The 70412-nt window shown below is 42.4% G+C and overlaps 5 protein-coding genes across 7 annotated transcripts in view; 2 read left to right on the forward strand and 3 right to left on the reverse strand.

Moving 5' to 3' along the window:
• Positions 1 to 3837: 3837 nt before the first annotated feature.
• Positions 3838 to 10688, reverse strand: TIMM8A (translocase of inner mitochondrial membrane 8A). 2 transcript variants are annotated; one of them, XR_013974881.1, is made up of 3 exons: positions 10505 to 10688; positions 7728 to 7944; positions 3838 to 3973 (listed from the first exon to the last, which is right to left on the reverse strand). XR_013974881.1 is itself a non-coding variant. In XM_080909768.1 (2 exons), exons 1-2 carry the CDS (start codon positions 10634 to 10636, stop codon positions 7783 to 7785), a joined length of 294 nt encoding a protein of 97 aa, XP_080765894.1. In that variant the 5' UTR covers positions 10637 to 10688; the 3' UTR covers positions 7543 to 7782. The 2 variants fall into 2 exon arrangements, 1 of the variants encoding a protein (XP_080765894.1); XM_080909768.1 differs by lacking the exon at positions 3838 to 3973 and having other exon boundaries at positions 7543 to 7944.
• Positions 10689 to 11919: 1231 nt separating this feature from the next.
• Positions 11920 to 51623, reverse strand: BTK (Bruton tyrosine kinase). The gene is made up of 19 exons (XM_080910783.1): positions 51536 to 51623; positions 43196 to 43362; positions 42488 to 42586; positions 38332 to 38400; positions 35430 to 35511; positions 27022 to 27150; positions 26591 to 26658; positions 25090 to 25277; positions 24648 to 24710; positions 23819 to 23873; positions 22555 to 22634; positions 22276 to 22403; positions 19925 to 19999; positions 19134 to 19305; positions 18405 to 18621; positions 16945 to 17009; positions 16093 to 16211; positions 14862 to 15019; positions 11920 to 12035 (listed from the first exon to the last, which is right to left on the reverse strand). Exons 2-19 carry the CDS (start codon positions 43334 to 43336, stop codon positions 11964 to 11966), a joined length of 1980 nt encoding a protein of 659 aa, XP_080766909.1. The 5' UTR covers positions 43337 to 43362; positions 51536 to 51623; the 3' UTR covers positions 11920 to 11963.
• A 4238-nt stretch (positions 51624 to 55861) lies between these two features.
• Positions 55862 to 58273, forward strand: RPL36A (ribosomal protein L36a). The gene is made up of 5 exons (XM_080910459.1): positions 55862 to 55945; positions 56295 to 56400; positions 56732 to 56799; positions 57812 to 57934; positions 58211 to 58273. The coding sequence occupies exons 1-5, from the start codon at positions 55943 to 55945 to the stop codon at positions 58229 to 58231; spliced, it is 321 nt and encodes a 106-aa protein (XP_080766585.1). The 5' UTR covers positions 55862 to 55942; the 3' UTR covers positions 58232 to 58273.
• Positions 58274 to 58417: 144 nt separating this feature from the next.
• On the reverse strand, positions 58418 to 69534 carry GLA (galactosidase alpha). Its single transcript, XM_080910458.1, has 7 exons — positions 69332 to 69534; positions 64889 to 65063; positions 63753 to 63930; positions 62757 to 62848; positions 61201 to 61362; positions 60378 to 60575; positions 58418 to 59641 (listed from the first exon to the last, which is right to left on the reverse strand). Exons 1-7 carry the CDS (start codon positions 69529 to 69531, stop codon positions 59381 to 59383), a joined length of 1266 nt encoding a protein of 421 aa, XP_080766584.1. The 5' UTR covers positions 69532 to 69534; the 3' UTR covers positions 58418 to 59380.
• A 301-nt stretch (positions 69535 to 69835) lies between these two features.
• HNRNPH2 (heterogeneous nuclear ribonucleoprotein H2) overlaps positions 69836 to 70412 on the forward strand; it is a 5899-nt gene continuing 5322 nt past the window's right edge. For both annotated transcript variants that reach the window (XM_080910418.1, XM_080910419.1), the window contains exon 1: positions 69836 to 69937. The gene's annotated coding sequence lies outside the window, so the exon portion shown is untranslated. The remainder of the gene's footprint in view (positions 69938 to 70412) is intronic.

Genomic DNA, 70412 nt, shown 5'->3' on the forward strand with positions numbered 1-70412 from the left:
AGAATAAGGCAAAAACAAATCAAAGACATGAATTGCATTTGTTACTGATAGTTTTTCAGGCCCCAGTGAATGGCCTCATACCCATACTCATATGATCAGCACAAATTAGAGTAAAGGGGTTAATAATAATAATAATAATAATAATAATAATAATAATAATGGGAAAAGAAGTCGTGAAGTTGGAACAGGCTTCAGCAGTAGTAAAGAATGGATAAAATTTTAATTTTGAATATTAGGTATTACTCCACTGTCTAAATTCTTCCAGTAATTTTCCATTTATTATAAGACAAAACTCCAAAGTGTATTCATTATATATGTATGGGGTTTTTCCTGCATGTAGGTAGGTGCACCACCTGTGTACCTGGTATCCATGTGTATATGCTGGTTTTAGTTCCTTAGAGGAAGGGATGAGATGAGAGCCATACCCAAGCTTAATGAATACGTGGCTTGGGCTGAGCCCAGAGCCTCAGTCAATCTAATCTACAAGCCCAGACCCTGAAGGCTTCAGCTTCCAGCCTCTGTCTGCTAACCTTGGCCAGAATGCTTCAGTCTCCAAGCCCGACTGCTGAATAAAATCACTCATTCCAGCTCTTTCTAAACTCTGGACAGCTAGACAAACTTAGCTGTTCTTGCTCAAACTCCTCTCCAAGCTAATTCAAATACCTTCTTTGGGCTTCTAACTGAATTTCTCTGCTTGGAAAAACTGCCTCTGACCTACAGGGAATTGAACAAAACTGCACCAAACTCAGCTGAACTCAATTAAAGGCTACTGCATTCAACTGCACTGCACTGAACTCAACAGAACTCAATCCACCTTTCTCCTGGCACTGCTCTTAAGTAGCCTCTCTTTCCTGTCTGTTCTCAAGAGAGTTGGGTGGATCTGTATCTGATCGCTGGCTTATTCTGCCAACTCATTCAGTTACTTTGTCTGCCCCTCAGATTGGGATTGAATGTGTGTACTAAGGGTGTATACATTCCAGCAAAAGGAATTAAAGGAGTATCATTCAAATTGGATCACAGAGACCTAGAAGTTCTTTGGATGTGATTCCTTGCCAAAGCAGCCATGTTGCTGGATTAACATTCTTCCACACACTAAGGGTATTGGATTCCCTGGAACTGGAATAGTGGATAGCTGTAAGCCACCATGTGGGTACTTGGAATTGAATTTAGATCCTTTGTAAGAACAAGTAGTCTTAACAACTGAGAAATCTCTCTAGCATCTCAAGATAATTTTTGTTTTGTTGCAAAACAGGGTGCTTCTCTATGTAACAGCCCTAGCTGTCCTGGAACTAACTGTAGACCAGGACAGCCTCAAATTTGTGGAAATCTGCCTGCCACATGGTGGCTGACAACCATCTCTAATGGGATACGATGCCGTCTTGTGGTGTGTCTGAAGACAGCTACAGTGTACTCGTATACACATAAAATAATGACTCCTGTGTCTTCTGGTTTACACAAACATACACACATGTAGAAAAAGAATGTGTTGGGGTTCAGGAGTAGCCCCACAAACCAGACAAACACTGATACAAGTAAGACGAGGATGGTTTATTGAACACACACCTAAAGACTGATTGACCAGGGCAACAGCTTCAGACTCAAAAGCTGAAAGCTTTGCACTGGACATTTTTCAGGGCCAGCTTATAAGGGCTGAAACTGAAAATCCCACCATGAGCTAGCTCATACACAGATGCTGGCAGTGCTGCCCTGTGGTCAGCCCTGACACAAGCTTTCTTAAACAGTTTTTACTGACCTCTAGTTTGATGGGTCCTAAGTGAAGCTTATGGTTGTGGAATTTCTTAATACTAACAAACCTCAGCACATACAGACATATTGAACATAGCAGTATCTGGGAAGCATTACCGTATTCTGAGTCAAGTCTTCTGAGTCAGTGACCATCGGGCCTGTTACACCAACAATATGAAATAGCTGGAGGGCAAGGCCTCAATAAGAGGTGTGTGTGTGTGTGTGTGTGTGTGTGTGTGTGTGCATACGTGCACACACACCCCTCTATACATATATAATAAATCATTTTAAGATGCTCAGTTCTGAACAAGAGATAATTATCAGCTCAAATTTACAGCATGCCAAGTACTTTTCAACATCTCATTTGACATCACTGGAATGAGGTCGTTCTAACGATCTCACTTTTATATGTGAAGAAATTGATGATGAAAGAGGTTATGTGAGGGTCAGGCAATAACTCAGTAAGTAAAGTACTTGCCCCACACCCATGAGGACCTGAGTTTGGATCCCTAGTATGAGCACAAACATCAAACATGCAAGTATGCACCTGTTACCCCAATGCTGGGGAACAGAGACAAGAAAATCCAAGGGACTTGCTGGCCACCTGGTCTAGTCAATATGGTAGACTGGGTTCAGTGAAAGACCCAATCTCAAAAATAAGGTAGGGAATGATACAGAAACATGCACTTTAAACTCTGCCCTCTTTATGCATACACACTCAAGGATGGACTGACAGATGGACTGACGGACACACACACACACACACACACACACACACACACACACAAAACCCCTACCTGCATGCATGTTCTTGTGAAATAGGTTAAATGACATGCCTGATGTTGCACAGATGTTGCATGGATTTGAACCTAGTTTTGCCTTACAGTAAGATTTGTGGTTTTTTTCTACCAGGCAGTGTTGGTGCACACCTTTAATCACAGCACTTGGGAGACAGAGGCAGGTGGATCTCTAAGGCCCGCCTGGTATACACAGTAAGTTCCAGGACAGCCAGGGCTACACAGAGAAACCCTGTCTTGAAAAAAAAACCCACAATTGTGCTTTTTCTAACATACAGATTGAGTATAATTTATCCAATGTACTTGAAACCAGAAATGTTTCAAAATTCTTTCAGATGTTTCAATACCTCCATTTACACATAAGATTATACACAGACATACTTATTTACACAATCCAGGTCTCAAATCTGAACATTTTTGAGTGTTAACATAAAGCTCAAAATGTTTCAGACTGCATACATCTTTAATCCCAGCACTTCGGTGGCAGAGGCAGGAGAATCTTTTGTTAGTTCAAGGCCAGCCTAGACTAAATAGTGAGCTCCAGAATAGTCAAAGCCATACTGAGAGACTGTCTCAAAAACACCAAAAGACTGATTTCAGATTAAGAGCTGAGCAAGAAAGTATATGTTTGTGATCTGAGCACGCAGGGATTGAGACCAGAAGATAGCTTTAAGTTTAAAGCTACACTGAGCTTCATAGTGAGCACCAGGCCAGATACTGTATAAAACACTTCCAGGGGCTGGAGAGATGGCTCAGTGGTTAAGAGCACCGACCGCTCTTCCAGAGGTCCTGAGTTCAATTCCCAGCACCCACATGGTGGCTTACAACCATCTGTAATGGGATCTGAAGCCCTCTTCTGGTGTGTCTGAAGACAGCCACAGTGTACTCATATAAATAAAAATAAATCTTTTAAAAAATCTAAATTAACATCTAGTAATAGTAAGCATGCCTGAAGTACTGGTTTTGTTACACACCCACACACGAACCACAGAGTTAATGATGTAGTCTTACAGAATCTTTGCTTTGCATGCAGAAAGTTCTCAGTCCCATTCCCAGCACTGGATGAGCCAGCTTTAATTTTAGAGTTTTTAAATATTATTACTATTATTAATAGTGATAATAGCAGCAGTAATTGTGTGTGTTCACGAGAGAGAGAGAGAGAGAGAGAGAGAGAGAGAGAGAGAGAGAGAGAGAGAGAGAGAGAGAGATATCAGGTAAGAGAGCAGGTACACACGTGCCATGGTGTCTTAATCAGCGTTCTACTGTTGTGAACAGACACCCTGACCACAGCAACTCTTATAAAGGAAAACATTTAATCACGGCTTTCTTACAGTTTCAGATGTTTAGTCCATTCTCATCATAGTGGGAAGCATTGTGCCACACAGGCAGACAAGGTGCTGGAGAAGTAGCTGAGCGTTCTCCATCAGGTTCTGCAGAGAGCAGAAAGAGACTCTGGGCTTAGAATGGGCTTTTTAAAACCTCAAGGGCCACCTGTATTAACACACTTCCTCCAATAAGGCCCCACTTCCTAATCCTTTCAAATAGCAGCATTCTATGATGACTATTTAATTCTATAAGCCTATGGGGCCATTGTCATTCCAACCACCACACAGGGTATGTGTGTGAAAGTCAGAGGACCAGTTCTCTGTTGTCTTCTTTTACCACAAAGGTCCTGGAAATCACATTCAGGTCGTTAGAATTGGTGGCAAGTGATTTTACCTGAGTCATCTCACCAGTCCTTTATTTTGGGACACTTGACTAGTATTTCAGAACCTTGACTTTCTATATCTCATTATCAACCCTTCTATAAATTTATGTACAGCAGAAACTGTCAGGAATATGCCAGATAGGCCTTACATTTGTTGACACTGATTTTTCTAAGATATAAGTTTAGTTATGCAGGTTTTTTTAATAAGCTCCTATGTGAATGGTCTAAGTGTTGAAATAATGCTTATTGGTTAAGATGCTAAGGAATTTGTAATATCACTTTGGATTTCTTATTTAATTAAAAGAGCTATTTTTTTTATCCCACATGTCCTTAGTGAAACCTTCCTATGGCCAGAGTGACTAACCTAGCCCCTTTGAATATTCTTTAAAAAGAACGTAAGTTGGACATTACCTTGAAAGTATTTGCTATTTAGAAAAGCACGGGTCCTGGCCTGGATGTGCTTGATCTGTCCTGTGATCTTTGTGACCATTAACATGAAGTGTGCAAACCAGGGTTTAAATATGTTCAGTAAGTCTACAGTCCTTCCTTTGCTGTTCTTTCCCCACCTCAAGCACTATGGTCTTAGGAATTTTATTGGTACCATCTAGCTTCCCTTTTTCTCTATGCCTTTGGAGATGCTCTTTGTAGTCCACACCTGTTGCCTTTCGACAATAATAGTAAGATAGATAATATACTCTAATAAATACCTGGGGCAGGGTAACTTTGTAAAATGTTGAGAATCTAGAGATTTGAAATCTGAGTGCTCAAACAACACAGCATTGGCAAGGGCTCCCTTAAAGCTACCACTTTATGACAGGTGGCAAAAGTGGGAGCACGGGTCTCCTAATAATGCTTTCTTTGAAGAACTCAGTGTCCTAAGAAAGGCACCTTAATGTCACCAATGACTTATTGACCTACCCGTTGGTCCTACCCATTTTTTGTATGAACGTTTTGTCTCCATGTATACCTATGCCTCACATGTGTGCCTGGTACCCACAGAGCCCAGATAGGGGAGTTGGATCACTTAGTTACAGTCCACTATAAACTGCCATGTAGGTTCTGGGAACTGAACTCAGGGTCTCCACAAGAGCAGCAGATGATCTTAACCACTAAAGTATCTCTCCAACTTTAAGGTCCCATCTCTTAATTTTTCCTTTTGTCATCACCACACTGAGGCAAGTTTTTAATACATGAATCCATGGTGAATAAATTTAATCCTATCCAAACCATACATTTGAGAAAGGCAAATCTGAGTAAGGCTCATATGTCTACATAGCCTAAAGATGTAGAATACAAGACGGGCCTCCATCAGCCTTTGATTCTATTATGTGCCAACAAATAAGCCTGGAGGGAGTTTTAAGAGAACTGTGCCCATGGATAATCCTTGGAATAAACCCTCCTGATTAAGGAACAAAAATGAACAGAATTGCACCACTGGAATTGCACAACTGAATGTGAAACCCCAAGACTGACAAAACCCCAGGGGTTTCTCTTATACTTCTGGAAGCAGATGTTATAACTTTTCTTCTCCATTGTCTTGTATCTAGTGCTTTTGAACAGGATGGTGTCAAAGCATAATATACATGCCTGACATAATGTATGACCTTCCTCAATGTATTAGCTGAGCATCTGATCACTAGAGTGAAAACATTTAACTTCCTGCATATATACAACGAGAATAGGATAATTGAATGAAGAATAAGAAGGAATGATATAGCTATAAAATATATTAAGAATGAAGAATAATTTATAGAACGATGGGGCATGCCTTTCATCCCAGCACTTAGGAGGCCGAGTCCGGATCTCTTAGTTTGAGGCCCATCTGGTCTACAGAGTGAACTCCAGGGCAGCCAGGACAGAGACTCTGTCTCAAAACAGAACTGGGGAAAAAAAAGAACTCCCTGTGCTACTTGGGTTTTACCTTGACACATAAGTTATATGCCAGTCAGATATCTACCCTAAGTACTATTAACGCCAAGCAGAAAGTTAAGACATTACACATTTCCTAAAAATCAACTGATCTTCCATCATGCTGCATAAAAGTCAAAAGGCCCCACACTGTCCTACGCTCCTCCTTAGTCACTTAATTTTCTAATTTCTACCCTGAGGCTCTTGGACTGTTACCTCTACCAAACAATTCTTGGCATTTGTAAGGCTTGGGCACTTGCTTCTTTCTAGGCTGTTATTTGTTAGAAACTAATAAAGCTCTACAAACATTTCCTAACACCCTTATTGTATTTTTTTCTTTCAAATTCTTTTAGACTTACTTTTTGTTGCTTCTTAATGGAGTTTACTACACTTGGCATCTTTATGGCTTTACTGTCTCCCTTGGCTAGGACTAATCTCTTTAGGGCTGGTTCTATTCAATCCCTGAGCCTAGCCTGGAAAAGGAACTGCAGTGAGGATATATTACAAGTGTGTATTTGTCCAGATTCATGGATTTGTACTAGGCACCTTTCCCTTTGTCTATGAGAATTTAAATACAAGAGGGGAAGTCAAGAAAAGCTTCTCTACCAGGGACTTATGTGTTAGCAGAGTGTTTTTCCCTTCTTATCACCAAGTATTTTCTTCTCACAAAAACTTCAAGGACCTCTAGAATAGAAACTAACTCCATTTCTGTCTTGGAGTGAACCTACATAAAATCTGAATTGCAGTTAAAAACCCAAAATAGGAAGTCTCTTCATCACAAAGTTGATCTCGTGAGCTTTTATTTCAGTGACCAAAAGAATTCAGCTAATGGAATTTATGACTAACATCAGACATGCACCTCTATTGAAAACTGTTAGTTATGAACTGGCCTAAATCATTATTTCTTTAGGCACATCTGTGAATGTTTTGCATCCTGACATACAAAGTTAACTTCTTCCTGTGGCTGTCTGGTAGTAAGAATAATGTTCATGAGCTAGATTTCTTTATGACTAAAGCCCTTTGGATTCTCAGGCTTTCTGTTCTACCTTGAGACCATACTTTCAACTTGAAATTTAAGTAAAAGTCACAGTATAGAGGGAAGGGACAACCTAAGAAGCTGGGTTGTATGAACACTTTCTAGGGCTTTTTGTCAGGTCTAAGTCAAACTTAAAAGAAAGCTCACAGTTAAACAGTGCCAGGAAACTTCCCCACTGCTAACTTTTCTGACACAAAGACCTCCCTAAAAAAATCAGAAATAAACCCATACAAATTGAGATTTACCCTATGTGGTCCCACTATCGAATCTAGAAAGCAGTTCCACTATCAAAATTTTATAAAGCAGTTCAGGGACCCTGAGAAAGCACAGTCCCATATACAGTAATATGCATCTCATACTTTCATTTATCTCAATTACTATCACATAGTTAGCTTTAAAAACACACCAAATACACATGACTCTCAACTCCCATACATAAAAATTGGTCTTTGTTCATTCTCAGGTGACAATATGTCCCAAGATGATAAAGAAAATTGGGAGTTAATTCCCCCATAGCCATTTCTTCAACCACCTCATCAGCAGCTCTTCGCTTCTTGAACTACTTTTCCAAAGAGGTAATGCTGAGATCAGTCAGAAAGGCTTTCTGAGAAGACAGGTTTGGACTTCTGGGTCTGTTCCAGTCGATTTAAGATGAACTGGCTTGTATCGATGAAGCGCTCAACGCAGTTCACAAAACAGGCCTCAGCCCGACTGTCCAACTTAGGCCCAGGCTTATCCATGCACTTCTCCTGTTCAGAACAAGAAACAGAATCACAAAGGGAACTTACAAATAAAGGTCTTTTGCTTACAGAAATAATTCTGACTAAACCATACCATTTGTTAATACATTTACATCTATTTTCTCTTACCTGTGGCACCTAGTTTAAAATTGTAGGTGTGTGTGTGGGGGGAGGGCAACTAGAAAAAAGTCTATGATATAAAGAAATCAAAAGGAGGCCAGAAATACATGAGTTAAAAAGAACATATATGCAGTGATGAAGCCCATGTTTTTTTTATGCTGACCCCCCCCTAAAATATAAAACTTTTCACATTTGATATCTTCCCAATTGTTACAGTTTGCAGCAAGGCATGGACACCATTAACAGTCTTCATTGATTAAATGGGAACTCTGGTAGAGTTGCTCAAAGAGGCCAGAAAATGGCACAGCTTAGATGTAAGAGTGAGAAAAGTAGCAAAAATACAGTGAAATAACCTTGGGGGAGTGTTTGAGGGAGGCACACATCTTTAGTCTTAGCACTTGGGAAGCAGAAGCAGGTGGATCTGACTTCGAGGTCAGCCAGGATTACACAGACTAACCCTGTCTCCACCCCTTCCAATCCTTCCCCCCCAAAAAACCCCCACCTTTTTATGGACTGCACTGTAACTCTACATACAACAATGCTGACATTAAATGCCTTTAAATGAACTATGGGAAGATGTTTAAGAGAGAAATCAGGCGCCCTAAAATGAACAAAGAAAATGTATATAACAACATTCTGTAACCTTGTTTGTTGAAAACAGTGTTGATTGTCTTTCGAGACAAGGTCTCACTATGTAGAGATAGATGTCCTAGAAATTGTGATCCCTTTGTCTCTGCTTTCTAAGTTTGGGGACTGATGCTCCTATCCAACACACCAAAGATTCCTGAATCCTCTCAGGAGAAGTGAAAAACTAATGTTTTCTAAAGAAGGCTTTGTATTTCAGGTTTTTTAAAAAATGGTTCGACAATTTCATAATTTGATATACTTCCATATTCACCATTATACTCAAGCCCCTCCCTCTCCTTCCCAACAATTCCTCCTCCTACTGTATGCCCTTTAGTAACCACTGAGTATAAACTGGGCTGCTTGCTTGAGCGTAGAAATAAAGTTCTTTTATTAGGGCGTGAGACACTTACTCGTAGCTAGAACATTGGAAAAAAATTCCTCTTTCCTAGCTCATTCCTTTATGGTGTCTCAAGACAGGGTTTCAATGTGTATTTCTGGCTGTCCTGGAACCCAGTCTATAGATCAGACTGGCCACTAACTCAAGACCTACCTCTGCTGGGATTAAAGGCAAGTACTAACAATCAGTAACCAACCTAACTCTCAGCCACATATAATGACCCAAAGACATTAAGAAAAAGAGTCTATCCTATCTTGATAGTGGCAGAGGCAGGAGGAATTTTAATTCCAAGACATCTAGAGGGTGAATAGTAAAGCCCTATCTCTAAAGATACATTTTAAAGGGTTTTTTAAGAGCTGGAGATGATGAATGACTGCAAACTTGTTTCTTCAAAGGTGGGGGAGGCAAGAAGACCAGGAATTCAAGGTCATTTTCTGCTGTTCTCAGTGATCCATTTAGTATGAGGCCAGCCTGGAATATAGGAAACCTTGTTTCAAAATAGAGAGAAAGACAGAGACAGAAAGACAAACAGACACACACAGAGAGAGAGAGAGAGAGAGAGAGAGAGAGAGAGAGAGAGCGCCTCTGATTCGAGGCAAACCAGAATTAAATGGAGCATTTCTAAAGATCTGTAAGTTTACAGAAAAAGGACCAAGTAAAGCAATTGTCTGTATATACGGTTTGAAGTTTTTAAAACAAATTTTGTTCATGGTTCTTGGCTTTTATACACAACTCTTAAGAGTCTCACCAATTCCAATGAACATTATCCTTGGTGTCTAAAATTCTTTTAAGTTTTTATGTCAGTGGAGGGCACTGTGCTGCCCTTGGCAACCAGAACACTTTGATCTCAGCTACAAACAAACTCCTCTGCCCCTCTGCCAAAGTCCCCTCTCCGAGCAGACTCATTTCTCAACCTTCAAACTTTAATGGCTTAGCATTACACAATTCACTGTGAAGGCAAAAAAAAAAAAAAAAAATGTGTATGTCAAGAGAGACTATGCCACTTTTACAATTAAAGTGACAGAGCCGCTTGTCTTTTCATCAGGAGGTGTTATATCTGGGTAATCTGGGTAAATCCCGAGGAGTCCAGAAATAAGTCAGACTCTCCAGGATTTTGGCTCCCTAAAATTCCAGGACTGAGGACTCTGATCAGTTCTAGTGGCCAGCACCAAACAGCTTCAACCTCAGATGCCTCAGAGTGCTGGGTGGGACGGCGGAGTAAGTGTGTGACTCCCAATCCTCTGCACCTATGGTCTCCCCGGGGAGTCACCTTAGTCCCTCCCGGCTCGGCTTAAGGGATTTGAGAACCCGGAGTACGATCAAGACCTCCCACTCTGGAGTCCTCGACATCCTGGCAAGTCTCGTGGGGACAAGGGCAAGGAGAAAGTAGGCACAGAGTCCGGGTCTGAGCCCTGAGCTCCTCACCCAGCAAAGTTCCGTCATCTGGTGCACCAGCTGCTGGAAGCGCTGCTTCTGTGTCTCCACCTCGATGAAATGCTGCAGCTGAGGGTCCACGGCGCCCAGAGCCGAGCCCGAAGAGGACGAGGAGGACTCCATCCCGGTACGACCACGCGGGCCGAAGCGAGCACTGAACCGACTCGCCGACCTTCACGTGTCTGGGTGACGGAACCGGAACTGCAACCTCCCCCGCAACCCCCCCGCCCCCGCCTCGGGGACCGCCCTGTGAGCTCACCGCGTCGGCGCGGGGCTGTTGTCCCTGCCGGCTCTGCCCGCTCCCCTCGAGCCACTGCGCTCCACAGTCCCCGCGAGCGGGAGCCGCTCCCCGCTGTAACACCCCGGTAGCGCACGGCCGAGGCCCCGAGTGCCGCCGCGCTGTGGGAGCGAAAATCCAAAAAGAAAAGAGTAGCATAAAGGAAAAGGAGGAAGTTGCTTCGTACCACGTGGTCCAGGGAAGGGCCCGCCCTACAACTCCACCCTGCCCACTTCCAAACTGGCCCGCGCTTTCTCAGCCCTGGCTTTAACCCCCAAAGCCAGAACTCTGCTTGCTAATTAACTAGCTACCCTAGGCCCCTGAGTCCATTTCTTGGAGTTTTCCTCTAAATACATGGAATGAGGCTCTAGCTGAGTTTGTTCCTAACTTTATGATGTATTCAGATGATACTGTTTGTCTACTGTGTGCCAAGCACTGTGGAAAGTTTGTGAATGCGTCCAGAATTCAGAAGCAGGCTTTAACAAGAGGAAGAGAGGGTGAAATGGGGCTGGAGAGATGGCTCAGGCATTAAGAAAGAGCACCAGCTGCTCTTCCAGAGGTTCTGAGTTCAATTCCCAGCACCCACATGATGGCTCACAACTATCTATAATGAGATCTGGTGCATGCTTTATACATAAATAAATAGATAAATCTAAAACTAGAGGGGTGAAATATGGGTTCTGTAGAGTTCTAGGTTAGGAATGTGTCAAACTAAGGATTTTCTGCAATTTTCAGGGAGCTTCGGGGCGGCTGTGTAATGAATTACGATAGATAACTTCACTCTTTCCAGTAATTTTATTGTATCAAAACAACCCGTCCCATTTTAATGGAACCATTCCTACCCCCCCCCAAAAAAGAAAAACTCTTAATACTTAACCAATAAGCTATTGGACAACTAGTGGAGTTATTTACATCTTTCCCTCCCCTAAAATGTTTCCATCCCAAATTCAGTCTGTTAGGAGGCTTGAAGTAATAATACCAGGCACAGAAATTCCTTGGCCTTCGCTCAGAAGCATTATGCTGGGGAATTAGAGAAGAAGGGCGTTCCTAGATGCACTGGGGCTTCAGTAGGAGCATGGAAGGCTAGAGCCTGGAGCCAAGGAGCTCCTCGGGAAGAGTGGAATTGGGGCTTGGGAGAGGAGAGGAGCAGATCCACGAAGCTTATCAGCCAGCTCACGATTCTTCATCCATGACGTCTAGAATGTTACTCAAGAGAACTTTGAAACTAGGACGTTCATCTGCTTTCTAAAAACCAAAGAAATTGGACAGTGTTACAGTATAGAATCCAGAATGCACAAGGAACCCTGTGTAGTAAATCACAAAAATATTATCTTTAGTAAGCATACACTAAATCATACGGAGCAGCGGCATATTCTTGATAGCACGCAGAGAAGAAACATAAACTAGAAAGTCTCCATTAAGTCCTTGTGTGCTTTTCAGCTTAGCAACTCATTTTTTTTTATAATTTATTTTTATGTGCATTGGGGTTTTGCCTGCACATTTGTCTGTGTGATGATATCAGATCCCCTGAAAGTGGAGGTACAGATAATTGGGAACAAGCTGCTGTGTGGGTGCTGGGAATTGAAACTAGGTCCTCTGAAAGAGCAACAAACGCTCTTAACTGAGCCATCTTTCTAGCCCATGATGCTAATGAATTTTGCCTTTAGTTTTTTTCTCCCTTGCATCTCTTCCCAGAAACCAGACAAAAACTGCCTAGCTGAGCTTCCACCCGGCTGTAGGGTTACGAGTGTAGCTATTCATTTGTTTGTTGTTGTTTTATATTTTGTTATTTGTTTGTTTCCAAGACAGGGTTTCTCTGTGTAGCCCTAGCTATCATGGAACTCACTCTGCTGAGAAGCTGGCCTTGAACTCTGAGTTCTACCGCTGCCCAGCACAACTCAAGTTATTTGTGTGAGAAGAACAATTTGATATTTAAGCTGATAGGCTGATTAAAACTGAGGATAAGTTCACTGAAAATGTATACACACTACATTTTTTAGGAGCTTGAAATGAAAATGGCTGTTGGGTGTGCTTAGTTGGCTGGCAGAACAGAACTCCTAAAGCCAGGGATAACATTTAGACAGGGTCCAGATGCACTTTCTGTGATTATAAAGCTAAATAAACAGAGGATGTAACTTTGCAAAGCCACAGACTGCCTGGAATGGACCCTGTAAACCCAGCATGTTTTGTTAGTCTGACTTTAAGATTACTACTCTTTTGGAGATCCACAGTCAGATTAAGGCTCCTTTGGAGCCCTTTTAGACAAGGTCTTTTTTTTTTTTTTTAGATTTTTTAAAATTTGAGACAGGGTGTCTTTACATAGCCCTGGAGGTCCTACAACTCACTATATAGACCAGGCTGGCCTCAAACTCACAGAAATCCACCAGCTTCTGCCTCCTGAAAGCTGAGATTAAAGGCATGTGCTACCTGGGTGAGATTTGGTCTTTTTTAAAACGAACTTTTATTTTAGATTTTTGTTGATTGTTTTGAGACAGGATGTCACTCTATACCCCAGGCTATCTTGAAATGCAAGATGTAGCCTAGGCTAACCTGAAATTCATGGCAAAACCTCTGGCTTCAAACTCCTGAGTGTTAGGACTACATAGTTGTCCCTGGGGTGTTTGATAATTCACGGAGGATTCATGCCAGTATGGTTCAATGTGCCAGAACTGAAGGGTCATCGGTTTCATAGTACTTAAATCAGCGGCTTTCGAGTATCAGTAGTTCCTTGGAAACTTGAAAGGATTTCAGTGTTTCAGAGCAGATGTACCTATACAGAATCTCTAGGGAAGAAGCCCCATAATTTATAGTTTTACACATTCCTTAAGAGGCTGAACATGGTGGCACATGAATCCTGATAATTGGAAGACAAAGACAGGTAGATTTCTATGTTAGAGTTTGACCTGGTCTACATAGTATGTTCCAGGATATCCAGAGCTATGTAGACAGGCTGTCTTTGAAAAAAAAAAATCTTGGGAGTAGGGCATAGAAAATCATGAGCCTGGCTCCCAGAATTGGGTGTAGAAGCTTGAGAACCAGAAGCTGAAAGTCAGCCTTGGCTATGAACAGCATCTGAGGCCAGCCTGACATTCTATTCTAACACCTGGTCTCAGACAGACACCTGCACCACACATCCTGCGTATGAGGTGCTGGAGACCAAACAAAGATGCCATCAAGGCTAGGTAAGCTCTCTACCGATTAAGGCACATTCCCCAGCCCCGGCAAAACATATTTACAATAGTGAAACCTGATCCTCATTTCCAAAATATTACAACTGCACCCCCTCAAAAAACTGTGATAAAAATAAAATGTTCAAAAATTAAATTAGAACCAGAGCTCTAGAGATGGCCCAGGTATTTAGAACACTGACTGCTCTTCCAAAAGACCCACATTTGATCCCAAGCGCCCACATGGTGGCTCTCAGATGTCTGTAACTCCAGATCCAGGAGAGCTGATGCCCTCTTCTGGCCTCCCTGGGCATCAGATATACATACATACATACATACATACATACATACATACATACATACATACATACATATGCAAAGCACCCGTATGTATAAAAATAATAAAATAAATTTTAAATATTTTAGAAGCAAAAACCCCAAACCAAAACAGACAAACAATACTATTTTAGGTCCTTCCCAGGTGACAGGGTTTTTAAAGTCTCATTTAGAACCTCAACCAGAAAAGGTTGGTAGAAGGGTGAGTCCCAGATAATGATTACAGAGTTTGTTGTTGTTGTGTTGTTGTTGTTTTGTTTTCCTTTTGGTTCTGGGATCAAAGGCTCACACCACCTGGGTGATTACAGACTTTGTACACCCCTTTCTCTTACCTGAGTGCCTTTGGTAGATAACCTGGTCTTCCACACTCCCCACTCTTAAAGCTGAAATAGGTATCAGGGTCTGCTGATACTACTCTAGTGAGGATTAGGGTGGGTATGAACAGGCCATCAGAGGATTGGGTTACAGCCCAGAGAGAGAGAGCTCTTGCAGCTGACATGAGACCGTGGAGAAGTGGGACTAGCCAGCTAAAGACGAAACTGAGTTCAAGGGAAGAAGGAGCCCTTACCTCATGCCAGCAGCTGTACATGATGGTATATACCCTCTCTGATGCCAGGTGAGGCCTGTAGAGACGTAAGCCTTGAGCAATGTGTTCTGCTGTCTCACTGTTAGTAAATCTCTCATATGGTGTTTTCCCCAGGGAGTAAATTTCCCACATTAAAACCCCTAGAAGAGAAAAAGGAGAGGCGTATTCAGTCTTTCTGGAATATGTGGGGCCTGGTTCTTCTTGATTAACCTCCAAGTTTAGAATAAGCTGATTTCCCCCCTTTGTGGATTTTGCGTTTTGCCCAGATTTCTGCCACAGTCCTGACTACCCTGCTGGCTAGCTAAACTGCACTATGCTAGCCCGTTATTAGTTAGTGCACCATGCTAGCCCGTTATTAGTTAGTGCACCATGCTAGCCCGTTATTAGTTAGTGCACCATGGTAGCCCGTTATTAGTTAGTGCGCCGTGCTAGCCCATTATTAGTTAGTGCACCGTGCTAGCCCATTATTAGTTAGTGCACCGTGCTAGCTGATTATGAGTTACAATAGGAGAGAGAGACTGTGTCTTCTTGTCTTGGTAGCTTCAGGCTCTGGCAGAGTGCCTAGTACATAATCAGTATTCAGAAGCTGTTGAATAATGAATGGTTTGTTTCCCTGGATATATTGTAATTTCTAAGAAGACAGAGATTGTGTCCAGTTCGCTGTGTTTGTCCTCAGAAGCCCCTGCGGTCCCTGACACATAAGAAGCTCCCAAGGATCAGATGAATGACAAGAGGAAGACAAGTTTGAACTTTCCTCTTATGTTCTTCTTTGAGCTGTATAAACTATATTCTCTCTTCTCCTTTACCCCACCCCACTGTGAGTGTGTGTGTGTGCGCGTGTGTGTGTGTGTATGTGTGTGTGTGCGTGCGTGCGCGCGCGCACATGCTTAAGCACTTGCACCACATCATACAGTGGAAGTCAGATAACAGCCTCAGGCGTTGCTCTTCACCTTTCACCTTGTTTGACACCAAGTTCTCCCTTGCTGTTTTTCTGGCACATTCTACAGGCTAGCTGATCCATGAGCTACTTGAGATTTTCTGGTCTCTGCCTCCTATCTGCTGGTGGAGTCATAGTGAGATTACAGATTCCTGTAGTCTCTACTGCTTCCAGCTTTTGTGTGGGTTCTGGGGCTTGAACTCATGAACCCCAAGGCTGCGTGAGAAGCAGTTTACCCACCAAGCCATGCCGACACTCTAATCTGTATGTACTTACCAAAAGCCCAGATGTCGGATTTGCTGCTGAATTTGCTATACATAAGCACTTCTGGCGGAGACCACCGGACTGGGAATTTGGAGCCTACCGAGCTGGTGTATTCATCGTCGAGCACATACCTGCCGGAGATTCAAGACTCGTTTAGATAGCTTGGTATGTACCCTTCCTCAGCACACACCACAAGGACTGTCCAGATGCGCATTTGCCTTCTTTCTCAAAGTCTCTGCTAGCCAGCCAAAACCTTTTACACATGTTACTTTTAACAGAAAATCTTGTTTTCTTTCTCCTTAGAAAAGTATGTATCTACCTTCTCCATGGTTGAACCTAGGGCCTTACACAGGCTAGGCTAGGACCCTGCTAATGATAAACACTTCTAATTCATTTTGTACTTTTGAAAAAAATTGACAGTGTCTCACTAAATTGCCTAGACTGGCCTTGAGTTGTCAATCATGGTACTGTTTAAGGACTCATTTCCTCTTCTCTACTCCACCCCTTTCTTTCTTTGCCTTCCTTCTTCCCTCCTTTCTTGCAGTCTTCAGGAGCCAATAAGAGTTAGACCAAGGAAGGAGTAATGGGGGGGGGGAAGTCAGCGGGTTTGACAGATCAAGGTAAGATACTGGGGAAATAGAAGAATGAGGAGGGGGGAGGGAAAGAGGAAAAAGAGGAAAGGAGAAGAGGCATACAGAAATGAAGGAAAAGATAAACTTGGGGTGGTGGCTCATGCCTGGAATCCCAGTAGTGAAGAAACCAAGGCAGGATACAGTACTCATGAGTTAGGTCAGCATGGACCACATAGCACAGCCCCTTTGCCAAAACAAATAAGAAATGGGAAGATGAGAAAGGCACACTCACCTAGACAGGCCAAAGTCGGATACTTTCACAACTCCTTGATCATTGACCAAACAGTTTCGAGCTGCCTATAGTACAATAGATACATGAGACCGCACCCTTGACCTTAGTTAAAGACAGTTTCTGCCCACCAGTATGGAATCACATACGTATGTGTATGTGTATGTATGTAGAGGCCAGAGGTTGATGTCAGGTGTCATCTTTATCTCATTACAGATGGTTGTAAGCCACTATGTGGTTGTTGGGATTTGAACTCAGCACCTCTGGAAGAGTAGTCAGTGCTTTTAACAACATCTCTCCTGCCCCATCTCTCCAGTCTTCTTTAATGACTGTCTACTTTGTTTCTTGAGACAGGATCACTGAACCTAGAGCTCACTGATAGGTTGGCCAAAGAGCTCCAAGGATCTGCCTGTCTCTCCCCGATGCCCTCAGGCTGAGATTACAGATATGTGCTGCCATGCCTGGCTTTTTTTTACATTCGTGCTAGGGATCTGAACTTGGTGGTTTTTTTTTTTCTTATTCTATAAGCACTTTACCAGCAAAGCTATCTCCCTTGCCTTTTGTTTTTAAGAAAGAGAGGGAGTCTTATTCAGGGATGACCAAGAACTCACTCACTATACAGCTAGGGCTGCCCTCAAACTCGGGACTCCTGTTTCAGACTCAAAAGTGCTGAGATCATGAGGATGAGGCAGCGAACTTGACTGATCCTGAGAAATTTTGCTTCATTTTCATCACATGGAGAGCAACCTGCTACACAGTCCTAAACCAAGCATGCAGAACAATTTTGTTCACGTGGACAACTCCACTTCACTGAACAGCTAGGAGAATTGAGAACCAGCTAGCATGTTGGCATTGGTTTTCTGTTTGTTTGTTTTGGGTTTTTATTTTTTTTTTTTTTTGTTTTTGTTGTTGTTGTTGTTTTTGTTCTTTCTTTCTGTCAGGGAGATAGGGCAATTTGAGTCTCTGTCTAGATGAAAGAAATAGAGGCACAAACAGATGTCTTCAGGAGCTAAGTGGGCAACAAAAGAATAAAGTGGGTGGGTGGGGACCACAGAAAATGGAGCACACAGGCTGGGTATGAAGGGGAGACCTACGCCCCACCTCAAGGTGACTATTAGCAGGAGCAGTGAGATTATGGGGCCTGTCTTCTCAGATGGTCCAGATTTTTAAGAGAATCTGGAAAGTCCAGTTGTTTTTCAAATGTACAATGTCCCTCTTCAGGTATTTGTTAACTATAATAATGCAGTTTTTGTGGTCAGTTGGTAGAACATTTGATTGACATACACGAAACTCTCTGGGTTCAGTTCCCAGCACTGCATAAACCAGTGGGGCAGATTCAACTTAATAATTTCGAGAGAAAAATCTAAATGGTGGCACCTGTAACCCTCCTCAACGGCGGACACTCTATCTTCCGATACCCATTCCACCCCTTGATCCACCCCTGCATCCTTCTGAGGTCTCACCAGGTCTCTGTGAAGGAACTGCTTTGACTCCAAGTATTCCATTGCTTCACAGACATCTTTGCACATCTCAAGCAGCTGCTGTGTCTGGAAGCGGTGCCGCATCTCCCTCAGGTAGTTCAAGAGGCAGCCATTGGCCATGTACTCGGTGATGATGAAGATGGGGCGCTGTTTGGTGCAGACTCCATACAACTGCACTAGCTTCTCGTGGGAAAGATTCCTATGGGAAAGGCAAGGAGCTAGTCCTCCCGTCTTGCCCCTGCAGACTAGTCATTAAAGGGCCAGTGTAGGAAAGGGACTGGCCTAACATAGAACATTGAATAAGTACTATAATAGCAAGGTTATTTTCTCCTTCTCATAACGAACCCCTAAAGTGCTTCAAACGTGGGTGTGGGCAAGGATTTGGAGTCCAGCAAATGAACAAGAAATAAGCCCAAGCTTAGAACAATTGGTCAACTAGAGCCATCCTTTCTTTCGAAAGTCCGATATTGCCCATGTACCCCAAAATGCTACTGAGAGGGTCCATACACATGCCCAACACTATTTTCAACCAGTATCTAAGTCAGAGAACTGATTACCGTAGCAGTTCTGTAAGGTAACCCAGCAAAGGCAAATGTCAGAGCCCTTTCCAAGCTCCTTGCACTGTAAATTGCCTTAGACCACAGGGTACTTTCCTTGTCGTTCCCAGGCTCCTCCTCCAACTGGATTGAGAGTTGATTGAATGTAACTTACATCATGACTTTGGCTTCTTCAATGAATTCATCCTCAGACATGGAACCTTCTCTGATCATCTTGATGGCCACATCATATTGACCCCTCCATTTGCCATATTTGACAACACCAAATTGTCCAGTCCCAAGCTCCTTCAAGAAGGTCAGGTCCTTTGGATCAATTTCCCATGATCCTACCAACAAAGACTTGCTGTGATTCTTTTGGGGGGGGCATGTATATATAATGACTGCAATAGATAAGATTCCCTACTAAGGAATAAATAGGAAAAAAGCAATAAAGAATATTCTCAGGGGTACTAATCTACCTTTCTTTAGCCAGGTAAATCTCGGGGGAGGCAGAAGGATTACTGGTTGGAGGAATCTAGGAATTTTAGGTACAAATTGGCCAGGAGGCAAGAAGATAGGCCAAAAGACCTTCCAAAATTCTGTTATGCATGGGTTAATGATGACAGTTAATAAACTAATGAATGATATTGAATTTTTATGTGATAAAATAAACGGGACTGGTGAGATGGCTCTGTGGGTGAACGTGCTTGCCACTAAGCAAGTGTGCACAAATAAATCAATGTGAAAATTTAAACCAGCAATAAATCCTTTAACGAATCTCTTTTTGCAGTCCCAGAAGGAACCACTAGAGGGAGAAGATTGTTAACTATCTTGGTTCTGTCAGCCCTTCCTAAAAACAGCTGCCACAGAACAGTACATCTTTAAGAGCATCCTCAAAAAGCAAGGTCTACTGAGGTCATTCTTATAACCTCCAGTCCGTTCAACTCCACATAAATAAGTAGTTACCATAGCCCAGGCCTGCAGTAGAAGGCGCGTTTTTGTTTTGTTTGGACACAGGATATTTCAGCCTGGATATGAGGCCTGAAACAGAGAGGTCACAAGGTCAGCGTGGGGGATGGGACTCTTTGCACATGCCCATCATCTTAAATTCTCACAATTCTAGCATAAATCTTCCTAATTCATTTTGAATCCCAGAAGATATTCACTAACCCATGGTGTTTTCTGATGGTTTCTCCCCTCACCAAAATGTTTGTGGCAAATAATAATAATAATAATAATAATAATAATAATAATAATAATAATAATAATAATAGAAATAGAAATATATTTCCTATTGTTCAGTATAGTGGTTCACACCTGTAAATTTTTTTCTGTCTGGAGACTGAGGCAAGAGGATTGCTGTGAGTTCGAGGCCAGCCTGGGCTACATGACAAGATAGCAAGATCTTATCTCAAAAATAAATAAATAAATAACCCTCCCCCAAAAAAATGTGAAAGAAAAAGAATAGGAAGAAATAACCTCCTTATTAAATATATCCCCATGTCTGACCCTGGGTTCAGCTCACATCCTACCTTCTAGTGAAACATTTCCAAGTGTTCAGGCTGGCATAGAACTTACCCAAGTGTTCCTGGCTTATCAATCTCCCCGGTTTTCATTGTCCTAGTCTGTGGGTACTTAAACTCTGCTCTGCAGTTGTCTAGCCTGTATGTTCTTTCAGGCCAAGGATCTTGAATCAGACTATTATTCACTTCTAGAACTGAGTGAATTGCAAGAGTCCAGGTATAGACACGAATGATTGCTAGCGAACACTCTGATTCATTCGTCACTATCTTCCTATCTTCCTTTAACACCAAATAAGAAGTCAGTCCTGAGCTGGAGAAGTGGCTCAGCTGTTAAGAGCACATACTGCTCTTGTAGAGGACCTGAGTTCAGTTCCCAGCACTCACACAATAGTTCCATGGAATTCAATGCCTCTGGCCTCCCTGGCCACCTGCTCCCTCTGTCTCTCTGTCTGTCTGTCTGACTGTCTGTCTCTCTGTCTCTCCTCCTACCCCCCCTCACACACACATACACACACTTTAACATAATAAAAATAAATGACAGATGAGGAAGAGAAATAGTCTTGTCAGTCCCACTATGCAGGCCTGTAATCCCAACTCAGGAAGCTGAGGCAGGAGAATCAGAAATTCAAGGATAGCCTGGGCTACAGAGTAAGCTCTCCATGGCAGCCCGAGTAACAGTGAGAACCTGTATAGAGATAAAAGGTAAGCTGCTCCCACACACGTTGCCTGGGCAGTGCAGTAGAGCTGGCTCTAGCGCTGGGGCCATGGGTAAGCCAGCCCCGAGGTTGTAAGAGCGGGCAAGCTGGCCCACCCCTTGACTGGGTAAAGTGGGTGAGCTGAGCATGGGTGCAGGAGAGTGGGTGGGCTGGCCAGCTCAAATATTTCCCAGGCTCAGATCCAGGGCTCCGAGTTGGCCCACCCCAATATCTATACCATCTATGAAACTTGTACAGGGGCCAGTCCTACTGATGCAAAGGGGTGTGATCTCCATGACCCAGAGCAACAACAGGATTTTCAAGAGGTATCTTGGTGAGGATCCAATGTTGATAATGTAGCAGAAGCAAGAGGTCTTGAACCAGACCAATGATTCATTGCAATGAACACTAGCAAGTAGAGCTGTTTAGGGAAAAGGTAGACTATGTGACACATCGTCATATACTGTAGCTTCCAGAGTGAGATTTTTTTTTCCGTTCATTTTTAATTTCTATTTTTATTTTTTGCTTTCTTTGGGAGGAAAGTTTGCAAGGTCAGAAGGTAGATATTGAAGAGATGGGGAGATGAGTGAGATTGGGGTGCATGATGTGAAATTTACAAAGAATTAATAAATAATTGTTAAAAACTTTTTTAAAGTAAAGCCAGATGTGCTGGCACATGCTTTAGTCCCATCACTGGAAGGCAAAGGCAGGCAGATTTCTGAGACTAAGGCCAGCCTGTTTTACAAAGTGACTTCTGGGATAGCCAGGGCTCCATAGAGAAACTCTGTCTTGAAAACCCAAAAGAAAACAAAAGTAAAAACAAACAGGACTGAGAAAGTTGCTCAATGGTAGAACACTTGCCTAGAATGTTGGGTTCAATTACCTGGTACTATATTTTTTTAAAAAAGAAGTCAATCCCTATTAGATGTTCTGTGTGACTACATACTAACTAGAATCCTTCCTGTCCAGCATCACGGGAACTAACTTTCATAACTAATTCACACTGCCTGGTGTGACTACTTCCCCTCTCATCATTTTGACTTGAATTGCTTGCCTGGGGGTTTGCAAGCCTTCTCAGAAGCCTCTGGTACTCACTCACCTGCAGAGTTATGCTGATGGTAGTTAATGAGCTCAGGGATGGTGCTGAAAAGGTGTTTCTCAGCCAGGTAATACTGGCTCTGCGGTGTGGAGCACACAACATAATGGCGTATCACCCCTTGAGGCTCCCTGGAGAAATTATATTCAGTCAGTAACTTAGGAACAAGATACAGGACTCAGTCAGGGGAGTGAGGTGAGTCTTAGCTTTAAGACTGAGGAAGTGAGAGAGGAAGCTGGCCCTTGACCTTTGTCCCCATATCATTGGAACAGTACCACTTACCCTGTAGATTTAGCAAACACAGACACGGTGTATTTTCCAGCTTTGCTGGAGTCTCTGACTATGAAACCCCCTTCTTTCCCCTGAAACAAAACAAAACAAAAAAAGAAGTTCACTGTAAAAGAAAATGGTGTTTTGTTGGGAAATGGTTCTAATGTTTTGTCTTATTTCAGCTCCCAAAAGTAGCACTTCCAGACCTGAGGGTCCCTGCCCCAAGCTGGCTTTGATTGATAATAAAGAAATGCCATTCAGCCAATGGTCAGGCGAGAAGATGGGGAGGGACTTTTAGATTACATGGGAAAGGGGCCAAGAGGGAGGTGAAGAGGAGAATCATCCTGACTTGTAGGCAGATGGATCAGGTTTAAGAGTGCTGGACTCAGGTTGTTCCTCTCCACTAACAGCGGGGTCCCAGTACTGAGGACCACACACACACACAACTCTCTGAACAAGAAGTCAAGCTGGTGCCTAGATGAAGCTTCCAACCCTGCAAAGTCTCTACTTTGGCTACAAGCTACCAAAAAAGAAACATGGGCACCAACCAGCCACAAAACCCTTGACATACCACCAGTCCTGAATGCAACTATGCTAGGGCAATGGCTGCACAGAATTCGTGGGAGTAGCCAACCAAGGTCTGATTTGACTTAAGGTCCACTCACTCCACAGGAAGAAGCCCATACCCAACACTGTTTGGGTAACAAAGAATAAGATAGCCCAGAGACCTAAGATAAAATGAAATACCACTGCTCTTAAAAAATAAAATGTATCAACAAATGAAAAAAAATTCAAAAATTAAAAAAAGAGCTGCAGGAGAGAAACCCTCCAGCAATGTAGGTGGAAAAGGAATGTGGCCCTACAGGGGAGCTGACCAAACCATAGCCAGAAAGCAAAGATAAAGTATTGATTTAGAAGATGTTAAGCCAGGAATACTCAAGGAAAGTGTGTGCTAACCTCAGGGAGGTTGAGAAGTGCCCAGTCTGCCAGTGAACTTGTCAAGGCATGTCAAGGTATATCTAAATTAGCTGGCTCCAGGAGCCAAAGCCATTTAACAAACTCACTGCTACAGTGTTTATATCTGCATCCTACCTGCCCAAACATAGGAGAGAGAAAATACCCCCTGATTTTCTGCTGAAGGGCTATGCTGGAGACGAAGCCTCTTTACTCTTAAGGCATCAAAAGGTCAAACAGGGACCCAGTTTCAGGTTGGACCTAATTCTGGGTTTTACATACTGTGTACAAAGAATGCATTTTGCTTGTGGTCTGAACTCACCTCTTGCTTTAGCAGTTGCTCAGCTTGACTTCGAGTCATGTGCTTGGAATACCACCTATAAAAAGAGAGTGCTTTGTTGGCTTCTAGACCATGTCTAAGTGTCCTGGAAGTTAGAGGGTCCTCTAGGGCTCATTAGCACTATAATTCCATCACCTTGTTCAAACAGTATTAAGGACCTATCAATCATCCACACAACCTACTCTAGCCCTTCTGAAGCCCAGGTTGGCACCAAGAACTCATGGATACAGAGAGTAGAAGGCAGACAGGGAACAGAATTTATTGGGAAAATATTAGGGACTGGCTCACTCAAGGGCAACACACTTCAGTGATGAGGGAAGAAAGGACACTGGTTCAGTTTTGGTGATTTCATGCTTTCAGATGTTTCCTGTGAGAATTTCAGTTCTTTGAGTAGGATTCTTCTGAATGTGAGACTCTGATAACCTCTCTAGCACTCATATGTATAGGGATTTGAAGGTGGGTATCCCAGCAAGATACAGACTCTAATTTAGCATGGTGGCATCATTTGCTTGAGTTGTTACTAATTTTGGTGTGAATCTTGAAATAAAGAAAGCTTGCTAAAAAGTATATTTAAAAATAAAAAAGCCAGGCCACAGCGGCATACACCTTTAATCCTAGTTCTCAGAAGGCAGAGGCAGGTGGATCTCTGTGAGTTAAAGACCAATCTGGTCTACAGTGCAAGTTCCAGAACAGTCAAGACTACAAAGAGAAGCCTTGGCTTAAAAAATAAACAAACAAAATGTGTTAAAATCTATATACTGTACTTTGTTTCTCCTGAAAGCTTGTGCCCCGAGAACATAAAGATACTTACTCATACATCTCTATGGAGTCCTCTGCTTCGGTGACATAGTTACTGGGGATGTAGCCTTCCTGCCTGTAGAGGAGACAATGATCATGCAGTGCTTCCTCCCCCCCCCCCCCCACAGACACTGTACCCGCTTCCATGAGCTCAAGTGAAATCTCAAGTAGAGATGGAAATATTAAAGAAGACCATGTCTCTAATGCACAATTAAGCCAGTGAAAAGTGAGGCTTCTCAACTTTGGCATTCCATGTACGCACATCACCACAGATGTTCTTAGAGGTGACAGATGTTGCAGGTTGGGCTGGGAAATATTTGAAGGGAGACTGTATTCATTGTGTTGTGCCGAGAACAAACTCTGATCCAAACGCAGAATAGGAGAATCGAGTTGCAATGTCTTGTGTGCAGATGGAGTGGGCAGGCAAAGACTTAGGAAGGGCTGCACAAACTCACCCGTTTTTATCTCGTGCTCGCCACCATGGTAGGTTGCTCTCCTCCAGGATAAAATACTCCTCGCCCTTTTGCAATTGTAAGTCATTTGCATTCATTGGCATATAATCATAAAGGGCCACAACCTTTTTCAGCTCACTTGTGGAGATTGGTGCTGCTGTTGGCTCAGGGGGGAGTGGTTTTTTCAAGATCTGTGTGGGTAGGAGGACAGGAAGTAGGGAAGAAGGTTGGCTAGCTGCCAAGCACTCTCCTCTCCTTCCTTCCAACTTTATGGTTTGCAAAAGAAAGAAACCATTCCAACCCACATCAGGCATAATCAATATTTTAGTCAATTCCACAACCATTTGCCCCTCAAGTAGGTGCTCCCAACTTGGGTACACATGTAGATCACCTAAGGAGTATTTCAACACTCTTATCTTCAGGAAGTTTCCAACAGACCACCAAAATCACATTTTCTGGGCATAGGACCCAGGCATTAGCATTCTTTATCTGAGACCTAGAAACCTGTTTAGCACTTGAGTAGTACATGAATCCAGTAACTAATTCGGAACCTCAGACTCCTTCTTTGCAAAATGATCACAATAAAACCCCCTAAAGTCAAAATGGAGTCCCAAATCAAGATTTTTTATATTATATTTATTCTCCGTGTGTGTCTGTCTCCCTCACTGTGTGTGTGTGTGTGTGTGTGTGTGTTTGTGTGTGTTCATGCACATGTTTCAAAACGTACACATGAAAGTCAGAGTATAACCATTAACCATGTGTATTCCAAGAATCAAACTCAGGTTGTCAGGCTTGGTGGCAATTGCATCTAAATGTGGCTCAGTGCTAAATTCTTTTCACCTTGTTGTATGCTTGAAAACACTTTAATTGACAAAAATAAGCTGGGCATGATGACCTTTAATCCCACTACTCTGGAGGCAGAAGCAGGAACATCTCTGTGAGTTTAAGGTCAGCCTGTCTTCAAGGTGAGTTCCTCGGCACCTGACACTCCATAGTGAAGCCCCATCTCAAAAGGGGGAGGGTATATTAGATAGTTGCCAAGAGCTACCCAATAGCCCTTGTCTTACTGAAAAGTAAATCTAAGTAGATGGGCAGACCCTTTTGCTCAGCATAATACTAGTGAGTACTCCCAAATTCTAGGCAAGTCTAAGACTCTGATGTATGCTCCCTGTTTGACAACATTTGTTATCATTTGAAACAGTGTATCTGTGTAGTCCTGACTGTCCTGGAACTCACTCTGTAGACTAGGTTGGCTTCAAACTCAAGAGATTCACCTGCCTCTGCCTTCCAAGTGCTCGGATTTAATGCATGCATCATCAACATGTGTGTGTGTGTGTGTGTGTGTGTGTGTGTGTGTGTGTGTGTGTGTGTGTTTGAGACAAGATCTCTGGCTATCCTAGAACTCACTGCCTCTGCCTCTGCCCCTGCCAAATGCTGGAATTAAAGGTGTGTGTGACAACAAATTTTTATTTAACCCACAGCTGTATGTAATTTCCCTTTATACCTGATCTTCCTCTGGGGTAGGGGGAAGAGGCTTTTTCGTTTTTCGATGAGAACTCCCAGGTTTTAAGCCTGTAAGACAAGAAGCCAGTGACAGTGTAAAATGTACTTTAGGAGACGGCCCTGAGACAGGCTTGGTCCTGGGCTTTGCTGTTGGAGGCACTGCCTTTATGCAGGTCAGAAAGAGATTCTTGGTGCTTAGTCACACCTCTGAGATGATGTTCAGCCACCATTAACTCATCGCTCCTCCTAGCGGTGAAAATGTGCAAAAATTAGGTTGTGTCCTTAAACTTGACAGAGCCTTGAGATTGTGATGAAAATAATGTCAAAAGAAAGAGAAATCAATATGGGGAACCTTGGGTTCTATCCTCAGCAACACACACATACAAAGAGAGGGGGGCAATGGAGGGGAGTTGTATTGATTAAATATCTTACTTCCATTCCTGTTCTCCAAAATTTGGCAGCCCATAGCATTCTTGGCTGTCTGAGAGCAGCAGAGATACTGTCCATCAATCCAGAAGCAGGGGTGATATTTCTGTACAAGGTCACTATTGTACCGGATTACTGTTGCAAGAGAGAGGAGAGACCACATAGAACATGCCAGAGATCATACCATCTGCCTGTTTTCTCTTTGCCAGAAGTGTTGAGCATCAAACTAGTCTCTCGAGACTCAAACACTCTGAAGGACACAGAAAACAAGCAGCCCAGTTGGTTCACAGGCATAGCCTGGCCTGCCTGTCTGCACTGACCATAATCGTTTCCTTCACAGTTGTCTTTAGTGGTCATAATGAGTATCACCCAGTCAACACAATAAGACTAGCTGATAGCTCTAGAAGCCAACGACAGAGATGTCATCTATGTTTTCTCAGTAGTTGTTATCCTGTAAGCCAGTTGTGAGATGTGGTGTTTGTTTGTTTGTCAGATGAGGGAAGTAAATGGGCCTAGATTGAACTCATCCCATCTTTTAGTACACCCATTTCCTGTTTCCCACTTACTGACTCATCTTTTAGTACACCCATTTCCTGTTTCCCACTTACAGACTCATCTCTTTTTTTCTTATTTGTTTGTTGATACAGACTTTGTCTCACTTTGTATCCCAGCTTGGCCTAGAATTCATGATGTGGGCTGAGGTGGCCTTATACTAAAAATTAATCACCCCCACATCTTATTAATGAAATCCCAGCTTAATCTTGAAATCCCAGGTATAAGTGACTCTGCCTGAATCCTGTGTCACAAGATTTAGTGACACCTGCATTGAGCAGAATTTACAGCATTAGGCTTTTTATGTATATAGAATGATCAGCAGAGCTGAGCTCAAGGGAAATTGCAAGTGAGTCTGCCTTTAGGAAAAACCAAACATACAAACCAAAAGCCACTACGTTCCTCAGCTTCCTCCACTACTGACTAAGCTAGGCAATCATGAGGTGAGATGGTGTATAATCTTATTGCCAAACATATATATATATATATACACACACATATGTATGCAGTTTCATTTCTCTTACAGGGATGGTAAGCAGGCTCAACACATCTCCCAGAAATCAAAGTAATTGACACAAAGTGGTTTGCATATAGGTGTAATTACTGTTCATAATTCACTTATTCAGTGGCATCTCAAGAACTTTCCAGTGTAGTTAATTTCAAAAGGATGCTTTGTCTTATTGTTTTTATTGTTGTTTAGTTTTGATTTTCAATTTTTTAGAGAGAGAGAGAATGTAAAGTTGGGTGGGTAGGGAGGTAAGGAGGATTATTGCAGATTCTAGGAAGAGTTGGGGAAGGGAGAACACATGATCAAAGTATATCGTAGGAAAAACAAATTACTTTTTAAGACGTATCTAGGGCAGGACAGACAGATATCTGGTAAAAGTTCTTATGACTGAAGCCTGGCAGCCTGAATTGCATTCCCAGACCCAACTTCAAAAGCTAAACGTGACGGCACAAATCTGTAAGTCTAGCTTCCTACCGAGATGGATGTCCAAGAGAAGAGAATCAAGACCGAAGGTAGAGACAGGAGAATCCACCCCAAGTTTGACTGTGTAACACAGCAGTAAGAGGGAGAGCGGCTGGCTCAGAAATATGATGGAAGGTGAGAAACAACTCACCCAAATCTCTCTTCTGAACTCACGGATGGCCTCGACATGCAGATGCCCACACTGATATCCATGATCAAACAAATAAATGCTGTAAAAGACATCTAGGGACTATGGTGTCTGAAAACCGAGAGAAGTAATCTCAGTGGCGCAACTGGCAAAGTGAGCACTGGGAACAAGAGCCAGGTTGTTCCAAATACAGGCACATCACTGCTAAGAAGAATCTTTTATAAGATAAGAACAAAATTAAGATAGTCCAGTATAGAAAATAACTTAAAAGTTCTTTTTTTTTTTTTTTTTTTTTTGGTCATTGTTGTTCTTTTGGGCTGGCTTTGTCCTTGCTTTGGTTTTGGTTTTTCCAGACAAGGTTTCCTTGTATAGCCCAAAGTAGCACTTGGGAGGCCGAGGTAAGAAGAGCAGAAGTTCAAGATTTGGCTGGGAAAATGCGATACAAAATCCTAAAGCTGAGGCTGTAGCACAGTTGAGAGAGTACTTGCTTAGCATGCACGAAGGTTCAATCCCTGGCACCTCGTAGAACAGATGTAGTGGCATACATTGGTAATCCCAGGACTCAGCAAGTAGATGCAGGTCAAGACCATGCATCCTTAACTACGTAGCAACTTTGAGACCAGCCTGGGTTACATGAAACCATCTCAAAAACAAAAACCATTAAACCAACCAAACAACAACAACAACAACAACTCAACAGCAACAGCAACAACAAAAGAAACAAAAAAGAAGACTTTTTGATGCTTTTCACACCATGGATTTGGTGGGGTGGGAGTGGTGCCATTAGGGGTTGAAAAGGAGGCCTTGAGCGTGCTAAAGTGCCGTCCGCTGAGAAACGTTCCTAGCTTTTCATCATGACCTTGGGGTCTTTTATCCACTCTCCCCTGCCAATTTTTCACTGTTCCTCTGCACCATTACCAGGCACAGGGTGGGTGGCAGTAACATCACCTAGAGTTTAACGTCACTTTAAAAACAGTAATGTAGAGCTGGAGAGAAGTCCTGAGTTCAATTCTCAGCAGCCACAATGTGGCTCACAACCTTCTGTAATGGGATCTGATGCCTTCTTCTGGTGTGTCTGAAGACAGCTACAGCGTACTCACATACATTAAATAAATAAATCTTTAAAAATCAGTAATGTAATAAAAGTAGCCAAAGGTCTGTATGGCTTTAATTATTAACAGGCACTGATCTTTCTAAATAATGTCTGCCTAGACTAATTGCTTTGATCACAACCAACCTCTGCTTCTCCCCACAAGGCTATATATAGCCTTCACCAAGGGGTTTCAAGGCCAACCTTCAGCCCCTCTGTGCCTTCTGGGGGTCAGGGCACCAGTAAACACTGCTTGAAGACTTAACAGTTGCCCACTCTGACAATCTAGTCTATGCTTGTATGCTAGTGAGGGGAAATGAAGCTTCCTGCAGTCTCCTTTTGTAGTATGCTTGTTCAGAAACCTCTCAGCACTGGGTGTGGTGTGCCATGCATTTAATATCAGTACACAGAAGGCTGAAGCTGGCAGATTTCTGTGCGTTCCAGGCTAGGCTGGCTGGGAAATTCTAGGTCTAAAGTTCCAGGCCATGCAAAGCTACATAGTGAGACTGTCTCAAGGAAAGAAAGAAAGAAAGAAAGAAAGAAAGAAAGAAAGAAAGAAAGAAAGAAAGAAAGAAAGAAAGAAAGAAAGAAAGAAAGAAAGAAAGGAAAAGAAAAAAGGGAGGGAGAGGAAGGGAGGGAGGAAGGAGGAGGGAGGGAGGAAAGGAAGAAAGGAAAGAAGAAGGAAAGAGAAAGGGGAAGAAAGGAAGGAGAGAGAGAGGAAGGAAGGAAGGAAGGAAGACAGACAGAAAGAAAGAAAGAAAGAAAGAAAGAAAGAAAGAAAGAAAGAAAGAAAGAAAGAATGAATGAATGAATGAATGAATGAAAGAAAGAAAGAAGGGTGGGAGAGGAAGGAGGAGGGAGGAACCAAGGGAGGGAGGGGGGAGGAAAGGAAGGAAGGAGAGAGAGAAGGGGAAGAAAGGAAGGAGAGAGAGAGAGGAAGGAAAGAAGGAAGGAAGGAAGGAAGGAAGGAAGGAAGGAAGGAAGGAAGGAAGGAAGGAAGGAAGGAAGGAAGACGTTCTGTAATCCCAGCACTTGGAAGTCTCAGGCAGGAGGATCAAGGCCAAGCTGAGTTCCAAAACTAGTCCCAGGCCAGCCTGGGATAAGTGGTAAGACTCTAGCTACAAAGTAACAACAACAACAACAAAAGAACTATTTACATTCCATAATAATGTCTGTTTCTTAAGAAGTCTCTTGGAAAGGGAGTGCTGGAGAGTTGGCTCAGTTGTTAAGAGCCCTTGTTGCTCTTGCTGAAGACTTTGTTTTGATCCCTGGAACCCACATGATGGTCACAATCATATGTAACTCCCGTTCTAGGAGAACTGAAGCCCTATTCTGACCTCTGCAGCCTCTAAGAATGCATGAGGTGCACATGGATACCTCCAGGCAAAACACTGCCATACATAAAATAAAACAAGTTTAAAAAGATGCTTGGGGTTAGGTGGTTAAATGGTAGAATGGTTGCTTAATCTGTGTAGCCAGGCGTACTGCATTATGCCTTGCAATATCAGCACGTGGAAGTCTAAAGTACGAGGATCACTATGAGTCTAAGACGGTCTAAGATGCACAGTGAGTTTTAAGGCAGCCTGGTCTACATGGTGAGACACTGTCTCAAAACAAGACAAAGCAAAACAGCACAACAACAAAACTTCTTGCCGACAGCATTCCTACTTTTGTTGGCTATCTGGAGCTGGTATTTTGAACTACTTAGAAGACAATTATGGAAGCAGGGTGTTCCATCAAGAGAGCTTAGGGGAGACTGCTTGCTTCAGCCATGCACAGATGGCCCACCAGAGAAGTGCAATGGTTGGTGCTTCCTCTCAGAGTCAGTGAAAGCCTGGTCTGTTCACATTACCTGGAGACTGTCTGAAATTCTGTTTCACACATGCAGTCTTCACTGCCCATATTCATTGTTGATGTTTTGCCTGGCCATTAATTTTGGTGAGGTCAGGATGATTGTAATATTTGAAGGTCAATTAGGATAGGCTTTATTGAGTGAGCTTGGCCAAACAGATTCAGAAATGAATGTGAGGCTGAACTATTATAGTTCAACAGAACATGTGCATAACATGAATGAGGCTCTGGTTTTATGTATTAGTGCTAAAGAGGAAGAGGAGAAGAGATAGAATATCTATTATGTTTTAATGCCGAAGTGTCTGTTGTGTTCAAGGAAATGGAATGAAAGAGCTCATGGCCAAGTCCTAAGATATGGCCATTTTCTAGAAAGTGTCATTAAGAAAACTACTACAAACAAGGTGTTGTGACTCACTGGCAGAGCTTGTGAGTTCCAGGCTAGGCTGGCTGGGAAATTCTAGGTCTAAAGTTCCAGGTCATGCAAAGCTACATAGTGAGACTGTCTCAAGGAAGGAAGGAAGGAAGGAAGGAAGGAAGGAAAGAAAGAAAGAAAGAAAGAAAGAAAGAAAGAAAGAAAGAAAGAAAGAAAGAAAGAAGAGACTAGCACTGGTGAGGCTGAAGCAGGAGGATGGCTGTAAGTTCAGTGCCAGCCTGAACTAAAATGTGAGATATTATAATAAACAAAAATGAAACAAAAAATAGAAAAGGGGATCAGTGAGGTGGCTGCAGGTAAAGGCACCTGTCACCAAACCTGATGACCCGACTTCAATCTCCAGAATCCAGGTGGTACCTAGAGAGAGCCGGATCCCACAAGGCAAGTGGGACTTCCAGACTTGTACTGTGGCACACATTTGCACTCAAACTACATCAATAAGGCAAAAGAAGGCAGAGGAGAGGAAGAGAAAAAGAAGAGAAGCAAGGAGAAGGAAAAGGAGGAGGGTAAGAAGGGGGTAGAGGAGGAGGAGAAGGAGCAAAAGGAGGAGAAGGAGCAGGAGGAGGAGACGGAGAAGAAGGGGGGAAGGAAGAGAAGGAAGAGAAGGAGGAGAGGAAGGAGGAAGAAGAGAAGGAGGAGAGGGGAAGAAGGAGAAATAGAAAGGGAAAATATAATTTACTTAGGACGAATGACACAGACCTATGGTGTATAGCAAGACACGGTCATTACTGCTTAACCTCACTTGGACCTAATACTTTGGAAGGCTCCTCCATGCCTCTTTATGCTTAATACCCCTTCCAGCAGTGCTCAACACTCAGATGAAGTCTTTTCCTTCGCATGTTGGTGATTTCTGCTTGGTGCTTTTTAACCTGAGAGAGGGATAGTATCACTCTAATAAGACTTGAAGGTTTCTAATAAAGATTTTTGGTTGCTTTTTTCCCCCTTTGGACACACCGTCTCACTATGTAGCCTTGATTAGCCTAGAGCTCTCTGAGTAGACCAAGATAGCCTGGAAGTCACAAAGAACCTCTTGTCTCTGTCTTCTGAATGCTGGAATTAAAGGTGTGCACCACGACATCAAGCCCGACAGCTCTTTTCTTTCTTAGTTATTAGCATTTGAGATTATCAGGTCTAACCTGAGATTATTAAGACTTTCATCTAAGTCTCTCAGCAACAATACTACTTCTTAGAAAAGAACGCTCCTGCTTTGTCTCCTGTGCTCTGTACTAATTGGTTTTGCAATGTATATTGGAGGTGTCCTCAGCAACACAGAAGAGAGTGTGAAACTGTCTCTAGCCACACAGTCTAGGGACCATCAACAGTGCAGCTGAAGTGACAGGGTTTCTGCTATCTTAGCTTCATGCTTAGCCTATGGTCATTTTGGTAAATGATCTTGCTTTGGAAATGAGTGTTCAAAGTGTGAAAGAACTGCTAACTCACACATTTCTCCCTAGCTTCTCCTCAGATAGTCTGCCCATGGTTTCCTGTTTCCTAACTAACTCGCTGTGAGCCAGCATTGCAGAACCTAGGTTGGTGATAGGTACTTACTCCCATAGAAAATTCAATATGCATCTGGTTTTTTTTTAAAATCAGTTGTTTTCTGTGCGCAAGAAATGGAATGAAACAGTGTCAATGGAACCAAAGAGATACAAATATAGATGCCCTCTCTAGTTCTTATATCAGTCTTTAGGACTACTCCTCTGGCTTGGAAACAGTATGTGCATTTTGAGACTGGAGTCTCAAGCCTGTATCCAGGCTTCACCATTGATTAGCTACATGCTCAGGTATGCTACTTCTCTGAGCCTCAATCCTTTCACCTGAAAATAGGAGAACAGTACATCATAAAACTATTGTGAGGATTAAATGAGCCAATACATTGGAAGCACTTATCATAGACCCTGGAGCACATTATGGGCCTGTAGGTTGCTAGCTACGGTTGCCATTAGTCCAAGATTATTTCAAGAATGAAACACAATATAATACATACAAGTTACTTAGCTCAGTGTCTGGCACACAGGAAGAATTCAATAATAAATCAACGGTCCTTTTCTTCCTTTCCTCCTTTATTTTGAAAGAATTGGTGATTATAATTCGTACTCATTATACTTTCAAGGAGTGAACAGGGCCAGCCACCAAGTATCAGAATCTAAATGGCAGTGAGGACAAAGAGCTGTCATGCAATAACCCAACTGTGCACTTATCAGTCTGCCCTCCTTCCTGTTTCTCTGGGCAGCCTTTCCTGATGTCAACTCAACCAGTTAATCTCTCAGTCACTTGACGTGTGGCTATATATACCCAGTAAAATATGTGCATGCATCCTGTGCTGCAAGCATTCACAGTGAAGCTTATCTGAATCACTGTGTGGTGAAACACTGAAGAAATGTTCAAGTTTAGGTCTTCACAGAGCAACGACTACAAAGAAGCTCCTTGGGAGATATTTTCCCACAATAAAGAGATGGCTGCCCCTGTCTTACGTAGTCCCTTATGTTGTTGTTTTTTTTTTATTATTTTTACTTTCAAACATGTCATTATTTATTTGATTCTTAGGCAACTCTAGAGGTGGGTATGGCAGGCTTTATCCTCATGGCCATTTGGAAAAAAAGGCTAGACCGTAAAGGCCATGGCCTACTTGGCAAAAGTCAATGGTAGAAAGTGGCTAAGCTCTTTGACTCTGACTTCAGTCACTCGGTATAATGAAGTTTTATAGCTAGGCAAGCCATACTCTGGCTGTTAAATATGGTATAATCACTGAGTCATACACCACCTTTGTAAATGGTGCAGCATATACATAATATTGTTACGTAAATAGAACAAGAAAGGTGTCCACAACTACAAAACTGCACTAGAGAGGGCTGGTGAGATGGCTTCCTGGGTAAAGGAACTTTCAATGCAAACCTAATAACACAAGTTCCATTCGTGGAACCCACAATGGAAGAAGGGAACTGAATACTGAAAGTTGTCCGTTCTTGCCCACACATGCACACAAAAACACACCACTGCCGCCGCTGCCACCGCCACTGCCACCGCTGCCACCGCCACTGCCACTACCACCACCACCACCAAGAACAACAATAACAGCAACACTTTAAAAGCACAGAATTGTGCTGGAGAGATGACAATGGAACTCAGTTAGCACTCTTAGTCTATTAGGTTATCCTTTATTCCTATGATGAAATATGAATCTGTTGATGCAAAACACTCTCTTCAACTCTCCTTTTCTCCTCCCTCTATTACCCCCTGCTGAACCTGTCCCCTTTCGTTGATTCCCTTTTCCTTTCTCTGTTTCTCCTTTCTCTCTCTTCCTCCTCTCTTTCTTACAATTTTCTTATTTTCCCTTCTAAAATTAATTTAATTTTAAAGCAATTCTCACCATTTTTAAGCTGGTGAATCCAGCGTTTTCTCAGCTCTTCGGTTGGGGAGAAAACATAGAGAGGTCCTTCATCATATACCACCTGGAGTGATGAACACATCAAATTCCAAGGTTAGGCTTCAGAAAGCAAGAAGAAAGATCTGAGAGTAATGAGTAAGTCTTCAGATACAGCATTGTACATTTGATGTATAAAAGAAAGAATAAAATAAGCAATCAAGCAAGCAAGGAAAGAAACAAATGAGCAGGGTATTCAGTTAGCAGTGGTTCAGGGGTCAGGTAAACCAGCTGCAAACTTCCAGAACCACTCATGTCTGAGGATGTAAGACTTCGAAGTTCTTAGCTTTTGAATACTCTTAAGTCCCCTTAATGTATGTTTTAATTTATATGTCTATTTAGTTTCCAACATTTCCTTTAGCTCTTGGTAGAATGTTGTTCTGTTAGCAAAGGAAATTTCATTATCTCAGTATTAAACTTTGGTTTATGTGGAATAAAATTGAAGGGGTAATATCTATATAACTTAACTTTTGTCAAGTTTTATTTTTTGGCTTGAATTAGAGGGAGTGAAATTTTAATTTGTGATGATTACACCTCTCTCCAGTGGCCTTTTCTCACTAATATTTGCCAAAAGAAACCCACCTTAGTTTTACAAATTTGTTTCAAATTGAATAAGTATATATCAGGGACTATCATCAACCCATCAGTATTTTTCAAACTTTATTGTGTTAGGTATTACAGAGATGCATAAAATATAAAAGATTTGGTTCTAAAGTCGAGCATGGTGACATATGCCTGTAATGACATTACTCAGGAACTTGGGCAGGAGGATGGTGAACTCTAGGCCTTGGGTACATAGTGAAATAGTGTCCCAAAAAAGTTTGGGGTCTCTCATAAGGCCGATAGCTATCACACAATGAATTTTAAAGGTAAATGCAGTTTTTTGAATTATGAATTATTCTCAATTATATAATGCTGTTCTTCATTATTTGCTCATGCAGCCAAACAAGATCATGTTCGAAATCAGTGGTAATAAAAATGCCACAAACGCCCTGCCTTTACAAGTTTTCTAACAGTCAGTGACATGAAAGAAATCATTTTACATTTTTCTTTTTGCCTGTTGGTCTTGCTGTGCTCATAAATCCATGACAGAAAGCCCCCTCCCCCTGAGACTTTCCACTTCCTTTTCTGACTTTCACTGCTTCAGAGACTGCTACATTCACTGCATGTGACCTGCAGCGCTCTCAGGATACAAACAAGCCAACTGGAAGCCCAAGTCATACTCTGTTCTATGGCTTACACTGCATCTATCAACAAGACACTCTTCGTCTGTTTCAGACTAGACCAGAATGTGTATGAATGTCTAATAAGCCTTCCCCATACTGAACTTCCTAATACTATCCCTTCCCTCCCCCTTTCTGCCTTTTCAACCCACATGACCACCATTAACTAGGCATGCAGAACCAGGAGGAAGAAAGACTTTCTCAATTCAGACATCACAAATAAGACATAACAGAATGGGGGCTTCTGCTGATTTATAATCTTTTTGAGGCGTAGATGGAAAGAAATTGGGGTAGATGGGGAAAACACAAAAGCAAATGTGCTTGTCAGTTTCATGTGTTGCATGTAAAATTTTAAAATGTAAATAAATAAATTAGCCTTTGCTTGTTTACATTTTTTTTTTGCCTGTTGGTCTTGCTGCTCAGGAGGCTTCTGCCGCATATTTACTAAATGAAGGGGCTTCCAATAGTAAATATATGTCATTTGCAGCTCGGACGTATCTTCCAAGGACTTGAGAGCCAATCTCATGAATGTTGGCATTCAAATAATAAGATGTAGAGATGTCTAAGACTCCATAGAAGGACAGAATTCTAACTTATGTCATTACTAGTCAACAAACACAGCTGGGCTAATCTCATTTACACTAACCTACCTTTTGTTCGATTTTATTTGATTTCAAAGAGCCCCTACTAATCCTGCAAATAACACAGCTGAGGTATGTATTAGTCAGCCCCAGCTTTGCTGGGAAGACCTCTGACATAAGATTAATTGTAATAATTGTTGCCTGGGTTACCTTTCAAGGACCTCCAAGGTCTCTTACCAACCAGTATTACCAGTTCTGACTGGGTGTGGTAGCAAAAATTAGTAAACCTGTAATCCCAGCAGATGGGAGGCTATGGTAGAAGGGTTGTAAATTGGAGACCTGCCTTAGATCATGGAGAGAGCTCATCATTTTTAAAATGGGTGAAGGAGAGAAAATGAGGAAGATTAGGATGGAGCGTTTAGGACAGAGAGAAAAAGGACTAAAAGGGAGGTGGGGTCAAATGGGAAAGGAAGAGGGTTAGGACAGAGGTGTGGAAGGTTAGGAGAGGGGGATGCGAGGGACAGAGAGTGGGATGAGAGAGAGGAAAATATTAGAAGGGAGGGTGTGGAGAGAGGAAATTAGGAGAAACCACTGACTGTTCACTTGTGCCTGTACAGATTCTCAGAGAATGCTCTAATGGAGATGAAAACTCCACCCTCAGATTATACCATCTTTCTGAATATGAGTCCCATGAAGAACCATGACAATTAATTCTGCATTTGCCAACAACTAATTATCTTTAACCACCTGTCTCCATAACTTAAGTTGCCCTGCTTACATTTTTAGTAAAGGTCCTCCAACCCTAGCAGAGAAGACTATTTGAGATGTGCATCTCCTACTTCTACCTCATAAATGAACTCTTTCTCTCTTGGAAACTCATCTTAGTAAATGGCGTACTGTGCAGTGAGCCAAACAGGCCTGGATCCTTAACATGTCTTCCTTGACAACTTCAGTTTCTGCTCACTGGGACCTAGTATCCTTCAATTCATTCCTAATGACTCATTACAGAAGCTTTTCCAGAGGGCATCAGATAAAATAACTCACCTGAAATGGGTACGGGAACCTTTCAATGATTGAAATCTGTTCCATTTCACTTGACTCCTCACCCCTCCTCTGTAAGGGAGAGAGGAAGTAGAATTGGTTACATATGGATGCTGTGGTGGTTTGGATGACAATGGCCTCCGTTGGCTCATGAATTTGAATGCTTGGTCCCTGGTTGGTGGAGCCTCTGGGGAAGGATTAGGAAGTGTGGTCTTCTTGGAGGAGGTGTGTCACTGGGAATATGTTTGGGGATTTCAAAAGACTCATTTTCAGCCTCTCAGCTTCTGAAGTGTGGACCATGATGTAAGCTCTCAGCTGTTCCTCTGGATGTACCTTCGCACCACCATCATAGGCCCTACCCCTAAGAAACCATACGCCCCAAATTCAACATTTTCTTTTCTTACTGTTAATTTATTTATGTATATGAGTACTCCATCTGCATGTATACTTGAATGCCAGAAGAGGGCGTCAGATCCCATCACAGATGGTTGTGAGCCACCATGTGGTTGCTGGGAATTGAATTCAGGACCTCTGGAAGAGCAGCCAGTTCTCTTAACCACTGAGCCATTTCTCCAACCCCTAAACATTTTTTATAAGATGTTTTGGCCATGGTGTTTACACAGGAATGCAAAAGTAGCTAAGAGAAAGTGCTGTTCTTTTCTAGATTTCTTTCAGTACTGGGAATCTTCTACTGTGGCATCAAAAACTCTAGCAAAAGTGTCAGAGCTCTATTTTTTTTAAAAAATATTTATTATGTATATATAATATGTCTATATATATACACACACATATATATATATATGTCTATTCCATAGATGCTAAAAATGGCAGGCTTTACCCTGGACCTGGACTGTCGATGCTAGGAACTATACTTATGCTTCTGCAAGAGCAACAATTGCTTTTAACTACTGAGCCAACTCTCCAGGTGCCAAAATAATTTCTTAATGATTACTTCCATTCCAATAGACCCATAGACATTTCAAAACACTAGCAAAACATGTAGTTTAACAACAGTTGCTGCTAGGAATTAGATAGCTATTTCACACCACATTCCAATGTGAACTTTGGATGGATTTAAGCAAATACAATGAAAGTAGATCTATGGTGAAATAGGACTATAGCTCAGTGCTAGAGTGCTTGCCTTATATGCATGGTGTTCTGGACTCAATTACCAGCATTGCAAAAAAAAAAAAAGCCACAATTATAAAACATGAGGGTGTGGGTGTGATGCTGCACAGCTGTAATCCCAGTACTCCGGAGCCTGGCTACAGAGGGAGTTTAAGCCAACCTGGGCTGCCTGTGCTACAGAGGGAGACTGTCAGACTGTCAAAAATACAAACGGGGGGGGGGAGAAACAACAAGAAGAAAAAGAGCTTATGTGATGGCATATACATTTCATCTTAACCATCTGGGAAATAGATGCAGCTTTCGGTAAATTCAAGGCCAGTATGGCCAGCTGGAAATACATAGTGAGACCATTTCTGGAAGAAAGAAGAGGAGGAGGAAGAGAAGGATGATGAAGAGGAAGAGGAGGGATAGATAGGGGAGAGAAAGGAAAGTGGCTGTGGGCAGAATAAAATAAACCAAAACCAAATTCAAAGATTAAAAAACTGGAAGAATATTTTCAACACATTAATATTAACAAAGAACTGATAGTCTTATATCAGAATGCCTTTGAAAGTGTGAGAAACTCAGAAAATACCTCAAAAAGAATGGGTCAAAAGAGAAACATGCAATTCACAAATGACACATTATTGTTTAATCTTACATGTAAAAATAAGTCAGCAATGAAATATTCTTTTTTCTCTGAAAATTAACTATTATTTAAAATATCTCATGTTATAAAAATGGGAAGAAATACATCCTATGTAGTTTTCAATGTCTAGAAAACAAAATGTAATATAAACAAAAATAATAAAAGCATTATTGGGGTTGGAGAGATAGCTTGGCAGTTAAGAGTAGTGTCTGTTCTTGCAGAAGACTATGTTTACATCTCAGGTCCCACACCACAGTTCACAAACAACTGTAACTTCAGGTCCAGTGAATCTGACTCCCTCTTCTGGCTTCCATTCACATCAGACATGCGCACACTGCATTTCTATATACATGTAGGCAAAACACTCAAATACCTTGAAAAATGTTTAGGGCAGAAGATGGTTCAGTAGGTAAGAGCACTTGCTAAGTCAGGTAGGTAGTGGTGGTGCATGCCTTTAATCCCAGCACTAGGTAGGCAGAGGCAGGTGGATTTCTGTGACTTTGAGTTCAGCTTGATCTACTGAATAAGTTCCAGGATAGCTAGCTAGGGGCATGCAAGAATGCACATGTACACACACATACACACACACACACACACACACACACACACACACATCCATGCTCAGAAAACCAAGAAAAAGCAGAGTACATGCTAATCTTGCAAAAGACCTGGATTTGGTCCCAGTACCTACATGGAGCCTCACAACTGCCTGCAACTTCAGTTTTAAGGGATCCATCCAACACCAGAACTGATGCAATGTTCCGGCCTCCACTGACACCAGGTACCAGGCATGCATGTAGTGCACATACATACACACAAACAATCACAAAATAGTAAACCTTTAGAAGGGGGTAGGGAAATAGTTCCTGAGGAGATGGCTCAAAGGTTTGACTTTTTGTTTTAAAAAAGGATTTATTTATTTATTATATAAGTACACGGTAGCTGTCTTCAGACACACCAGAAGAGGGCATCAGATCCCATTACAGATGGCTGTGAGCCAACAATGTGGTTGCTGGGATTTGAACTCAGGTCCTCCGGAAGACTATTAACCACTGAGCCATCTCTCCAGCATGGCTTTTTTTCCTCAGAGAACCTGGATTTGATTCTCAACACAAACTTGGCAGCTTATAAATGTCTGTAACTCCATCTCCCCAAATGGCTCAGAGAGTCAAAGCACTTGTCACCAAGCCTGATGACCTGAGTTCAATCTCCAGGAACTTCATGGTGGAAGGCAAGAACTGATTTCCGTGAGTTGTCCCCTGACTTACTTAGTCTTGCTGTGACACATTTGCACCTACCCATTTACATGCAACAAGCAAACAAGCATCGAAGTACAGCCAGGTATGCTGGCACATGCTTTTAATCCTAGTACTGAGGGTGTAGAGGCAGGTGAGGCTCTAAGTTTAAATTCAGCCTGGTCTACATAATAAATTCCTGGCTAGCAAGCACTACATGGTGAGACTCTGTCTCAAATAAATAATAAATAAAGACACAGATAAATATAATTTTAACAATTTACATGGAAAAGGAGGACAGTGGCAGAGAAAGGTACCTGGCTCCCATATACACTTAGACAGGTTCACATGTATTTGCATAGGCTTATGCTACACACAACTCCCTCCCAAAGAAAATAAATCAAGGTATATAGTAGTACCATATTCTAATTATATAATGTATAATGTTTATGTGATATAGATATAGATATATATATCATATGCATAACCACATATATACTTACGTATAAACACAACACACACATTTAAAAATAAATCTTAAAAAATAAAGCAATTTAAAAAAATCTCTCTGTCAGTATGTATGTATGTATGTATGTATGTATGTGTATATATATATATGTATGTATTTGCAGGAGCATGCTTATGGAGGTCAGAGGACAGTCTGGGATATCAGTCCTCGCCTCCCACCTTCCTTGAGAAGAGGTCACGTTTTTAGCTGTTGCATATGTCTGACTAGTTGGACCTTGAGCTTCCAGGAATTCTCCTGTCCTCTCCACCTCCCATCTTGCCTCAGGAGTGCTGAGTTTGCAGATGTGCATGCACTCCAGGTCTGGGGACTCTCAAGCCCTTGGGCTTGCTGTGGGGTAAAACATTATGTCTTTTGCATTCTTGCTGTTTCCTCTGTGTGTGTGTGTGTGTGTGTGTGTGTGTGTGTCCACATGTGAGGCACAGTTCTCATGTAGAGGCGAGAGGACAGTTTTCAGGGATAGAACTCAAGTCATCGGACTTGGCTGCAAGTTCCCCCCCCCCCCACTGGGCAATCTCGCCAGCTCCAGGAGAAGAATGCTCTAAGGAAACCAACCAGTGTTCTACAACACACTACACTGCCACCATTGTATTTAGAGCATTTGGGAATTCCAAACCCTCTTTGACACTGGCCTCATCTTACCGGAATCTGTCTTTCTGGTGGAGGATTTTTTTCAGGAACTACTGTTTCAACACAGGTGATCTTCTCGACATCTATTGAACCTTTCTTACTGCCTTTTCTCTGAGGGAAAGAATTTGGAAGAAAATAGATTAAGACTTTGAGTGATCAAGCAACCAGATGTTTACAGACTATTATTTAGTCACTCTCTGGGGTGAGGTGGTACATGCAGCCTAACAGAACCCGTTTTTTTGTTTGTTTGTTTGTTTTTGCTACAAGGTCTCACTATGTAGCCCTAGCTGGCCTAGAACTCACTATTTAAACCTGAGTGCTGGAACTAAAAGTATGTGCCACTGTGCCTGGCAGAATCTGTTAGTTTAAAACAAATCCAACATTTTATCTAACCTTTAAATGCCTGATGGGAAGCAGATGACGTAGAAGAATAGATGATTGCATGCACTTTTGTCAAATTCTTGGATTTTGTTTTCAACAAGTATATAATGAGTTCTTACCAACCACACGACTCCACGGTAAAACATTTGAACAGCTTCTTAGCACCGCTGGCTTTTTCCTAGGCTAGGACATATTTTTCCAAGTTTGATGTACTTAGCTCTACTTAATTCCTAGCCACCACCCCTTTCTACTACGGAAGATGTATCTCATGTCTCACAGAAGATCCCAGGCTATATCCTTGAGATGGTGAAATTCAGACTTATCATTTGGGAAACTTACCCCACGTTCAAAGTCATATTCATAGTATGAAAGTTTGTGTACAGTCAAGAGAAATAGGCGCTTCTTAAAGTTTAAAGGTGACGTTTTCTTTTTCTGTTGGGAGCGCTTCAGAAAGATACTCTCCAGTATCACTGCAGCCATGGCTTCCGCTCTCTGGAACTTGTTTGCTGTGGATAATGAAAGGTTTTAAGGTTCTAGCATAGCCATCTTTGTCCTACCTGGTTCCGTCTCAGCCCTGGTACCTGTTGTAAATAAAACGCACATATACAGCACTAGCAAGGAGCCTTATTCCTGCCTGCTCTCCTCTTCCACAGTCCCCAACCTGGTCAAATTTCAAGTGCAGTGAATGCAAACCATTTAACCAGGGGATTGATTCTATGTGGTGAGTTTGCCAAACCGGGCTTCTTGTGTAAGGGAACTGAATGCCGTAGAGCCTACCAACATATCCTGGGTGGTCAGTAATGTCTAAACACCACTTTACACTATCGACTCTTTTATGACATGTGTTCCTAATCTGTAATTAGCAAAATGTTCTGTGAAACTGTTGACCCGGATATTCACAGAAGGGATAATTCAAGTCCCAGAAGTCACTAAGGCAGATACTGAATTCTCAGTTCCCAGGATCCTAAACAATCATTTAATTTTTGACCCACTCAGGTCTGTAGCTAAAAGGACATGGAGGCTTCATGTGTATTTATGAGCACACAGTAACTGCCATCCAGGTGACTTAGCTCATTCCCTGCTAGCCAGGGTGTAAAGGAGAGAAGCTTTGTTTTCGAGCCGAGACCAGTTTTCTTACAGTAGTTGAACACTTTGGCCTCCCTCTCCCCTCCTCTTAGATGGTTTCTTTTAGATGGTGGCAGGTAAAAGTGAGGTGCCAGCGCAGCAGTGGTTAAAAACACTTGTTCTTGCTGAAAACCGGGATTCAGTTTCCAGCACCCAGATGATGGCTTACAACCACTTGTAACCCCAGTTCCAGGAGATTTGGTACCTTCTTCTGACCTCCTTGGGCATCAGGTATGCTAGTGGTGCATATATGTTAGTATAGGCAAAACACCCATAACTGCACTATACACACACACACACAGACACGGGGGGGGGGGGTTGCTGTTAAGGATACAAGCTGTGCTCATTTAGGAAGAAATATGCTTAGAATAGTCCAGAAAATTTCACAAAGCCAGTAAATGTTTTTTTCTGTGGTGCTGAGAATTGAAATCCCAAAGTGGCTCATGCTGATCTTGAACTCATTTGGTAGCCCAGGCAGGCCCATTTTTCTGCTTCAGCATCTATACAGTGCTATTTAGATTAAAGGCATGTCACACCAGGTACAGCTCAATGATGACTTCTTCAGACAGACAGACACCCCCCCACACACACACAAACACACACACGTGAGTGCACACATGTGAGCAAACACACACACTCACTCTCTTCACTCAGTCTACCTAAAGTTTCTGTACAATTTTACCAATTCTAAACTTTCATCAGAAACATATGTGCAAAGATGATGGTCATTAAAAAATGGACCACAGAGTAACAAAAAAAAAAAAAAAAAAAAAAAAAAAAACCAAACAAACAACAACAACAAAAAAAAAAAAAAAAAAAAAAAACTCATTTTATCTTCTTGGAGCTTGGTTTAAAATCAGAGTCTTTTTTCCTATCAGGACTGTGAAATTTTATTATCACAACATACTTTTTGTTTTTGGTGGCACTATAAAAGCTGAATAAGTCAGCACTTTTTAACTTTTCTTTCTCTGTAAAGGTGATTTTTTTTTTAAGCAGGGAGAGCAAGGGGGTGTTGTTTTGGTTTGGTGGTGTTGTTTTTAATTAAAACCTGATGCTATGTTTACTTGTTTTGCTCTTTCCTGTGGTGTAGACAGTTCTGTTACCATGCTGAGAAGACAAAAAATGGATTCCAAAGACTGTCACAACACCGACGGCACAGCTGCTGCTGTCTTCTGACAGTGGGTTGCATTAATGCTTTTTTGGTGATCTTCAGAAAGAAATGATGTAGAAGTGCAAACGTCTCCCTTCACCTTGCTACATAAGTCCCCTTTCTGGTCCTCTGCCTAAAATGGACCCCCAGAGTGACACGCTATTGGTCATTCTTCCGGTTTCAGCTCAAAGTCCGAATTTCTGCTTCATAGCATAATTCTCCAATTACTCAAAGTGGTGGTAACACGGCAAACCTTATACTCTAGTCTTATTAATTTCTATGTCATGGAGTAATAGATTACGATTACTTATTATTTGGGTATTACTTATTAATTGTATTTAATAAGCCATTATTACTTATTAATTGCTAAGTCATTTGTAATAATATCGCTTTCGCTTCATGATGAATTACAGTCAAGTGCCTCTTCATAATCTAAGACCCAAATTACAGAAGGGAAAATGAAATCCTAAGGAAACTGAGCAGCAGAAGCAGTTGAACGTCAAAATTATCTCAAGCAACCATATCCATTAGTGTGTGCTGGAGAGTAAAGCGCTCATGAGCCTTTTTACCTTCAGTTATGTTGTGTGATCTTAGTGGACACATCCCTGCTTAGACTCAGTATCAGTTTCAGTCCTGATGCCTGCTCTTATGTCCTGTAAGAAACATGCTGCTGTTTGTTGCCCCTTCCTCCTTCCTTCCTTCCCTCCTTCCTTTCTTCCTTCTTTTCTTCCTCCCTTGAACAAATCCAATTTGTACAAGAGGAAGACTCTGTCTCTCTCAAGTGCTTGTGTTGAGGTTAGTGCGGGTCTAAATATGAGGAAGTAAGCCGCCATGCCCTTCTGAGGGAGGCATGAGAGGCCTCTACCTCTAGACCATTGAACTGCGCGGTTACTGGAATGTCCATGGTTTGCTATCTCTTTCTTCTTCCTTTCCTTAGAATGCAACCCGGACTCTGGGTTTTCTCCTGGGTTGTGTTGTGTTGTTTCCTCCCCCCTTTCTCTTTTGTAAAGGCAATGTACTAGACCCAAGAAGGACCCTTCAGTTACATAAATTTGTTTTATGAAAGTCTGTGGTTTTCATTTATGTTTTTCCTTACTCCTCTAATTAGTACACATAATTGAAGAGCACTTGTATTTGGCGGGCTAGAATGGCCTGGACAGAGTCTTGATTTTATTTATTTTATTTTAACCAAAGCTATGTAAAGCTTGTGGGTTACACAGAATACATTTCTAAAACTGTGGTAGTTCTTTCTTAGGTACCGCTGGTCCACTAGCCAATAATATGAAAGAACAAGCATCTATCTCTGCATCTTTCAGAAGCTGGCACAGAGCAGCGGACTGCTCTTGGATAGCAGGGAAAGCCTTAGAACTATTTACTTATTGTGGGAAGCTCTAATTTTGCCTCTAGCAATCTCATTGGCTAATAGATGCTATCCAAAGACACAAAAATATGCATGATGAGAGCTGACCTTGCACGTGTTAGTCAAGGGGTGACTCAGAGGAAACGGAAGTGACAGAAATGTCACACACACACACACACACACACACACACACACACACACACACAAAGAGAGGTCCATACAGGAGATGAGAAAGAAAGGGGAGAAAATCTGAGTTGTTTGCGTGACATATAGTTTTCAGTGTTAGAACATTATTAGAATCTAAACACAAGGACTACACATAGCCACCTCTGTGCAGTTTCTCAGCTCTATATACAGCAGTAGAATTAAAAAGAAGATGCCTGTTAGCGAGAGTTCAGTTGCCACACAACCTGCAGTCTGCCGAGGTACTAATATTGATAGCACTTGGAGAGTCAATAAATGAAAGCATTACTGGCAATTATCCTTGCTTATGATAAGATGAAGCACTTCTAGGAACAACACTGAAGGAATATGAAGTAAATGCCCCAGCTTGCCTATGATTGAAGAGAGTTGAGGAGAGAGCTGGGAGTCAATAGTACTCCAAAAGAATTACTTAGCCAGAATAGCAAAGAAGCAGCATTTTCTCATTATTTCTCCTTTAAAGCTCTTGGTAATTGGCCATCAAGCATCTGGCTATTTCGATTCTTTCTTTTCCCATTCTAGTGCCGTCTACCTGTCGGGCACTTTATATTACTTTATCACTTATGTTTGTGGTGCTAGGAATGAAGTTCAGGATCTTGTGTGTGCTAGGCTAGAGTTCTGACACACATTATCTCACATGGGTTATTGCCTTTGTTCTTGACTACAAACATAAGGAGACTAATATGTGTAGACTGCATGCCTTGCCCAGCTCATCCATCTATAGCTCCTGCAATGTCTGCAGCCTGCTATTACTTCCCATGTTGATTTAGCTTGATTTTTTTTTCCTCCCACAAGGTTCTATGTAGCTAAGGCTGTTACTAAACTTTCTATGAACTCAAGGATGACCATGGCCTTCTGATCTTCTTCTGCTGAATATTTGGCTTTTAGGCCTGTATCCCCACCACCCAGTTTTTGTGGTGATATTATACCCAGTAGCTCTTTTTCTTTTCTTTTTTCCTTTCTCTTTTCTTTGAGAAGTTCTCACTACATAGCCCTGGCTGTCCTGGAACTCACTATGTAGATCAGGCTGGCCTTAAACTCATAGGATTCCCCTGCCTCTGCCTCCCCCAGGGCTAGAATTAAAGGCATGTAGCATCATGCCCAGGCAGTAGAAAGGTCTTTACAATGCCATGCCCATAGTATCAAACCAACCCAATGTGAGCAGTAAGTTCTCAGGAAACACTGCTCAGTCCCCACTGAAACCTACTTAGTCAGCGCTACAGGTGACCAAATTCATGATGAAGACTTACATTATATCCGGCTTATTTTTTCAAATGATTTTTTTGTTTCCCTTTGGTTAAATATTATGTCAAAGTAGTGCAAATTCATTGCGGAAAATGTTTCATGTTTAATGATATTAAATTTTTTAAAAATCAACTACCAACTTCATATATAGATGTATTAGAATTTTGGCATCCTTTCCATTTTTTCTGTGCACCTTTCTTACATTTGGAATCATATTGCACATACCATATGTAGTTTGCTTATGTTTAAAATAATCCATATATCCATCCATCCATCTATGACACAAACTTCTTGGAAAAAATAGTTCTAAGATTCTTGTTTACCACAATTCCCAGCCATGACTATGAAGTATGAGCGCTGAGACAGGAGGATCACATAGTGAACTTCAGGTCAGCCTGGGCTACATGGCAAAACCCTGTCTGGGCTACATGGCGAAACCCTGTCTCAAAATCTAAATAACAAGAGAAATAACAACAACAACAACAATAATAATAATAATAATAATAATATTGAGGAAGAGGAGGAGGAGGAATTGGAGAACTGGCTCAGCAGGTAATAAGGGTGCTTACTGTTCTTCCAAAGAACTGGAGTTCTGTTCCCAGTATCCGTATCAAGTGACTTACAGCATCCTGTAACTCTGACCCTCTCTGAAGGCATCAGCACATACTTGTTAACACATACACACCACACAGACACCACACACACACACACACACACACACACACACAAATACACACATCCCAAATACAGACACATATGCCATATATGTACAGACATATACACAGATACAGACAGACACACATACCATATACACACCACAATATATAAAGAAATGTGAAAATTGTGTGTGCATTTTGCTACATATTGCCAAACTTCTCTCCAGAAAGAGTGTAGCAATTCCTGCTCCTAATAGCAGGCTTTGAGAGACTGAGTTCTTTTCCTCCACATCTCTACTTCATTTTCATGTCACTTTTAGCTTTTTTTTTTAAACTCTGGCTTTATTCTGCACTAACTTTTTCACTAAGCCAGTTTGTTTTAATCCTTCATTTGTCTAAAATTCAATTCCTCATAACTCTCTAATATTTTTTATAGGAGTGAGGCTTTATTTTCATTTTGGTAAGGGTCAGCTGTGAGAAAAGCTGTGTTCAAATAACGAATATAACCCAAAGTTTTTGCATTTCCAGGCTTATTTGAAGAGAGTTTTCAGAGAGTGGGCAGTGGGGAGGAATGGCTGTGGTTAGACATTTCAGGTTTATAAAGTTCTAAGATGATGCTCAATTACTGTACATAAACCTCCATAACAAACTGAAAGTTACACGTGGCCCAATTGTTTCAGGCTCCTCAGAGGTGTGTTCCCTCCCCCTCCCCTGATGGCTTCATGCATAACCAAGCAGGTTTGGAGTAAAAAAAAAGTCAAAGTCTCCTCCATAACAACAACTACTTCCTCCTCCTCCTCCTCTTCTTCCTCCTTGTCCTCTTTATCCCCTCTCCTCTTCCTTGAAACAAGGTCCTCCTCTGAGTTTACGTTGGCCTGGAACTCCAGGCAACCCTCCTGCCTCAGCCTCATAAGTGCTGGGATTACAAGTGTGTGCCACCACCTCGGCTCTGCTTGTGTTCTGTTCTAGTCTGGATTCTAGCTGTCCCTTATCTTATCTTCGGGGGTTAGCAATTAGACATCAGCATTACTGAGGGAAAAGTAGAGACACCCGATCCAGATGACTGTTTGGAGAATGTCCAAACTTTGGGTTTCAGAAGAGGCTTCTTTCCCCTTATATCTGATTTCCTGATATGGTTCCAGACCACTGACAAGATACTTTATAGGAAATTTTCTCAGATGGAAAGAACACATCATAGTGTCTATTTAAATTGCACCAAGACCCTACAAGTTACACTAGTTCTCCCCCATAAGGCATTGGCAAAGTTTCTAAACAAAACATCAACAGCAATAAGCAACAGGAATCTGGGAGGGGCGTTGCACAAGCAAATAGTTTAAATTAAACAGCCTAAATAAAATAGAAGTCAGGCGGATGTGGCAGCGTCCTCATGTAATCCCAGCATGCAGGTGACTAAGGCAGAAGGACCACACGTTTGAGATTAGTCTGGGCTATATAGCCTTGGCTAGGTAGGCAAGACCTTACTTCCAAATAAAAAGATAAACACACAGTCTACAGTGGCTAAGGCGAGCCTTAAGGGATACTTCGTAGCTGTAATACTTTAGGTTTCCACAAGAATTTGCATTTTGTGGCTTATTTCAAATAATTGAGAAAGGCCATAGTGCCTTTGCTTTAGAAGTGTGGCATGCAAAATGAGGGAAAGAACAGAGCTAAGGCATACACCTAAAAGCAAAGAGGATGGATAGGCCTTGAACTGCATACACCCACCCCAACCTCGGCCTCTGGACATCTGCTGTTCTGCCCCTGGAAATGCTTGGCATGGGCTAAACCTTCCCACCTCGAGAGCTGGGTAGTGAGGAGGATATGATTCCATTTGATGTCTGGAGGCACATTTCAGAATGTCTCCATCAGCTTGATCTGAGCAGAGTCCAAATTTGACTCTATTTGCCCCTAGGCCAACCCTACTCTGCACTGGCAGGACTCAGGCCAAACCAGAGTACTGATGACCCCTGAGATCCAATACTTACTCTTGGAGGGGAGGCTTAACCACTTTACATTTCTTTACACTTGAAGTCCTGGCAACAAGCTTCCAGAGCTAAGTAACCGGTAGATGGGGGAGGGGGGGACAAAGGAGCCAGAGGAGAAAGGGGCAAAACAAACTTGATGCAATTTAAAGGCTGTGAAGTGCTGATTCTGGATCAGGGAATACTGGCCAGGAAAGGAAGAGGGAGGAGAGGGAGAGGAAAGGAAATGAGAGGAGTAATAATGAAGCCAAGAGAAAAGGCAGCCATGCACATGGTAAGCGACTGTGAGAGGAGAAACCTTTCCGGAGACCTCAGGGGTTGGCCACACCGTCTTGGCTGAGGCTGAGGCTGCATTCCGCTGGGTTCTGTTTCCTACCCGCTATTACCACGAGGCTGCCACAGCCTGCACACAAATCTTCCTACGAGCCAGCTCCCATCCTGGTACTATTTGGCCTGTTGCAGGCCAAAACAAGTTCCTTCCACCCTATGTAGCACAGACCTTTCCTCAGCACTGCCATTTGAGAGACACATGAGCTATTTTCGTTTTTGCAGATCAAGCGGCCTCCTGGAATTCCTTCTTCTAAGGTTCTCATTGGTGTGAGGATACATTTTGGGTTCGGGGAAAATGGCTTTTACCCTGCTGCTGCCTGTAGTGTCTCTTACCCATCGAGAGCTGCAGAGCTCCCTTTCCAACATTCACTATCGTTTCAGACGGACACCTCGGGTCACCCTTTCCTGTGCCCAGAACCACCCCAACATGGTCGCATCACAGAAGACCTTTGGATTCCCTCCATCATTAGAAGGGAATACCGGGGCTTTCTTCTAGTGACACTCCCACTCTCCATGAGCCTCCTCCACCAGGAGCTACATGGAACCAGCCATGCTTCCTGTCTGATCTTTGAGGGTTCCAACAGAAGTAATTACTGCTGCTGCCCAGGCCCTGACTCACCCCAGACCCACCTGAGTTCTGACTTAATGCAGGTAGCTCCCTAGACGTAGTGAGATGCCAGGACTTGGAAGGTGAGACTCGTTCTCTGAAGAGACTGACCCTGGAGACATATTCTTACAGTCCAGAGAGGAAGGACAGTCTGAGCAAACCCCACCCTTTCACGGCCACTCAGTTCCCTTTTTTTGTTTCCTGACTTAAACCAATGCCTTTTTTTTCTTCTTCTTAGCAATATGGTATCTGCTTCTGAGCTGCTGTTCATAATCTGCTCCCCTCCAGCTCTTCCCACCCCACATTTGCCTGGGACCTCTTACAGTCCGAGAGTTGAGCTCTGAGAGGCCCTTTCTTCCCATTACTGGAGTGGTTGAGTCCCCCTAAGATGATAGGGCTGGGCTGAACAAACATGTTAACAAACTACCCTCCCTGGAGCAAAGGGATGACATACCTAAAGGACCGTGGGGGATGATAAGCACAGAAGGAAGAGAGACACCAGTCTCCTGTCGCCTCTGTAGGGGAGAGTCAAGATCGCAAAATTCAGCGTAGAGGACAAAGAGGTCTCCCTCAGAGACCCTGAAATACAGACAGAGACTGACAGAGGTAGAGACAAGACTTCCCTGCTGAGTCATTTTCTAAGAAAGCATTTTTCTTCTGCAGATAAAGATGCCTGAATATAAGTCCACACAAAGACTTGTGCCCTTCCCCATTTTTCGAATGTTCTTTTGTGAATGTTCTACCTTCAAAATTCAGCCTTATGAGCTAAGGCATGATGAAACAAACTCATAATCCCAGCCCCTGGGGTGATGTGGGGGGGGGGGGGGGGAAGCGAGACAATCACCAGTTCAAAGCCTGAACAACTTAGAAGATACTGTCTCATTTTTTCCTCCAAGATAAACAATGTACAATATTTTCTTTGAGTCTCAACTAGTAAACTAGACTATATGTGTTTGTTGAAGTCTGAATGTTCCTTCAGCAGGTCCTGAGTTTGTGTTCCAGCTTCTCCCTGAGAAGTCTCTAAAGACATGTAGCCAATATTTGCCACATGATGGTGTCCGAGGCCTTGGTAACTGATCTTATCTGTCTTCTCTCATGGGCCACTTTCATATTGCCTTAGAAACATTACACCCTAATACAGAAACATATCACTGATCCCAAAAGTTGGTCAGAATTTGGAAAGCACTGGCATTTATTTAAGCATTTGTAGAATGGCAGATTGGTGAATCATTATATTGGTATAGATCAATGGGCACCAAGTGTTGTATGGCTCCCCCTACTTTATTGACAAGTTAAGACCTTTCCTTAGTCACATGCAGTAGCTGTGACAGTCACCAATGGAGTGACCATGGACATACACCGTAACTCCCTTTTTCTTCAGTAACATACTTCTTGTCACATCCTCCATCATTTCTAAAGGTCCATTTGGGGTGGGAATTGGGAGTTAATAGTAGCACTGTGGGAAATTAGACAGGGAGGCAAAGGCCGAAGGCAGAATAAAGGTAGAAACTTTTCCACCCTTTGATTCACAACCACTCACCCAGTACCTTCATTCATACCAATAGGACTACCCCAAAATCATGTGAACAAATGAGCTAGTATAAATTCAAATTATTCCCCATGGAGATGGGTCAGCAGGTAAAGCACTTGCTGCCAAGCCTAATGATTTATGTCTAGGTCCCATGGAAGGAGAGAAGTGATTCCCATTAGGGGTCCTCCTGACCTCCACATACAAACACTTAAATACAATGTGATTTAAGGTTCTGATCTTGGTACCATCTGTAGTAAACAGCTGTGAGGCAGATACAGAAAGTAGCTCAATTGCTGTGTTGTATCATAGTGATAGGCTGTGTCCTTGATTAATCTGGGCCATTAATATTCAAAAAGACCTTCGTCCTTTGGCCCAAGAGGTCAAACTCAACCATGTATTTTCCAAGGTGAAGAGTAATGTCTTACAACTTTGAAATTCAAATATCAAAAGGTGGGAAGTAGGGTAGGTGGCTGTAATGCCCGTGAATGGGTACCTGGGTTTTGCTGCTAGCAACTAAAAGAAATGGCAAGTCTGAAACAAAAATGGTCGAGAGAAAAGGTAAGGTGACAGTGAGCTTTCTTTCTAGAAGTAACATACCTAAGGGAAAGTGAATCTCTTCTAGTCTTGAAGCACTAAGAACTTAAGAGCCCTGTCTTCAGTTCTCGGTGCTTCATTTTAGGGGAAAGGAAGGAGCGCAGACATGTAGAAAACAGAAAAAAATAGTGTTAAACAAATTGTGATAAGATGAGTAACTTTTGGAGATTTAATATGCAACTCGGATACTGTATTAGTACTTGATTGCTTACTTGAAGTTAGATAAGAGACCAGACTTAAGTGTCTTCCCCCTACACACACACACACACACACACACACACACCTTAAACATTGTGATTTTGTCAATTAAATATTTTATTTTTTTAAAGATTTATTTATATTATGTGAGTACACTGTAGCTGTCTTCAGACACACTGGAAGAGGGCATCAGATCCCATTACAGATGGTTGTGAGCCAACAATGTGGTTGTTGGGATTTTAACTCAGGACCTCTAGAAGAGCATTCTGTGTTAACTGCTGAGCCATCTCTCCAGCCCTCAATTAAATATTTTAAAATAAAAAATGCCCCCAACTATGTCACACAGGGAATGATAAAAAGAACCAAGTTTGATTAGACAAATAGGGCTAATTGTCTTTCTATATCCTTTCACTTACACGTAAGACAAAAACGAACAAATTAAAACTTTAGAAACTCCCTAAAGGCCAGTGAAGCTTTTTAAGGGACTAGAGAGAAAAATCCCGCTGGACATCAGCTGGCGGGTTAGCAAAGAAATGGAGCAGACAGCGTCATTAGTATCTTAACTCCAGGAGACCAGCCACCAAAAACGGGGGTGGGGGGGTGGGGGGTGGGGGGTGAACGAAGTGTCAGCTTGTTTCTGGAGCATTATGCAAACAGGATACTTCAGGGTCTTCTACCATTAGCTCCTAGGCTCCTGATGCCTCCTTCTGTATTCTAGGGCATTTGTCTCCCTGCAGCTGCCTCTCTTTCCCTGTGTAATATACTGACCAAGGCTAGGGCTATATGGTATTAAATGGCTTAAGATCGAATTTGAATTCCAGCTTCAAAATAACCATGTGTGTGACCTTTGGATAAGTGCATTTAAGGCCTCCCGTGCCTCAGTCTCATTTGGTAAATACTAGTAATTGTAAGCAGCTCCAGAGATTGACAGGGTTCAAAGAGGCAGAACATAAACCTCTTTATGTTTATACCTGTAGCACCTACCTGCAGCCTCTACCACTCAGCACAAGGATCAGAAATTCAGTCATCTTTCAGCTACATAGGTGAGTGTAAGGCCTGCCTGAGATTAGTGAGGTCCTCTCTGTCGCCAAGTTAGCTGTTATGATGCGCATTTCCGATAGTAATATTATGTGACAGTCAAGGAAAACTAGGTTCTGGAGTCATAACACGGGGTGTGCATTCTGAATACACCACTATTGACACTGGACAAATGGAAAACTCCACTAGTTTCCTTACCTGGAACATAGAAAGAGCATTGCCATCTTTCTCCTAGAATTACTCTGAGCCTCTATTTTAAAACACAGCACTCTTCAGCCTTTCTTTGCTGAAATATCTTGAAACGTCATGCGTGCCTGCTGCCATGTATTGGGGGAAGCAAAGTACTGAAGTATGTTTTCTTTGTTGACCGGAGCACTTCAGAGGCTGGGTAAATTCATTGCTAGTTTTCAGAACCAAACCAGCCAATTTAGTTCCTCAGCTAAAAGGCCGCTGCTTTTATTGTTCCTTTTCTTCAAAGTACTTAGCCTGGAATTAGACATCGAGGAGCACATTAAGTTACCTTGTTCCGCTCCTACAACATTGCCTGGAACAGAACAGACATTAAATAAACATGTGCGCCCCACTGATCCCATGAGAAATGAACTGAAGCAGTTAGCTCCGTCCCAGGGCTTCCTCGAGCCACACTTTGCTGTGAAAGATCATCCCAGTCTTCTTGAAGTGGAACAAGAATGTTATGCTGAGGTGAAGGACCCCTCCACTTGACCTTAGTCCCTGTTCTGCTCCAACTCGGGTGATTAGAGTCTGGGAAGAGAACGGCTTTCTTGGCCGACTCTACTAACTTGCTACTAACTTGCAAAGTCCGCCAAAAACTGGTCCAAGCGCTAGGCCGGCGGAAGTGGAGCAGCCGACCCTAGGTCTCGGCTGAAGCTCGCGTCTGCAGCTAAGAGAAATCATCCACGCCTAGGAGGGCGCTGTGCTGAGATCCCTACAGACAGACTCTATGGTCGCTGTCTCCCACGGCTCGGAGGAAACGCACTCAGGCACCGCCTATAAACTTCCGTTGCTGCTCTAGCCTCTTTCTTTCTGAGCTGATAGCGCTCCTGCAAACATGGTATGGTCGTCTGTTGGGCATTGGTAGCATCCAGCTTAATCCTTGTAACCAGCGTGTACAGTACCATCGCAGGGTACATCCGGGCTCTGGCGTGACCTTGATGTATCCAAGAAACCTAGGATAGCAGAGAGCGACACAGAGGAAACCAGACTTACGGGTGGAGACTTGGTGGCATGACTTAGCTATGGGTTGAGGCACTGATGGCGCGTGTGACTGCAACACCTTTTAGAGTTACATGGTCGTTGTGTGTTAGTGAGGAGTTGTAGGGTGGATTAGCTTGATTTGCATCTAGTGAGGACTCTGAGCCATTGTGGTCCGGGCATTGCGTCCTAAACTTTATTTTTACTAGGTGAACGTTCCTAAGACCCGCCGGACGTTCTGCAAGAAATGTGGGAAGCACCAACCCCACAAGGTGACACAGTACAAGAAGGGCAAGGACTCTTTGTATGCCCAGGGTAAGCTACTTAGATGTAATTTGGTGGCGGTTGTGGAGTGGGAAATTGTTGGGAGGGGAGATAAGACCAGAGCCTCTCCTCTCTGGAAGGCACGATGGCCTGGAGTAAGCAATCTTCCCGCCTCGGCCTCTCAAGAGTTAGGATTGTACCTGTTCCCCAGCATCCCAGACTCAATAATGTGGTCTTAAAATGTACAAGTTCAGGTATCCCCCTTCCTTCAGTAGAATTTTTCTAGTGCTGGGCAGCCTCAAACTTAAACCTAAGACTTCCTTGTGACTATCTTGACTTAGGGCCTTTAGCACACCGTAACAAATGCCTTTTTTTTTTCCAGGAAAGCGGCGTTACGACAGGAAACAGAGTGGCTACGGTGGGCAGACTAAGCCCATTTTCCGCAAAAAGGTTAGTGATTACTAATTGACACATTTCTTACTGTGGTAGAGACTTTGATTTGGTCATCCCTTGTTTGCAAGCATTGCTTTAGCGTTGACCACAGTAATTATCCTACTTGGCAGGGACATTTCCTAGGGAGTGGAGCTGGGAGTCAACCCCGATCTGACGCCAATTGGTAATCCTTAAAGAAGCAAAGAGGAAGGAATGTGTCCTCCTAAGAATTGTGTGTACCGAGACGTTCCGCTTATGTCTGAATCCTCAGCTGTTTGTTGCTGAGGCTCTCTTGTGGACTCGTTACTGATTATGAAGGCAGGTTCAGTTCCCTGTACTGCCATGGAAGGCTGTTGGGAAGTTTTAGCACTTAACGTGTAAGCCTTCCACTGGCCGAATCCTGGAGTCTTTTCCCAATCTAGTGAGGTTTCTTCTCCAGAATTGGCAGTGCCTTGGAGCCCAGCACTTGTAGCTCTGACAGCCTGGTCGTAGGGACTACTGGGTGGCTTCCTTTTGGGGTCTGGGTGTGTAGGGTAATGGGAACATTCATATAACTGTTCTAACTTGTGGAAAATTGATAAATTTCAACTTTAAAGTTATAAAATAGCAAAACCCAAATCGTGGATTAGTGGGGAGTGAGTGTACTCAGCAGTCCAAAAAAGTGCTCATTAATATTAGGGCTAATGGAAATTTTAAGAGAATTGATTGGTGATACATTTTAACCTTTATAAATTACAAAAGTTTCATGAGTTTGACTGTCTTTATTTAATTCGACTACAAAGATAAAAGTAGCCTACGAGGCTACAAAGTAGCCTTTTTTTTCTTTTTGGATGCTGTAGCACAGGCTAGCCTCAAACTCCTGTGGCTGGCTGTACCTTGCCTCTGGGAACCACAAGTGTGAACTACCATGTCTGTACTGCTTCGGTATCCTTACTATTAGGTTTTCTTAAAATCACAGGCTTCTGGATTTTTTCTCTCTCCATAGCTAAATGTAGCAGCAAAATTTAATTTTCTGAGGGATCTTTTCTAGGCTAAAACTACAAAGAAGATCGTGCTGAGACTGGAGTGCGTTGAGCCTAACTGCAGATCTAAGAGGATGCTGGCTATTAAGAGATGCAAGCATTTTGAACTGGGAGGTGACAAGAAGAGAAAGGTACCCTCCTTGTTTCAGGCCTCACTGTACCGTAGGACACCCTGCCAAGATAATTATAATTGTCCACAGATTAGATCACATATTCAATACCTGAGACCAGAAGTATTTTATTTTTGTTTTGAGAATCTAGCAGATGCTTCATTGACCTATATAATTTTGAACACTGATATAAGATTTAGCTGTGACTAGGATTGAACCCAGGGCCATAGATGGTTATGTAAAGGTTCCATAAAAATTGCAAACCACAACATTTTGTTTTTCTGTTCTGTTTTACAGGGCCAAGTGATCCAGTTCTGAGCTGATTTTATTATGAAGACAATAAAAAATTTTGACCTTTCACCCTCTTTGATTGCAGTTGGTCTTTTATGCTTGGTACTTGAACCTTGTTGGGTGGTGTGAAATTCTGTAAAGGCTTTCATTTACAGCCCAGACTATTCCCCTCACAACCTCCAAGAAGATACCCCCCCCACAGGTTGGCCTACTCCCAAGAATTAGAGGCATGGAACATAACACACCTGAGCATCCTTGCAAGTTTTCTTCAACTAGTAAACAAATATAAAATCCCCTTGGACCAGAGTTAGTTGTCAGCTTCCATGTGGGTACTTAGAGGTCCTCACAAAGAGCAGCTACATAATTTAGATGCTCAGTTTCATGTTGGAAATCAGACCCCTCAGTATTTGCACTTTTGTGTACATCCAGAATATCAGAGGTACATAGTTTCACTTGTGTTTTTTGTTACATATCCTGGGCTGGTCTCTATATTGGCAATCTTGAACACTGGTTACATATATGACCTGAGAGGACTAGTTAAAATGGGGCAGTTTTGAACCTAAGGACTTGTAGCCCATAACCCTTGGTAAATTCAAGTGACCCTTGACTATGGGGATAACCTACATACAAGTTCTCACTTTGTAGCCCAGGCCTGCCTTTCACTGCCTCACAAGTACTGGGGTTAAAGTGACACACCTAGCCTGTCACTAAGGAGGCTGAAAGTCTGATTGCCTTAGCTTTGAATTCTAGCTCTAGTTGCTATAGAGAGCTTGCTCTGATTAAGAGCACTTGTTCCTTGCAGAGGTCTTAGATTTGGTTCCAGAGGATCCCATGCCCACTTTTGACTTCCTGGGTACCGGGTATGCATGTGCAGCTGATATAGGCAACACAGTCGAACCACATAAAAATCAAGTTTTTTTTTTTTTTTAACCTAGCTGTACAGATTATAGTGGAAACCCCTGCTCCAGGATTGTGAAGGTTAAAATCAAACTTCGGGAAGCACCTGTTCTCATGCCTGGCACAGGAGTACCCACTTAAATTTCAAAAGCCGGCTTGAAAAGTAGCTTTTAAGGGCAATCACTTTAGGATACTTTAATATTTAAGGGGGAAATGGAAGGGCAGGAAATCATTTGGTCTTTAGCAAAACTGGGCATGCAGAACTCTGCCTTTATAAGTCTATCTTTCTAGCCTAAGCAAAACAGTGCCTGAGGGATTTACTCGAGTTTTCAAGGTTAAAGTCCATTCGTAGAAGCCTAAGCGTGCCTTCTCAGGGAGAAGCTGAGTGACAACACAGCCAGGATTGCAGGCTAGTCCTCGGCCCAGGGAGGAGATCTGGATGCTGTAAAACCGAGGTCCACCAATCTCCTGCAGGTTCCTCACAGCCACAGCCCAAGCTAAGTTTGAGAGTGGCCGTTCCCAAACCTCAATCTGGTTTTCCTGAAAAGCCAAGAAAAAAGGCATGAACATGTGGTAACCTCAACATCACTAGTCAGATTTGATATTTAGCTTAGTTAGCAGAACTATCATTCCCTTGGAGAAAAAAAATCAGCCAGCTGCATATTTTAGAAATTTAAGTCATGGTGGCACACACCTTTAACCCCAGCACTCAGGGTGCAGAGTTCAAGGCCAGCCTGGTCTAAACAGAGGGAGTTTCAGTACATTCATGGTTAAATGAGAAACCCTGTATTAAAAAAAAAAAAAAAAAAAAAAAAAAAAAAAACTCATCTACCAAGGTTCATATACTGTCTTTTGGCTTCTGTAATTCCAATTTGGCTAAAAGTTCTTATGAATTGAAATAGGTCCACCCAGGGCATGGATTTTATGCTTAATGGCTCATCCTGATAAAGGCTCTGGGATTCCAGTCTTCTGGTAGACATCGCACAAGAAGCCCGGCCAACAGAGCTAGTTTAAAGATAGCCAGGACTGCAACAAAAAAGTCTGTTTTTTTTTTTAAAGTAATAGTTCTGGCAAAAGCCTTATTATTAACCACTCTGTTATCAAGCTCAAGGGAAAAATAACAAAAAGGTTAGTTGTGTCTTCATTTAGCAGAGTTGGGCTTGAGAAAATTTTGAACATGAGTATTAAAAGGCCATCACAAAATACTGTTAAGTCATACACATTACTGCAGAATAATATGTTCCTGGTCAATCTTCTTCTAAGAAGCATTACTTACCTTTCTAAAACAGTACCCCTGCTTGCCCAGGGGGTCTTGGTTGATGGCAATTACATCCTCATTCTGAAGCAAAGCTTTGGCTTGAGAGCTGATCTGTCGGAGATCGTTGGACATGAGTAGAGGAGCAGCCATGATGGCCCAGAGGGCCATCTGTGTTACCTGCTGGTCCCAACTGAGGCCAAAGTTGCCGATCACTAACTAGGACAAAGGGGAGAAGTCAGATGGGAGAATATTCAACTGATCGGCTTTCTGTTGTTTCTTGGGGTCACAGCTGTCCTTGTCTGAAAACCAGGAAAAGTTAAAGACAAAGGGTCTTCTCTTCAACAGAGGAGAGAAAAATACCAGTTTCCCTGCCCAGAAGGCTGGGAGTAGATTTTGTCAACAATCTGGTGACCTTCTTTTGCTATCTGTGGAGGTAGACCTCACCCAAATTCCCCAGATAGATTATCTCACACCCCTCTCTCCCTAGACCATTACCTATCCTTAAGGGAAATGTCACATGCACTTTATGGCCTGCTGACCTCTGTGCTATCGGTCAGAGACCACACTAGATTCTAGGCCTTGAATTTGGATCAACTAACCTGTATTATCCTCTGGAGTTTGGACACTCCAAGCAACTACACAATGCCTGCTGGAACATTTTTAAAAAATTCTTAAATAATTGAGTGAGAGAAACCATTTTCTACAGCATGGTGCTGTTAAGTACTCACAGAAGGCCTCTTACCAGCTAGAAAACTTGCTTGGCTTGCACAAGGCCCTAGCTTCAGATTCAGACAGCAACATAAAAAGCTACCTCTTAAGTGAGGAGGGTTCTGGGCTTTACCATGTCTGGGTCATTCCAGCCTCCTGGTCCAGCGACTTCAACAAGCTCCTTCTGGTTAGTTACTGTCCAGGCCAAGATGGTCTTTATGCTTTCCCAGGAATCATACACATCATCAAAATTTCTCCAGTGATTGCAGTAATACTGGATATCCGTATAATTGGGCTGGAAAAAGACAGAATTAGTCTTTCCCATGAGATTTCACTGATTTACAGATCAAAAGTCTCCCCTAACAAAGCCTGACCATCTCTTGGTAATAAATGTAAGGGAATTTCACCAGAAGATGTTCACTTCAAGAAGGCCATATTATTTTAAGTACCTGTTTATCAAGTGACTTGAGTACTATTTATGTTGGATGTACACCGAACTGTGATGTCTAAGGACTGGCATTACAAAAGACCTTTGTTTTTACTGCAACGTGTAAATTTAGCCTAAGATGGCCACGCTACTGATAAATTTATTACAATGATTTAAACTGTAAAAAATAAAATCTGTAAATTTATATGGGATACTATCACACATGATAAAATTGGAATCTGAAACATGTAAATTGTGGAATGACATCCAAGGTCTAAAATGTTGAGGAAAAAGTTAGACTATCTAAAGTTCATGTAAATGATATGGATTCATTTCATAAATAAAGACCTACCCTCCTGGAAAACCAAACAGTTAATGCCTAGATAGTGAATGGGCAGAAGGCCATTTTAAAGTAGAGAAGACCCAAGTATGGAGTTTCTGGTCAGATTTCAATGCTAATTAGCCAACCCTTTTTAAAATCTTGGGGAAAGATTTGGAAGGAACAATGAGCAAGTACATCATCATAGGCTTATATGAAAATGTCTTTGTGTGACCCATTACCATCCATGCACAGTGAATAGACAACAAAGGGGTATATATGGTATATGATATACAGAAAGGAAAAAGTGCCGTGCTGGAAAGAGCTGTTGGAGGCTAGAGGCAGGCAAGAGGCATGTTGATGGATTTTGATTTTATTCCAAGTGCAATGGGAAGCCTGTCACATTCTAAGGAAGAGACAGATGACAGGCCCTTGACATTTTCAGGACAGTTCTGCTACTGTCTGGAAAATGGTGGGGGTAGGAAAGGGGGCAGAAGTGGAGGGATGCGGCTCTTAGTGGCCTGGAAGGCCAACGAGGATGTAAAAGAATTTGTATTTTTATTAATTTTATGTATGAGTACACTGTCTTCAAACACACCAGAGGAGGGTATCTGATTCTATTACAGATGGTTGTGAGCCACCATGTGGTTGCTGGGAATTGAACTCAGGACCTCCTGAGGAGCAGTCAGTATTATTAGCCACTGAGCCATCTCTCCAGCCCCCAATGTGGATGTAATACAGGAAGTTAGTGAAGTCGAGAGAGACTTCGGAGTGAACCCTGGCATGATTGCTGGTGGATAGAATATGAACAGTGAAAGAAAAGAACAAATCAAAATATGATTTCCTACTTGGTGGAAGCTTAGGCCATAATTAACAAGCAGCGGGGACGGTGAGAAGTGCATCTTTGGACTCTGAAGTTTAGATTCTGGGCTCGCTAGCTCACCTTATGAAAGGGTCTCAAATAAAGAGGCCACTCACAGGAGTAAACAATGCTTCTGCCCGTCCTGTTCAAGGCCAAGGACATGTACTTATAACCTGTATGAGGAAAACAAGAGGTAAAATAAGGGGGAGCAGGGAATTGGCTGTGTATCTGAAGAGGCCACTTAGGAAATCCATGTTTAAACTTGTGATAGGAACAGGTTGCTCTTTGCTTAAAACTCCTTAGGTCCTGACTACTGGGTTGCTCTGAGGTGGTACAGAGACACTAGGCACAGAGAGGAAAGGTAGGGGTCAAATGCCTCAGATCTGGGCTCTCCCAAACAATGTCAGATCTGGGTATAATTAAAAATTATAATGTATTCTCAAAGTCTTTGAATCAAAAGTGCACAGTATATGTATGCCATGTGCCATGGTAGGCACGTATGAATTCTACTACAGATGAATAAATGATGGTGCCAACTTCTTTGGCAGGGCAGTCGTGGCACATGCTTTGAATCCTAGCATGAAGGAGGCAGAGGCATGAAGATCTATCTCCGTGAGTTCAAGGCCAGCCTGATCTACAGAGCTGGTTCTAGGATAGCCAGGAAGAAAGGAAGAAAAAGAAAAGAGAGACGGGGAGAGATTAGCTCTTTGGAGGTTCAGCTTTAACTATGGTCTCAAGTTATTGTTTCTGGCTAAATCATTCACTTGATGTTAACCAAAAGACCAAGAAATAATTATGGTTAAATCTCTTGAAGAAAACATACCATTTTGGCTAATGAAATGGTTCAGCTAGCAAAGGTACTTACTGCCAAACCTGAGAGACTTGGGTTTGATCCCTGGAACTCATATGGTTGGAAAGAAAGAGAACAGATTCCTGCAAGTTGTCCGCTGACTTCTCAGCAGGCACCACAGCACATACATCCGCCGCAAATACAGTCACATGCACTATACATCATTTTTCCTTTGTTGATTTTAACATAATTTTTAAAATGCGATTAAAAAAAAAGGAAAAACATACCATTTGCCAAGGATACGACACTGTCACAGTGACAACCATCAAATTTTAGCAGATCTACACCCCAGTCAGCAAATGTCTGGGCATCAATGTCATAGAATCCAAAACTTCCGGGGAAACCTGCACAGGTTTTATTCCCAACATCTGCATAAATCCCCAGCTTCAATCCTTTGCTGTGGACCTAAAATGAGAAGAAAGATGGACCACAAAAGGAAATCAACCAGGAAGTAGTAAAAAATGGTAGGAGGGCCACTTAGTATGACCAAAAGCAGAGATGTGTGCTTCTGCAGGTCTTGGGGGCTTGGTTCCTTACACCACTCCAGTTTTTAAGCTGAGTTTGTTGGAAGCAGGGAACAGATCCTCCAATTTTTGCTAAGGCAGTTCTAACTCTGCATATGAGCTGTAGCACAGAAGTGAGGAAAGGCGTGTGACCACTTTAACGTTCCTCATGGAACCCTCAACAGTCTCTTCCTGAAACAGCTATAGATTTATCTTGAGAAAGGGTGATGACATTTCAGTTAAGCCTCTCTGACTCTTCCTCCAGTCTTGGCCTTCCTGGTGTCTGGGTGAGCTCGGTTAGAGCAAGAATCCTGCTAAGTTATCCTAGCCTCTGACACCTGATGTCTCCTTTTAGCAATTTCCCAGCTACTGAACTCCTAGTATTTGCTCATTGGATGTAGAGATCTCACTTGTCCATCTGGCTTGGGATGTGACCTTTTATTCCTACAGTACTGAATAAAATCTGCATCATTGCTTTAGACAGTATCATGCCTCATTTGTTTTCAGTGGTCTCCAGAATATTTGTTTTTATCTTTTAAAATTCATTAAGTATATACTTAATAGCACAGTATAACTATAGTCGCCTCTCATGCTGATGTGGAAATACAAGCATGCATGTCACAACCATGCTCTCCTTTTCGCCTAGACGATTCACTGGTTTCAGCAAGAAATGTTTTACCACGACAGGCCCTGAGAGCTATTGTGAAATGTTTATACACTGATCCGATGATAATTTCACCTGGTAAGCACCATCATTTATTGTTCAGACAACATTACATTTTCAAAGTATCATGAGCTCTGATTCACAATAAGCCTTCATAAAGCCATAAAAAAAAATAAGCAATCAGCTCTAAACTCACGTAATTCGCTAGGTGCTTGATCCCACTAGGAAAGCGTTGGGGATCTGCCTGAAGCCGGCCCTTTGAATCCCTTTCGGGAGCCATCCAGCAGTCGTCTATGCAGAGGTACTCATAACCTGCATCCCTCCAGCCATCAGAGACCATGAGCTCTGCCATCTGCATGAACAGCTGCTCACTGAAAAAGAAACTCCAACAGTCATCCCAATTCGCTACATGAATACTTCAGCGTTCCCATTTTAAGGCACCTTGGGATTTCACAGTTTCTAAAAATGCAGTAACACCATGGTAGTAATCCCAGCCCATGTGATACAAGGAACCATGGTTCCTGTTACTCCTCTCTCCCTCCTCCAGAACACAGAAGGTTCCATCCCTGACCACAAAAGAAATGAACAAAAACTCCAACTAATTAAAAATGCCACACATGACAAAACTGAAAAGTTATTGTAACTAACAAGCTGTGGTGACAAAGGCTTATAATCCTAGCTATTGAGGAAACCGAAATGGGGGTTTTCGGAAGCAAGGTCTGCCTGGTCTACATCCAACTGAGAAATCCCAACCTAGAAGGGTCAGGATGATAAACAGCCTCTTCTGGTATTATATTTACTTACGTAGAGAAAACAATCTCATTCACAACAGTAACTGAAAAAAAGCCAGAAAAGTCTAGGATACCTAGACATTAATATGTTTATCGACCATATGTTAAAACTATCTTGTTCCTCAATGGCTTGAATAAATGGTGAAACATTATCTTATTCTTGGATTGGGAAACCTTGAACAAATCCCAAAAAAAAAAAAGACGTTGAAGGAATTTGGCAAGATATAAAGAGCTCACCTCAAAGATGAAATGCTTATGTTCTATAAAGGAAATGGAACTACTGTGGCACGGATTTTTAGAATACAAAGATCACTGTAATTCAAGACTTGGGAGAGAACCATCTATGTCATGCTGTGAGTCTTCTAGCTTCCCCAAAGAATACAAGGTTTTACAATCATCACCCCCGCCCCATTTTGGTCCTTTTGAGATGATTTCTCTGTGTAGCCCTGGATGTTCTGGAACTAGCTCTGTAAACCACGTTGGCCCTTGAACTCACAGATCTATCTACCTGCCTCTGCCTCTGGAGTACTGGGATTAAAGGTTGTACCACCACACCTGGTTTACAGTTACGTTCTTAGAAAAGCCCAAAAGCTCACCTTCCCTCTGGAATGCTATTTCAGTCAAACTGACTCTGTTTACTATTTGCAAATTTATTCTGCACTCAAGTAAACATGTTATTTGCCTTTTGTTTTAACCTTATGATCTCTTGGCATAAGACTCCAAAGCCTGAAATAATGAGAGAATTGTTATGTCCCATTATATGAATTTCAAAATAACTCATTGGTCAAGAACCACCTGTAGCTGCAAGAGACGCTAGACTCAAACCAAATGGAATAAAAGGAAAACTCAGATGATACTGTTAAATGGGGGGATCTGTTGAAGAAACAGTTCAAGGAGCTGATTTGAAGTAGAAAAAGATATTAAATGTCCTTAGTAATGAATTAGAATAATGTACATAAGAAGGGCTGGGGTGTAGGTCAGTGCTTTAGTTATTTCCTAACACGTAAAATTCTGGGTTCAAATCCCACAGGGGGAGAAAAAAAAATAATAACACAAAGCAGATTGGCAAGTTTAAAATGTGACAAACTTCAGGGTTGGCTGCATTGCTGGAGAAACAGGCAAGACGACACACCATGGTTGTGCACCTACATCTGCAAAATCTTGGCAAATGACTGTTCAATATTATCAACATAATCATACCCTTACACCCTAAAATTAGTGTTCTACTAAAAGAATGAAGCCTGGTGTGGTGTGGTGGTTCTTGATATCAATCTCAGTGCTTGGGACCTGAAGCACTAGACCAGCCAGGTCCACAGACTGAAACCTATCTCATTAAAAAAAAAAGAAGCATTAAAGAAAAAAAAATCAGGTATAGGATACACAAAAATGGAAGACTATTAATAGGTCTTAACAGAGATTGTACAAATGAATTATAGCATATACAAATACTTGAATTTATCAAGCTCTTACTCTGCACCAGCTACATTACTCTTCATGTTTTTTTCAAGTCACTCGAATGTATCCCAGGTTGGCCTCAGACTTGTGTGACATAAGATGGACTTGAACTTATGATATTCCTGCTTCCAGCTCCTGAATACTGGGACTTAAATGTGTACTACCTGTGATGGTTTCTTTGTGATTGGCCCAGGGAGTGGCATGATTAGGTGTGGCCCTGTTGGAGTAGGTATATCACTGTGGGGGTGGGCTTAAGACCCTCATCTTAGATGCCTAGAAGTCAGTCTTGAGCTAGCAGCCTTCAGATGAAGATGTAGAACTCTCAGTTCTTTTTCCTGCATCATCTCCTGCCTGGATGCTGCCTTGATGATAATAAAGGACTGAACCTCTGAACCTGTAAGCCAGCCCCAATTTAAATGTTGTCCTTTATATGACTTGACTTGGTCATGGTATCTGCTCACAGCAGTAAGACCCTAACTAAGAAACCACCATTCTCGGTTTACAAGAGAATGTGCTAGGCAAACACTGCGCCAACTGAGCAATTTAGTCCCCAGTCCAATTTAGACAAAAATAATTAAGCTGGGCATGTTCATGATGACTGTAACCCCAGCAAGGTGGCAGAAGGATCCCTAGTTCAAGAGGATCTTGATCCACATAGGGTGACCATGTCCCCAAAATTCAAGGGCAAGGAATTCATCCCAGTAATAGAACACTTTCTTAGCAAGTACAAGGCCCTCAGACATGTCCCCAAACTTCAAGAAAATCAAAAGAAGACGAATGATTTGCCTAAAGCTACAGTGAAGTAGAATTTGAACCTAGTAAGTGCACTGGGGTCCTGATGTTACTCATATATAAAAGTGATGCTATTTTTTAAGAAGTCAAATAGAAATCTGTGTTTCCGTTTACACAATAAACAACTGCAGGGTTGTATAAGGATACTAACCATGATTATTTCTGGATAATAAGATAGGAGGCTTAATTTCCATTATATCATTTTTACCACTTACTTGTTTGCAGTGACCATGCATTAGTTTTATAACCCCCCCCCAAAAAAAAACCCCAGCCACCATTAACAAAACAAAAAGACAAAAAAAAAAAAAAATCTATATTGTCAAGTTACCACAGACTTTATCTCAGAGACACAATGGACATAGTCTGAAACTTAGAAAGCCATTTTTTCTTATGCTGTCTGTCTAGCACCTTGACTTCACCTTTATAGGCACTCTTGAAAACAGAGAGGAAGTTGTGGCACCTGCCTTTAGAGGTCACCAGTGGACGACCTTACCATGTTTTCTATAATACTTGGTTCTTAATCTTTGCTAGATCTCAGATTCATTTAAGAATCTGAAGAGGCCAGGTGTGGAGGTGTACACCTTTATTCCCAGCCCTCAGGAGGCAGAGGAAACAAAGAAGGCTTGTCTCAAAAATAAAAAAGAATTTTAAGAAAGGAAAACATATCTTTCTAGAAAAAAAGCCCATATATTTGTGTAAACATATAATCCATTTTCTTATGTCAGGATAAAGATGTCTATTTGCCTAATTGAGGGGATCAGGGCATGAAAAGCTGGTTTTAAAAATGGGTGTATTTTAACTGAGATGATCATCTTTGTCAGATAACCGTTTGACAGGTCTTTCTTTTTCAGACAGTGTTTCACTATGCAGCCCTGGCTGGCCTTGAACTCAAGAGATCTACCTGCCTCTGAGGCTGGAGTGCTGGTATTAAAGGCCTGTGCCACCATGCCCAACGTTTTTATAGCTTTTTCTGTGTCAGCTCCATGAGTTTAAAAGGAAATTTTCCTAGTTTGCATACTAGGATTGTGCCTGGTCTCAGCTCTCACCTTTAATATATAAAGTTCCTTCAGGTCAACCTTCCAGCCTGGTGCCACGCTCAAGGGAAAAGGTTTCAGGAGCACCTCAGTTATCCCATGGTTTCTCTAACTCTAGCTTCATTACAGCCAAAGAACCCGTGATCCAAAAAGAAAAAAAAAATCACATTGGTCTTAGTCATCCTCCTGCCCATTCCAACTGTACTTATGGCTAGTTCAAGGATAGCACTAAACAAGGGCAGAGTACAAACCCACACAAAGGTTCTGCATGGAACCAAATAATAACTGAAAATTCTCAGTGAGGGAGAGAGGAAGTGGGAGCGAAGCACTAGCTGCTGGCTATCTCCGACCTCAGAATAGCTCACACTGATAACAGTTTAGAGACAGTCTAGATCTCGGATAGGATGTATAATTCTAAATTTAATTTAGTAGAAAGCATATAATATAAAATTGCTGGGAATTTAGTATGAGATCTACCCCTCCAGCTCAAATGTTCCATTCTTTGAACCAAATACACCCACCCATACAAACACACGGAAAGAGGAAGGATCACTCTATATCTCATACCTTATGCAGGCATCAGGCTCTTCTTGGCAGTCAAGGTTGCACATGAATCGTTCCCAGTGCAGCCAGCCCATAGTAGGAGTGCGCGCCAAACCATTGTCCAATGCTCTGGTCCCAAGAACGTTCAAGAAAACTAAAGCCAGAGGGCGAAGCGCAAGCTCACAGACCAGCCGCGTATCTTTGTTCAAAAGCTTCATGGTCATAGAAATCCTTTGGTTCAATTTCCTGAGTTAGGCTGGGCTTTTAAGTTTACCCTTGGGGCGGACCAATCGGGGATGAACTACTCAATAATGACATCAATGTTTCTCAGGCAACTGGGTCGTTATCGCCATAAGTGAACCAATGAACAGTCATGTAAGACATACATCAACCAATCATATCGGCGCTCTCTTTCCCTTGGCCCACCCCATTGCCAAAGGAGGAGGAAGTGCGGCACCTCAGTGATCCCGAGTTTAAGCCGAGAGTTGCTCACGTGACCGAGATCTCACATGACGTAGATGCTCACGTGATCAATCGCTTACGTGAGCAGAAGTAGTTCTGGTCGTCGTCTATCGTCTCGCTATAGCCGTTTGAGGGAAGAAGGAGGAAAATCCCCCCGTCTCGTTGGAGGTTGGTGTGCGGGTGGGAACTGGGGGCCCCGGGTGGTGATAAGGAAGAGCTGAGTCGGCTCCGGGGTCGCCTCCGCCTTTTTCGTGCTCGGCTCCCCCCCCACCCGTCCTCCTCCCCCCTCCCCCTCCCGGAGTGCCGGGAAGCGGCCTGCGCTGCGCCTGGTGGGGAAATGGTGGACGGTCGTGACTGTGTGCGTGTTTTTGTAAATCAGTTCCTTTGGCCAAATCTCCGGGGACTTTTCCCCCTCTGTCCGCAAGAGGGACACGTAAGATGAAAAACGTTTCAAACACGCTCCGGAGTTAGGGGGTAAAAAAGAAAAAAAAAAAAACAAAAAACAAGAGAGTGAGACCCGCGGTCTGAGTACCCGCTCCATCCATTCAGGCGCTCAACTATTCAAACTGCTGGATGGTCGTGAGGGGTCCCGAGGGAATTCCACCCTTAAAAGTATGAGCCGAGCAAGTGATGCGTGCTCGAG

The sequence above is a fragment of the Micromys minutus genome, assembly GCF_963924665.1.
Source record: "Micromys minutus genome assembly, chromosome: X".
Taxonomy (NCBI): Eukaryota; Metazoa; Chordata; class Mammalia; order Rodentia; family Muridae; genus Micromys; species Micromys minutus.

What these genes read in the sequence shown, in the direction of transcription:
- GLA (XM_080910458.1), bottom strand. Translation starts at nt 69,531, where the DNA reads ATGACCATGAAGCTTTTGAACAAAGATACGCGGCTGGTCTGTGAGCTT. An exon ending in ATTTGAGACCCTTTCATAAG is followed by an intron (nt 61,363 to 62,756) that starts GTGAGCTAGCGA and finishes GTCTTTTTCCAG; the next exon opens with CCCAATTATACGGATATCCA. An exon ending in GCTGGAATGACCCAGACATG is followed by an intron (nt 60,576 to 61,200) that starts GTAAAGCCCAGA and finishes CCTTTGTCCTAG; the next exon opens with TTAGTGATCGGCAACTTTGG.
- BTK (XM_080910783.1), bottom strand. Translation starts at nt 43,336, where the DNA reads ATGGCTGCAGTGATACTGGAGAGTATCTTTCTGAAGCGCTCCCAACAG. An exon ending in AGTTCCTTCACAGAGACCTG is followed by an intron (nt 17,010 to 18,404) that starts GTGAGACCTCAG and finishes ATTGTACTATAG; the next exon opens with GCAGCTCGAAACTGTTTGGT. An exon ending in ATCCGACATCTGGGCTTTTG is followed by an intron (nt 15,020 to 16,092) that starts GTAAGTACATAC and finishes TTTCTCTTCTAG; the next exon opens with GGGTTTTAATGTGGGAAATT.
- RPL36A (XM_080910459.1), top strand. An exon ending in AGCCCATTTTCCGCAAAAAG is followed by an intron (nt 56,800 to 57,811) that starts GTTAGTGATTAC and finishes GATCTTTTCTAG; the next exon opens with GCTAAAACTACAAAGAAGAT. An exon ending in GAGGTGACAAGAAGAGAAAG is followed by an intron (nt 57,935 to 58,210) that starts GTACCCTCCTTG and finishes TCTGTTTTACAG; the next exon opens with GGCCAAGTGATCCAGTTCTG.
- TIMM8A (XM_080909768.1), bottom strand. Translation starts at nt 10,636, where the DNA reads ATGGAGTCCTCCTCGTCCTCTTCGGGCTCGGCTCTGGGCGCCGTGGAC. An exon ending in AGATGACGGAACTTTGCTGG is followed by an intron (nt 7,945 to 10,504) that starts GTGAGGAGCTCA and finishes TGTTCTGAACAG; the next exon opens with GAGAAGTGCATGGATAAGCC.